The sequence below is a fragment of the Halichoerus grypus genome, chromosome 9 (assembly GCF_964656455.1).
Source record: "Halichoerus grypus chromosome 9, mHalGry1.hap1.1, whole genome shotgun sequence".
Taxonomy (NCBI): Eukaryota; Metazoa; Chordata; class Mammalia; order Carnivora; family Phocidae; genus Halichoerus; species Halichoerus grypus.
Genome location: NC_135720.1, coordinates 121777286 through 121848213, shown reverse-complemented (window position 1 = coordinate 121848213; position 70928 = coordinate 121777286). Strand labels below are relative to the sequence as shown.

The following is a 70928-nucleotide window of genomic DNA, read 5'->3' as shown; positions in this document are numbered from 1 at the left end:
ACAAAACCTCAAAGGAACAACAACCTGTGGCTGGAGCAGACCACTGGACGTCAGAGTCTGTTCACAAGAAGCTTGCCCAGAGTCAGTGTAGCCTTCGGGGATGGTTACATCATCCCCTCGGAAGCAGGACTTGGCAGATCCCTGCTCGGTGCTCCTCCCTTCACGGGGCTCAGCTACTTCCTCCAAATCAGCTTCTCTCTCTCTCTCTCTCTTTGACAGAAGCAATTCCACTTCTAGAAACTCATGCTAAGAAAACGGTGTGAAACTGTGAGTCCTAGGACAAGAGTGATGACATCTGCTTTTTAGCTGATGACTTCCTAACCCCAGCGCGGTGCCTGGCCCGTCGTGAGTGCTCGATGCACAGTTACTGCATGTGTGAAGGAATGGCCGAGGATTTGTGGAGAAAGACATTTCCTGAGACATCACTTGTAATAGTGAAAATATTGGAAGAAAGCTATTAAATAAAATATTGAACATCTATATGATAGAATACTAAGCAGTCATTAAAATTATGTTTTTAGATAAATTCCAGTGGCATAGGAAAATGCTCACAATAGAATTTTAAATAAAAAATCAAGATATAAAATTATATACCAAATACAAAGTAAAAATCCAATGATGTGTGAAGAAACACACACATACACACATACCAGTTACATCAAGGTGTTAGCGGACTTGTTCTGTGTAGTGGTCCGGTTCTGAGCAATTTTAATATTCCAATTCATCCTTTTTGTTATTTTCAGGTTTTTCTACAATATGTATATGTGCACATACTAACAAAAGTTATTTTTTTTTAAAGATTTTATTTATTTATTTGAGACAGAGAGAATGAGAGAGAGAGAGCACATGAGAGGGGAGAGGGTCAGAGGGAGAAGCAGGCTCCTTGCTGAGCAGGGAGCCCAATGCGGGACTCGATCCAGGGACTCCAGGATCATGACCTGAGCTGAAGGCAGTTGCTTAACCAACTGAGCCACCCAGGCGCCCCAAAAGTTATTTTTTTTTAAGATTTTATTTATTTATTTGAGAGAGAGAATGAGATAGAGAGAGAGAGCATGAGAGGCGGGAGGGTCAGAGGGCGAAGCAGGCTCCCCGCTGAGCACGGTGCCCAATGCGGGACTCGATCCCGGGACTCTAGGATCATGACCTGAGCCGAAGGCAGTGGCTTAACCAACTGAGCCACCCAGGCACCCCCAGAAGTTATTTTAAAGAGAGAAAATTCCATAGACAAAGTGAAACATGAAAAAGGATGCCAAAGAAAAATTTTGCAATATAGGTTACTATCGTTCATTTATAAACTCTCACACATATCAAAAAGCAAAAGATGAACAGTCCCACAGAAAAATGCATAAAATATATTGTGGCAGAGATCAGCTTTCCACCAAATTCCACTCTCCACACCGCCCCCCGCGGGCCCCCCCCACCCTCGCAGTCCTGGCTCTGTGTTGGGTTGGTCAGCCCAGCCACACTGTACTTCTCAGCATCCCGAGGAGGTGGGTTTGGTCTTACAGCCAAATTCTCTCCAGCACAGAGTGACATGGAAATGAAGGGCGCCAATTTTATGGCCCCCAAACTCTCCAGGGTAGTTTATACATCAGTAGAATCTCATTTCCAAAACTTAATGTATACTGAGCTATTAACATGAGCTCAGCTCTTTATAGACGTGATGTCATGTGATCTTACCAACAACCCCATGAGGTAGGTTTTAAGAAAAACCTGTTTTTTCCTTCCTATGTAAGGAAAACCCCGGTTCCTCCTACTGTGCCTTTCTGTTCCATGTTTCTCCTGTGTGTTCTCATTACTTTTACATGACGACCACGCTCACACTCACACTCACACCTCTGACCCTTCTGGTCACCAAACGTGTTGGGGGTGTCTTGCCCACACCAAGCCAATTCTCTGTGACACCAGCTGGGTGTCCTACAATTTAATTCCATTATGACACTATCCACTCAGAGACAGTGTCAGATCCCCATAGGTTAAGGGTTCAATCAGTCCTATGGGACTGTCCCCTCACCTTCAGCTGCCAGTCACAAGCCCAGGTAATCACCGATGCTTCTGACCAACCTGTTACAGACTGAGTTTTCATGTCTCCCTCCAACTCAGGATGCCAATAGCAAGCCCAGGCTGTTACCTGGCCATCAGTCAGAGATTCCCATGACCCCCCTCCTTGAGTTTGATTAATTTGCTACAACAGCTCAAAGAACTCAGGGAAACACACTTCCCAGTTTGTTAAACAGTATTTTAAAGGGTACAGATGAACATTCAGATGGAAGCGATGTGTAGGGCCAGGTATGTGGGGCGGGGCAGGCACCCACTCTCCCAGCACGTCTCTGTGTTCCACCTGGAAGCTCTCCAAACCCTGGACTCTTGGATTTCTGTGGAAGTTTCTTTAGGTAGGCATCACTGATCATTAACTCCATTTTTAGCTCCTCTCCCTTCTCAAGACAAAATCCCAAGCTTCCTACCAGGGTTTGGTCTTTGCGGTGACCAGCCCCCATCCAAAAGCCCCCCCAGAGTAGCCTCACTAGAACAAAAGTTGTCCCTAATGCTCTTACCATTGAGGAATATTCAAGGGGTTAGGAGCCTTACGTCAGGGATGGAGTCAAAGAGTAAGTATCAGAATAAGAGATGCTCCTGGTGTTCTTATCACTCAGCAAATGACAAGGGTTTCAAGAGCCTTGCATCAGGAGCTGTGGGCAGAGAGCAGTCGATACGTTCTACTATTTCACACAGGTATTATTATTCTCCCCACTTTAGCGATGAGAAAACTGACGCTACAGCCTCAGTTTTCCCTGTGACATGTGGTATGTGTATCTATAGAAATAACCTGAGAAGTTATCTGCTAAAACATCTTAGTGGTCATTTCTTATTTTCAGATTATAAATACCATATATGTGTGTATATATATATGTATATATACACATATATATATATATGTTTTCTCAACAAACATACTTGTATAATTTTTAAAAGTAAAAACCTCTTATAAATAGCATAATCCATTAGAATTTTATGGATAATAGATTGTACAGCTTAAGACATTAGCCAGACAACATTCAGAAGAGTACAAATTATCCTTCCTTTTTGGGGTACGCACAGACAATTTCCACTACCAAAATTGTAAACCAAATCTGAAAGCTTCAAAAGGAGGTCTGAAGAGCTAATAATTGCTGGGACTTAAAATTCACCATGACCCTCCTGTGAGACCCTCGGATTCATATCATCTGATAATGAGCATGGCATACTGACCTGGGTCTTCCCATTCAAGACAAATATGCCAACATTAACCTGTGATAAACCAGAGGTCAGCACACTTTTTCGATAAAGAGCCAGATAGTAAATATTTTAGGCTCTTTGGGGTCGTACAGTCTGTTATAACTACCTAGCTGGGCATGACTGTCCCCCAATAAAACTCTATTTACAAAAACCATGGGAGCCATGGTTTATTGAACCCTGTTACAAACCCTTGCTACTCAAAGTGTGGTCCCTGGACTGGCAGCATCAGACCATCTGAGAGCATGTCCGAAAATCCCCAGGCACGGGGATTTTTAGAAGTTCCCAGGTGATTCTAATGTGAGATGAGAATTGCAAATCTATAGACATGGTCATTTGAGCATTTCTAATCATGACTCGATAAGAAAGAACACTGCCCATCAGAAAGGTGAATAAAACATTCAGCAACCCTGGCTCAGCTACTGCGAGGGAAATGCTCATTTGTTTCCACCTTGCCAGGGAGCAGGCTTGCACTCCTAACCCTGGGGATGACACCCGTGAGGACCCCTACCCAAAAGGGAAGCTGCCACCTGCTGATTCATGTTATCTCAAACCAGTTTCCATGTGGCCTTCACAGACCCGGTCATGGGGCATAGCGAGTGCTGGGAGCTGGGCACAGCCACACACAGAGTGAGAATCCAGGCGCCACGATGTAGTTGCAGGAAAACATGGAAATACTTAACATGCATCAATCCAGAAAGGATGGATGACTGTGGAAGTCAGGAAGAATCACGTGACCAGAAAACCTAACCGTTAATTTCATCATAGAACATATTTATAAAAAGAACAAACATAAAGATGCTGAAAACCAGATGGAATCCTTTTGAAATTTCCTGGGAGGGCAGGGAGAGGGAAGGCACTGAAGCAATCACATCTGTGGGTGGGGGACCACCAAAGGTGAAGCATCTAATTTACTAGAAAATAGGATGCTAATTGTGCAGGAGGTCCAACTGGAGCTGAGGACCTGCTGCCATGCTACGTGGTAGCAGCATCCAGTCCTGCTCCTGTGGAACCTGAGAATGGATTTCTGGGAGGCTTAGATGGGGCTGGAATCAGGAATCTCTGCTCCTTCCCTCAAACCTTGCACCCTGATCCCCAAAAAGTACCATGCAAGGTGCAAACAGAATGTGTGGGCCACCTCGGTGGGGGGGCGGGCAGGGTTTGCTGAGGGGGCGTGGGATGCGAGGTGACTGGCAGGCACACACCTGTCGTTTTTGGTGGGGCAGCTCTCATTCCTGCCTTCTCGTCCAAAGACCGTCCGAGCCCTCTGTGGGGGCTCCGGCAGCGGCCCAGCCCAGGAGAACACCCCACAGACAGGGTGGCACAGCGGGAAAACCCGGGGCTCGAATCCGGCACCCGTTGGCCTGGTGATGGCACCTCGTTTGAAGACACTCTGATCTCTGAGGTCTTCTCCAGCACAGACATCCCTGCAATCAGATGATTGAGTCCCTACAAAGCTTCCTTGAGCACAAAGTCACATCCACAAACTGGACCCTATTTATTTTGGGGAGTTGACTTCGTTCTCTCACACGTCCACAGACTGAATACTTACAATTTGTGGCTACAGTCCCATTGTTAGCCCAAAGTGAGGGCTATGGGTGTTCTCATCTTGGGAGACTGATCTGACCCACTATTTTCCAAGTCTGAGAAGAGGGTCGCTTGGAGGCTTTGGACAGGAAATCCGTCCCTCCTCTGAAATCAGTTAGCATGGGAAACCTAATATAGAGCAAAAAGGGAGAAAAAAATATACTGTATTTTCCAAGTTGGGACAACTGGCATAAACTGGGGCGGATCTGGACACACCAGAAGTACGGTCACTTCCTGCTGCCACATCACCCTATGTCCTTTGGCAGAATAACAAAATTAAAACATGCCTTTGTTTGGTCAGGACAACATGTGCACAGCACCCCTGAGACCTTCATGATGTGTGCATTTCTCCTACTGGCCACTACACTCTTCTTTCGACACATCTGCTGGGCGATACAAGAGCTACCCCACCTTGCCTCTCGAGACGACACGTTTATAAAGAGTTCACAGCAGTGTCAGCTGCCACCCCCCGGGGGATGAGCCAGCACTTCTGTTCAGCTCAGGAAATGATTTACAACAGAAATCCCCTGGGGTAGGCTTCCTGCTGTGTCTTTGTCCTGAAGAGGTTGTACCCCCGACCCATTTAGATGTGTGAAAATGCCCCTTCTCAGAATTTACAAGGTACAGTGGCCCAGATCACCTCACATTATGAAAAGGGTTGAGAAAATGCCCTCATGGATAACATTTTTTTTTAAAGACTTTATTTATTTGACAGAGAGACATAGCGAGAGAGGGAACACAAGAGGGGGAGTGGGAGAGGGAGAAGCAGGCTCCCTACCAAGCAGGGAGCCCGACTTGGGGCTCAATCCCAGGACCCGGGGATCATGACCTGAGCCGAAGGCAGACGCTTAACAACTGAGCCACCCAGGTGCCCCATGGATGACTTTTTTAAAAAAGATTTATTTATTTATTTGAGAGAGAGAGCAAGCAAGCAAGGGAAAGGGCAGAGGGAGAGAGAGAATCTCAAGCAGACTCCAAGCTGAGCGTGGAGCCCAACGTGGGGCTCCATCCCACAACCCTGAGATCATGACCTGAGCCGAGATCAGGAGTCAGACGCCCAACTGACTGAGCCACCCAGGAGCCCCATGATGACTTTTTACAGACTCTCTGCTTTGCTGTAGGGAGGCTTGCTCAGCTCTCGGGATGACAGGAAATAGGAGACATTTGTGAGCAGGCGAGGAGTGATCAGCATTAAATAGTTGTCTGTACAACGAAACAGCTAGAGAATGCCCAGGTCACATTCCCGCTGTAGGAATGCTTCCTTGAAGAAACGTTTTTAAAACCGGGGAATTAAAGCCGAAGCTGTATTCGTTATTTGCTTTACGACCTTGATCTCAGTGCCAGATCTCACTAAGCCTCAGTTTTCTCTTCTGTCAAGTTAGAATAAAAATAGTACACGCATCTCTTGGAGAGAAAATCAGATAATGTGCGCACAGCTCCGCTTGCACCGTGCACAGCGCGCTGTCAGGGCTTGGTAAGTGCCAGATGTTATTGCTGCATCACTTAATTACTTCCTCTGGAGAAAGGCCCCTAATGCACGTGACCTGCCCCTGCCTCTCTGCTGTCTGTTCTCCAACCGCCCAACCCCTGCCTGCCCAGAGGAGCAAGAATCCGCAGGCATCCTATCCCATGGGCCCCTATGTCTGATCGTGTGGGACTTAGGGCTCTATGTCCCTCCTCAGTTATAGACTGGCCTCCAGCTCCCTGCATCCATACTTCCCCCAAATGTCCTCAGATACCTCAAAATCAACATATGCCAACCTGCAATCACCACTTTCCCTCCCCCAACCTGCTTCTTCTCCCTTTGGTCTCCTTCAGAGAATGGCACCCCTGGCTTCCCATCACCCTGGCAGGACACCAGAATGTCACTCCTCACCCTCCACAGTAGGCACCAGGTCTCCCGGGATCTCACGGTGCAGTCCTCTGCTCTGCTTCTCCCCACAGCCCCTGCTTAGCTGAGGCCCTGGTAGCGAGCCACATGAGGACCCTGCCCGCCCCCCAACTACAGGGCCTTCAAGCCTGCCTGCCGTGCCAGAGTTAGATCGCCAAGCTCGCTCGTGTGGAGTTGAGACTGCGCACACCCTAAACCCAAGCCTACCCCACAACCGTGGCAGGGGGTGAGGCTTCCTTCTACAGATGCAGGCTTTGGAGTCCTGCCTCTGTCCCTGTCCCGCTTCCCCCACCCCTGGCAGGTCTCCCCGTGATTGCCCCCTCAATGGGTCTCTTGCTCATGAATCCTTTTCTCAGGGTCTGTTTCTGGGGCACCCGACCTTTGGCAGCCCCCAGCATTTCTGGTCCAACCTATTTTGGTGGCCTCTTCGTTGCTTTTCCAGCTGCAAACATCTCTCCGCTGCATTATTTTTACCCTCTGTCTGCAATAGTGAAGAACATTTGACAATTCCTCCATTATAAATGAGCCAAGGTTAGGGCGCCTGGGTGGCTCAGTTGGTTAAGCGACTGCCTTCAGCTCAGGTCATGATCCTGGAGTCCCGGGATCGAGTCCCACGTCAGGCTCCCTGCTCAGCAGGGAGTCTGCTTCTCCCTCTGACCCTCCTCCTTCTCATGCTCTCTGTCTCTCATTCTCTCTCTCGCAAATAAATAAAATCTTAAAAAAAAAAAAAAAAGAGCCAAGATTCAAATGTTCTAGAATAATGTGTGCCAAAGTGTTCAGGGGCGAGTTGGCAAAGAGGCTATAGCTTACACTCAATATACCAATAATCACTGGATCTAGATACCCCCACTACTCTTTCGAGTCTCCTATATATTTGTAATTAATAGAATGGGGAGGAGTTCAAAAGTCTCTACCCTAATCATGAAGGAAATGCAGATCAGAACTGAAATGAGGCACCACCTCACACTGGTTAGGATGGCCACAACCCCAAAACCAGGAAACACATGTCGGCGAGGATGTGGGGAAATTGGAACCCTTGTGCTGCTGGTGGGAACGTGAGATGCTGCAGCCACTGGGGGACATGGTTTGATGGTTGCTCAAAAAATTAAGCGTAGAATTATCATCTGATCCAGCACCTCCACTCCTGAGTGTATATCCAAAAGAATGGGGAGCAGGGTCCGGAGCAGACATGTGTACCCGCACGTTCACAGCAGCATCATTCACAAGGCTAAAACATGGCAACGGCCCAGGTGTCCACTGACGGAAGAATGGGAAATGAAATGTGGTCTAGATACCATGGAATATTACTCCGCCTTAAAAAGGAAGGAAAGTCTGACAGAGGCTACAGCACGGATGAGCTTTGAGGACATTACGCTGCATGAAATAAGCCAGTCACAAAACGTTTGACATTGTATGAGTCCGCTTGTCTGCGGTCCCTGGAGTCATCAGATTCATAGAGATAGAAAGTAGAGGGTGGCTGCCAGGGGCTGGGGGCGGGGGACGGGAAGTCCTCATGTACCGGGGTCAGAGTTTCAGTCTGACAGGATGCAAAGCGTTCTGGAGGTGGATATGGTGAGGGCTGCACATGAAATGAATTTATGTAAAGCTACTGAACTGTACACTTAAAAATGGTTAAGATAGTATGGGGTGGGGCCTGGGTGGCTCAGTCGGTTGAGCCACCCTACTCTTGGTTTCAGCTTAGGTCATGATCTCAGGGTCATGAGATCGAGCCCTGAGTCGGGCTCCACGATCAGCAGGAAGTCTGCCTGAGATTCTCTCTCTCCCTCTCCTTCTGCCCCTTCTCCTCCCTCTGCCCTCTTTAAAAAAAAAAAAAAAAGGTTAAGATCGTAAATTTTATGTTATGTATATTTTATCATGATGAAATATTGGAAAACAAAGTCTCTTATATGCTCACAACCCGTTCCTGAGTTGTCTCCAGCCCAAGTCCTCAGCGCCGTTCCCACCCTACCCACTGACCTCACCCCTGAAGTTTATGGATTTCTAAGCCCTTCTGCGAAGTGCCCCTTACTTTTTCCGCTCTGGGAAAATCCAGCTTCCCTGAAACGCTCCGCCTTCCATTTCTCACCTGCTGATCCCACCCACGCTCCAGGGCCTCTTGGGAGGATGTCCTCCAGGAAGCTTCTGCGGCCATCACCCAGCCCTAGGTTCCTGCTGCTCGGAGCTGTGCAGTCTCTTTTCCCACCGCCTGCAGTCCCTTCAGGGTCGGCCACCACCCTGATGAGCATGGCTTCTGCTCAGCACTCAGCGCCTGCTGTGGGAGTGAGGAGTGCCCTGCCCGGGCGGGGGGCAGGAAAGGGCACATTCGTTCATCTCCAATCACTGTGCGGAGCCCCTGGATTCTAATGGAATCCAATTCCATTTCTAATGGAAGTGGGTAGGGAGTAAAGGCAACTGCCTGATGTGCAGTCAGGCCTGAAGTGTCCCACCATGTTCCAGAAGGCCATAGTGATTTTGTTAAAACACTGCAGGGCTTTCAGACTTGTTGATAATCTGCTGGAGGCCATATCCTCCAGAGACCCCTTCTGCACTCTGGCCTCCCTGGTCCCTCCCCCAGCACCCCTAGATCTCCCCATCATCTAATGGGTAACCCCCAGCACAGCAGAGAGCCTCTGGAAACTGTCCTCAAGAAGGGCCCCATCTGATCCTCGGATGCCCATACCTTGCCTGTGATTATATATTTCGTGGTTGAAATTCCATTTGTGTTGATAGCTTCAGGTAAGAATAAACAAAAGAAGAGAATATAAGGACTGCCAGGACACCCACAAGTCCAGAACACGCTGGCCTGAGCCTCTCGAGGCCCCTTCACGGCAATTTGGCCCCGGGTGCTGGCAGATGAGTTTCCGGAGCTCGAGCACGCCACGAGGAGGGTATGACGGCCCTGGCAAGAAGTAAAAGTGGGAGGCAGCCTCCTGGGCACAAAAGTGCTCTTGGCTCTAAGACCACGGGGAATGAATCGCACATGGCTTTGGAAAGATTTCTGCCAAGCGCCCACCTGGGACAGCTCTGACAAGGACCGTCTGGAATCAGTGTTGGGAGGAGCTCCCCAGCCCGGCCAAAGGGCAGACTGCTGTCCTGTCTTGAGCCGACCCTGCGGAGAGTCCACCTAGAACACATGCAGCATTTTTTCAGGTAATATCCAAGTGGAAGTTTTCTTTTTTTTTTTTCCAGCAACCCAGAAATGATGCATACTTAGCATTTTAAGAAGGAGATCATCGTTGTTTACCTTCAAATACAGACACCCTGAGTAACTTCAGGCTGGTTCGGACATGCAGGATTTGAAGCAGAGAACAGTAAAGGTTTCAGGATTAATTAGGACAAGGAATCAGTGCAATTTTTCAGGTGCCGCGATATGGCCTTTCATGCTAATTGCTACACAGCTAAGGGGGTTGGGGGGCTGGGAGCTATTGCTGGTATGAGTGGAATGACAAGTGTGCCCAGTGATCAATGCCACAGCCCACGGGAGGATGCATTCCCAGGTCTTCTATTGCTCATCCAGACCTCAGTTTGCTCAACAGGGCAGGACTGTGGGCGTTCATAGCTGTGGAAAGTCTGAGAGAGAAAGTACCCTTGGATGAATAAGGAATAAGCCACGCACACACACACACACACACACACACACCCTGCCAGACTTTGAGAGGTTCATGCCTTGGTGTCGTATAAAAATAACAAATTAATGTGAAGATGGTTTGAGAAGTAGACATGGATTTCAGCTATGAGTGAGGGAATGAAAGTTGAAATTACTTACTGTAGGCTGAACTGGGTTCCCTTAAACACATACTGCTTTTCTGGGTAAAGAAGGGGCTATATTTTCATCTCGAGCAGGCGGCTTCGGATGAGATGAGCTTACGCTTTGGCAGGCGGACAGTCTATCAGCATTTAGCCGTGCGTGTATCTACACATCCTTGCTGATTTCATCTCATTTTGTTTTCTTAGAAGGAACTTCAAGCTGCTGCATGAAAACGACATGTTAGTGGTGGGAAAGAGCAACAAACCAAAAAAAGCCGTTTTCTCGCCTAGCTTTCAGTAGTGGAGACAGGTCCTATGGGTGTCTGAAAACTGTTTCTTCCTGCTTTGCTGGCAATCGGCGCTATTGATCTATGTATTTGGAGGAGAAAAGCACTGACTTGAAAGGCTCCCTCCTGAATCCTGCTGTTGAATGGAACAGCACATGGCGAGAAGCGGAATGCGGTTGAGAGGAGGGGCCCCGGGCATTCCCTGCCCCTCACACGGGGCACCCCACAGGCCCTCGACCAGAAACTTCACCACCAGCTGCTTCACACTAAGAAGGCAGCATCACATTGAGAAGGAAAGAGCCCCTTGCAAGTACTGCTCCGTGGCCTGGATGCATCTTCCAGGTGGTTTGTATGGACCACACAGAAGGCCCTCTGACAGGGACCCTGGGGGTGGGGGGCGCTGTTTAACACGCAGCTCTGTATTGTCCTTGGTGGTTCTTGGGGACACTTGGGCAACTTTCGATTTTCTCCTTAGAGTTTCTTGGCCATTTCAAAGTCCTGACTACTATCTCCATCCACATTCAAAGGACAATGTGCTTGCCTGGGACACAGAGCTGGCCAGACGGCGGGCCCAAGAGCTCGGGGACACGCTGCTCGAACAGCTAGCCATTCCGCCCAGGTCTGTCACCTCATCTAATGCCCCTCCTGCCCCTGGCCACACATTTCCTCCTGCCATTCCTCTCTCTTCAACAATATTCTAGCTAGTATCTTGAGTTTTGTGGTCCCCTGAGCAAGAAAGTTCTGTGTCTCTAACTCAGCCAAGCCACACATGAGCTTAAAGCTTCTCTCCAGTTCCTTCCTGTGCTCCCCACCTCCTTTAGAGGCCTCATCAGGGTCGGGAGCACAGCTCAAAGCCATGTTATCCATTCCAGGGCCCCCACATCTGGTTAGTGTCAACTTCTGACACCAATCCCTTTTCCATGTTTCCTATCCCGGCCCCTTTCCCAACAGCCCCCTACCAGCTCTCTCTGCCCCCAGCCAGAGACTGTCCCTGACAATGCTGCTTACAAACGACTAAAGAATGTCCGCCAACAATGCCTCCCACATGCTGACCAGGTGTCCACCAGGATAAGTCTACTCCTCACACACATGTGCCTGTGTTTGCACACACATGCATACACCACTCACACCCAGCATACCCCCCCACCCAACACACACATCCAACACATTCACCCAATACACACACACTCAACACGTTCACTCAAAACACACATAACTAACACATTCACACCCAACACGCTCACCTAATACACACACCCTGAACACACATACTCAACCCTCACCCAACACACTTACCCAATGTACCTACATCCAACACCCTCATACTCAAGATACACCCAACACACTCACCTAACACATATACCCTGAACACACATACCCAACACTCACCCAACACACTCACCCCACATCCTACCTAACACACACACTTCTAACACATTCATCCAACATACCTACCCAACACATACATACACCCAACACCCCACCCAACACAAATACACACATGTAACACACACATCTAATACACACACATCCACCATGCACACACCACACATACACACACAAACACACACACTTAAAACCTCCTGTTAGCTCTTCATAATACCCAGAGTGAAATGTCCGGCCTGGCTTGCAAAGCTTCCCACAGTTAACCCCCCTACTTATCTAGCTTTTCTCCCACTGGACCCCTGCTCCAGAGATGACACATTTAGGGACAATTTGGAATAAGCTCATCACTTGCAGTGGAAAAAAATTTTCAATGGAATATTTTGTGGTTGTTTACCTGTTCTGTAGACAACAACAAAAGCTACATACGTATATATACACTTCTGCACATATACACACATGTAGAAATGCGAAATATATAACATGTAATATATATGTGTATATGAAGAAGGAGAAATTGTCCAAATGCTGGTCTCTGTCGTTTTAAGTCATTTTAAGTTTTGGAGTGGAGGCAGTGGTGAGGTTCTGTAGGATTCAGATGCTGATCCACCAGCTCACTGCTGGTGCCCATCACATCTCTTACCACAACTAGCTGTAATCCCACGTTTGCTTATCTGTCCCCAGGTGGATGGGTTTTCCGCAGATGGGGCCGGGGGCGGGGTGAGGGGGGAGGACGCATCTTCTTCATCAGTGTGTTCTCAGTGCCCAGCAGGGCACAAGCCAGTGGGGATCCCCTGCGATCTCTTATAATGAAAGAGGATCTGGAGAGCACTTTCATACTGGGTTGCAGGGAGCATGGCAAGGATGGTGCTCAGTGATGTGGGTGTGAGCCTCCATGAGACTGCATTTGCAAATTTGTTAACTTTAAAAGGTAAGTTTCCAAAATCCTTCAGGCAAAGTGGTTTTTTGGGGATGTAGGGTCTCCTTAAGCCAATCCATCCCACTGTAGACTCTTTGAAGACACTGAGGCAGGGGCAGGTCTAGTGGATATGGCTAGGATCCTATAATGGCAAATCACATCCGAGAAAGACCTACTTGCCCCCAAATATTTTTCCCCTACTAAGCTTGTCATAGTGTCCGATTCATTCCTTCGCTTTGCAACTACGGTTCTCAACCCCCGCTACACATTTGAATCACCTGAGGCACTCAGTCCTGACACTGGAAGCTCCCACCAAAGGTTCTGGTTGATGGTCTGGGGTGGGCGATCAGGATGGAGAACCTCGCTAACGTACTAGGGCCACAGAGCTTTGTTTCTCAGCTCCCGACCAGTGTTATACCGTGTGGGGTTCCTACTGTTGAAGGTGCGAACGGCACCTGCTTCGACTTTCATTTTAAAAATAATTCATGAGGGCCGCCTGGGTGGCTCAGTCGGTTGAGCGACAGGCTCTTGATTTTGGCTCAGGGTCCTGAGATGGAGCCCCACGTTGGGCTCCATGCTGAGCGCAGAGTCTGCTTGAGATTCTCTCTCCCTCTGCTCCTCCACCCTGCTCAGGCTCTCTGTGTCTAAATAAATAAATCAGATCTTTAAAAAAAAATAAAATAATAAATAAAGCAATTATTCAGAGATTTTTCCCTTTCCCACCTAACAACTTGCATTTTTAAGTCTTCGGGGAGTGAGCCCACCTGGTGGAGCATGGAAGCAGTATTCAGATTTTGTCACTCTGTTTGCTGAGGACAGCTAGCCATGCTGGTGCTTGTGACGGCCACCAGATTTTACATTATTCTTCATCTTAGTTTGATATTGTTAAATTCATGCCCATGATGGGCCGTTGGTTAAATAAAGCATTTGAAATACTGACTTTTAAATACAAGTGTATGAAGAAAATAATATTTCATAATCATTATGACATAATCATTCCTTAAATAAGGCTCAAAAATTCTACCAGTCACATTCATTGAATCAAAATTCTTAAAGGACATCAGTCTCTGGTATCTCAAAATCATTGTCCAATAGAGAAAATACAGGAACTATTTTACCCAATTGCTTTTCCATTTATGAAAAAAAAACTTAACAAAAGAAATCCCCTTGAGGCACCTGAGTGGCTCAGTCAGTTAAGCGTCTGCCTTCGGCTCAGGTCATGATCTCAGGGTCCTGGGATCGAGTCCCACATGGGGCTCCCTGCTCAGTGGGGAGTCTCCTTCTCCCTCTGCCTCTCGTGTTCTCTTTCTCTCTCTCAAATAAATAAATAAAAATCTAAAAAAAAAAAAAGAAACATCCTCTCTTTTATCATTTTGAAACAAAATATGAAAATGATTTTAAAAAAAAGTTTATGTTCTACTTTTGATGTCCATAACATGACTAACTTTCAAGCTGCATTTTAATATTTGTTGTTTGCCCAAACCAAATACAATATAACAGGTCATTTTAAAAAATTAAGTCTGTCAGAGTGCCTGGGTGGCTCAGTTGGTTGGGTGTCCAACTCTTGATTTCCGCTCAGGTCATGATTTCAGGGTCGTGAAATGGAGCCCTACATTGGGCTCCGCGCTGAGCGTGGAATCTGCTTGAGATTCTCTCTCTCTTCCCCCTCTGCCCCACCCCCGCTTGTAAAAAAAAAAAAAATTGTCAACAAATTGTGCTTTCTCATATAAAATGAAAGCATATTAAATAGCACAAGCCACTCATTAAGTGAGAAAAATAAAATGCACCTTATAAATTGTGAGCATTACTATTACATTAGAAATACTTTATGACAACCTTTGATATCAGATTGATCTAAAATAAGATAATAAATGAGAATAGCTTTTAGTCAAAGTCATGCAAAAATAATAAAATTAATTTTCTTATTTTTGAAAGAGTTCTTCAGATTATACATTATAAGAAAGAGGTGCAGGGCGCCTGGGTGGCTCAGTCAGTTAACTGTCCTCTCCTGATTTCGGCTCAACTCATGATCTCAGGGTTGTGGGATCGGGCCCCTGAGTCTGGCTCCTGTTTAAGATTCTCTTTCTCCCTCTGCCCCTCCCTCCCCCTCCCCCTCCTCCCCCCCAAAATAAAAAAAAAGAAAAGAAAAAGAAGGGGTTGCATGAGTGAAAAACTTTGGGGAAATGGCATCTTTTCTCCAACTTGATTATTAAAATCATCCTGGAGCTTGTCAAATAAAAAGACTTCTGGTCCCCACCCCCAGACCCACGAATCAACTTTCAAGAGATGCTGGGGCCCCTCTATTTTATACGCACCCCAGATGATTCTGATGATGAGCCTAGTGTAGGAAACACCCATCTTGTCAGAAAGCAGTTTCTCGAGGCAAAAAGAAGCCAGAAAAGCAAAGGCGTCAGCTGGCAGAACACAATTGGCAGAAGGCGTCCAGATCTGCACATGGTCCTGCCCTGGAAGATCTTAGAAAGCTGGAGCGAAGGCAGGAAGACATTGAAGAGATAGATCCAGGATTTGGTGAGGATTAAAGCTGCAGGTTATTGCAAAGCCAGCAGATCCAATTACTTGTCTCAGAACTGTCTCTTACCGTGGGACCTCGGGAAAGTCTCTTGCCTCATGTTCCTCGCCTGGATGATGAAGATTAAAAAAACAAAAACAAAAACAAAAAAAACCAACCTCCTAGGATTGTGGCAAGGGTTAAAAGAAATTATCCAGGCAAGGCATTTGGCCCCAAAGCAGCCCCAACCTAAGTAGAGAAGCCAAAGAGAGGCTGGGGAATGACTTTGAAGAATGATTTTGACTGTCTTTGACCTGTCTCAGCAAAATTATTATTATATTTTTTGAAACTGTAACTTGTCCATTGTCCTATTCTTTTAGGGGTGGACAGTCTATTCATAATCAGTCTGGGACCCCATGCCATTTCATTCAATAGTTGAACGCTGTCTCCAAGCCTCGAAATGATTCTTCAGGGCAATCGAGTTAGAGCATCTTGGTGAAGGAGGTTAAACAATGCTGTGTTTTGAAAGTAGTTTCTGCAAGGTTCTCCCGGTGAAGATGAAGGTTCTGGAAAGGGAGTTTTACAACGCCCACCTCCGCTGAACAAGCAAAGTAGCTAGGCTGGGAGGTGGGGGCTGCGTATGCTGAGATCTTTGATATATTTCTCACCACAAAGCATTCTTTTATTTAACATCTTTCAGAGATGAAAATGTAATTGTTAGCTAGGCTTACAAATTGGCGGTCCTATTCTAAAGCCTGCAGACTAACTCACTGGAAGCATACGGGCTGGTAATGAGATTAGAGACTCAGCTCTCAGATCCCACAGACTAAAATACATATTCAGGAAGCCGGAGATGGGGTCCCGGAGTGGACCAAAAATATGTTATGCAAATACAATGTGTCTGTATTAGTTTGGGAAGTAATGAAAAAATAGAAAGTTATCTTGAGACCTTTCTTTTCCTCAAAGAAAAGCTGTGGCGGGTTCAGAATTGCTCCCTCCCTGCCCCCCCCGACCCCCCCACCAAGAGGAAGTTTCATCTCTGGGCCCTGGCTGGCTCTGCAGAGCATGGATGGGTAGCTCTGGGAAGGCACATGCAGATGAAGCCCCACCTGGCTGCTGACAGGCACAGGACCTGAAGCAGTAAAGTGAAAAACTGAGGGTTGCTGAAAGGGAGGTGGGTGGGGGGATGGGGTAACTGGATGATGGGCATTAAGGAGGGCACATCTTTTACACAACTGAGTGTCATACACAGCTGATGAATCATTGAACACTACATCAGAAACTAGTGATGTACTATATGTTGGCTAATTGAATTTAAATAAAATAAATAAATAAATAAATAATAAAAATCTTTAAAAAAGAAGGTGGCTGTGTAGGTATAGAATATTCTGGAAGGAAGCTCAATTCAAGTGATAATGGTTGCTTAAGGTGGGAGAAATTTGGGGATGGGGAGGGGGGGTCAGGGAAGAGAGAGGGAATTACTTTCCATGTGTTCCCTTTTTCACTGCTTAATTTTCTTACCATTGCATGTATTAACTTTGTTTTACACTTTTTGCATCAACTTTTTAAAAATAATTTTTAGAAAGAATTATTAAAGATGATGAAGGATTATCCTTTGCTTGACAGGAAATCAAGCAAAGGATATCATATGGTTCCTGACAATAAAACCTAGACAGTGTCTGACTTTGGTAGTTCTTAAAAATGATTATTAGTTGAGAGGTGCCTGGGTGGCTCAATTGGTTAAGCAGCTGCCTTTGGCTCGGGTTATGATCTCAGGGTCCTGGGATCGAGCCCCGCCACCAGCGGCAGCCTCCCTCCTCAGCAGGGATTCTGCTTCTTTCTCTCCCTCTGCCCTTCCCTCCCACTGCTTGTGCTCTCTCTCGCTCTCTCTCAAATAAATAAATAAAATCTTTTTTAAAAAAAAGCAGGGTAAAGAATGAAGTGATTATTTTCATCTTTATCCCTTGCAGCTGGGCATGGTTACTCTCGATCCATTGTTAGAATTCATTGTGTGTTCATATCTCTCCCTTCCTTTCAGACACAACGCTCTTAACTGCTACAAATTATTAGCATATTTCATCAAAAATTCTTACAGCAGAAGTATGCCACATGGTGATAATTCTTTTCATCAGAAGAATGAAATGGGAAGTTTGGGACATTGCTATTCATTAAGTTACGTATCCATAGCTTCTCTCGTTGATGAGCTTTTCCCCTACTCCATAGGCTAAGGAAATTCAGGACAAGAAATATGTATGTGAATGTGATAAAGAGAAAATGAGAACATCAGAAACTAGTGATGTACTACATGTTGGCTAATTGAATTTAAATAAATAAATAAATTTATTTATTTATTTATTTATTTAAATAATAAATTTAATTTTATTTATTTAATTTATTATTAAAAATAAATTTTATTTATTTAAATAAAAAATTTAATTTGTCAATTAAATTGACAAATCTAATGTGCTGTTTTAAATTTACTAGAGAGGTCTAACCCAGGGGCCTCCTCTCAAAATGTAAACTCAATCTGTACGTGAGCTCATTACCACAGAGCATGTATACCTTAAAATAAGTGAGAAAATTGGTGCAGAAGTAAACGGTCTGATGGCTGGGGGAATGTAGAAAAAAAAAAATCCCAATACTTATTTTCCAGGTAGCAGTCTATAGAAGGTAGAGAAAGCAGAGCTACCTACCTACTAAATTCAAAATAGCATCCTAAAGAGCTCACATGGATTAGAGTCAGGGAGGAGGCAGGTATTGCTCACGTTATGGCACAGATTTCTTCTTCCTGAAAATTAAACAGTGGTGGAATTAAAAATTGATATATGAACTTATCAGAGGTACCAGATGATCAGCTTCTGGAAAATCAACTTTCTTTTCTCTCAGTCCCCAAGAGCTGGTAATTCATGATCTCTTAGGCTAACAAATGTCAATTGAAAAAGTATAAATGAAAACCCTGACCACCTGGTGACTCCTCAGGCCCAGAGGAATTGTTGATCTTTCATAAAGAAGCAGCCAAAAATACAGAAGAGTTCCACACACACATATTGGTGCTCTTCTCACTTGCTTTTCCACCTGGCAATAAAAAATCTGTGGAATGAAGGAATGAATGAGTGGTAAAAGGATGGGAATGTGGGCCAAGAGGGACTTTCACAGGGAGAGGAGAGGGTTGGGTGAATATATTTTAAGAAATTAAATTGGAAGAGTGAAAGGAGTTTATACATGTAAAAAAAAAAAAAATAAGTGGTTAATTGGGTAAATAGTCATAGGTTTTGAACCTGGATTTATAACCAGCAAACTGAAAAACAAACAAGCAAACAAAAAAACCTCCTCTTAAGATCACCAATAAAGTGAGAGAGACACTTAGAAGTTTCATTTCCTTAGGAAGTGTGCTCCTTCATACCACATCCACATAGAAACTTATTCTTAAGGATTTTCCACCATTTTATTGTTCCACTGAAGAACCCAGGAGACCACCACGTACTGGATCAGGAGGACCCTCCCTCTTTTCCCTCTCTCCTGCTCACTACCCCCACTAAAAGAATTAGGTATTAATCCTTTCTTTGATATAAGGGTTCCGGGAAGTGCCTCCCGTCTCGGAACCAGTTCAGAGGAGAAGTCCAGCTATTAAGGAATAAACCTTGCAGGCAGGAGGTGTTTGAGCTTGCAAGAAGACAGGGCAAGCTTCCTATACAATAGAATATCTAATTTTGGATAGTTTGGAATATGCATAAATATTTTTACCCACCTTATTAAAATGCTTTTAGTTCTATATTTGTATGTAACAGTTAAATGGTGTAAAAAATGGCCTGAATAATACACTTAGTCCTATTTGCCTTCCTGAAGCTTCTCACTGGAACAGGGTATTACCAGATTCAGAGTCATTTTTCCCTGGACAATCACCCTTATACCTCATGAACCGAAATGAACGGCCAGAGCAAGAGGGAAGTGAAATAATTCGGATATGCTCCGCTTCTACCTAATATTCTTAGCTATTAATATCATTCTTTTATTCGTGGTGTTGGAAGCCACTTCAAACACTTTTCGGAATGAAATAGTTATAATAAATAATGGAACAATATGTGTGTGGCTGCATTCAAGGAATAATCACATTGCTTCAATGTGGGACTTAAAATCATTGGAATTAATTTGAAAACACTCTCCTCAACTCCATTTTCCCTCAGTTCGAAAAACACTGACGACATGTCAAAACCCGTTTCCTGGAAGTGACCAAAAGCAGCCAAATTAATCACCAAGAGCTATTACCATTGAATATAAAATTATAGAAAGGCCTCTGAAGATTAGACCGTGCTTACATTTCAGGAGGGTGTGGTTCTGGGTGTGAAATGTGTGGTTAACCTGCAACCCTTGGTTGTTTGCCCCAAGCATGCCCACGCAGCAACCCCCGGGGGCCCAGCTGGTGCACCAGCAAACCAGGAAAACAATCTCGCTTACTATTACGCTGTTATCTGCTGACACTGAACTTGGAGATTTAGGAGTATAATCAGAATCAAAGGAGATGCCAGTCTGCTGAACTTGAAAATAGGTTATTAACAAAAAGCAAAACCTACCAGAGTAGTCTGCAATTGCTTAGCTTCTAAACTACAGCTGTAGCCCAAAATTGGTCTTCAGAGCTAGCCTTGGTTCTTTGGAATGTATGTAATTTGGGGGGCTGGTGGCGGATAGTCCCTCCCGCATATACTTCCCACACATACATGCTCTTCTTGCTTGGAAGTTTAATATAAGTGTTATAACAACTTCACAAAAATTTAAGTAAGGAGGAAGCAAACATTCCAGAAGCTATTCTTAGCTCCTTTTCAATCATTGGCCTGAATTGGAGGTTTTTTTGGAAAGCAGTGCTCTGCCCATCTCTTTAAAAATTTATTTACTTGTTTTTTCAGTCTTATGACTTCTGCTCTGGGCGAACTGAAGCCAGGTCATTTTGAATGTTTGAGTTAAAGAGCCCTTGGGAAAAGAAACTTCCATTATTTTCCTGTCTGGGTAAGTGCCAGAACAATCCATTGTAAAACTAATACAAATGTACTTACTTCTATAAAAGTCAACTCCTTGAACCAAGACACTGGCATGTGCTGTGTTGCTCTGAGCTTTTTTCTGATTTCAGTTCACTGAGCCCTTTATGCCTGGGCAGAATTTAAGCCCCATTGGTGAGGTCTTCACAGTCATGGGATAACGTATAGGAGAAATTTGACAATTAGCTGAAATACCTGGACTGGGCAGACAATTAAGTAATTTGGACTGCTACTTGAAAGTACATATTCTGGCCAGATGGAGAGAAGGAGAGAAGGGTAAAAGCAGAGGCTTTCATCAATATGGCCATACCTGCATTGAACAAATCTGGGCATGAAAAGATGAATATGCACAAAAGCCAAAAGGAAAATCAGCATGTGATTATTTGCTTTTGAAAGGAAGGTCACCTGAGACTCTTTAAAGCTCTCTTGATTTGCAGCAAGATGTCTTCAAACATTATCTTGATGTAAATTTTCCCCCATTTCTTAGACTAATCCTCAAGAAGCTAGAACTGTTGTGTCGCGAAGGCAAAGAGAAATAAACAAGGGTTTCCCACCCCAGAATGATGCTCTTGAGATTCCGAAAGGAAGGCCACAGAGGGGCAGGAAATAAGAGATTATGCCCTGGAAGGGAAGGAGAGGAGGACTCTAAGTCGCCTGGGGTGTATGGCAGGGAACATGGCGGCAGGAGTGCTCTTGGCCACGGGTGGGAAAAAAATTGGGAGTGGAGAGGACCACCTGGCAGGCAGCAACAGGCTACTGCCTGGAAGCCAAGTCACACCTGCAGAGGTGAGTGGCAAGGAGTTGTTCTACCTGTCCTCATCGGGCCAGGACCCTCATGGACCCCTGCAGGCCCACTGCCAATGGACAGAATGCCCATCTCTCCACACATCTGCTGAGCCCCAGAATTGCTTCATATTTCCTCCCTTGAATGGCATGAACCATATAATTCCCCCCAACAGAGAGTGGGTCCTTGTTACTCAGCCATGCTCTGGGGACAAATTCAAGGCCCTGTATGTGGGTGAGGCTGAGTAGAAAAATATCACCCCCATTACAAACGCCTGCTCATTCTAATCAAATTTATGGAAATTGAGTCAATCTAATCTTTTTAGAAGATCTCTTCTTCTTGAGTAGGAGCCCTTGCTCACCTCACCTACATGGCTCATGGCTGATGTGTTAGATTGAAAAGGCACTAAATGGACAAGGTGTTGGGTAGACAGATATGAGCACATATCAAATGGAGTAAACTTGACCCAACTCTTTCCCCATAATTTCCTGAATGAGCCTAAAGTGCCCCAATCTCCTTTTCATTCACTCATAGAAGAAAATGTTTACCCAGTACCAATCTAGAGTCTCTCTGTTATGTCATTCAACTAATGCAGGTGCATTCAGGGCAATGTTTCTACCCTCAGAAGCTTTAATAATTGTACAATCAACATTCACTACAGTGAAATGATCATTAAAGTCCCTTTTAGCTAGCAGGTGAAATGATTCTATTAAAGTCTGTTGAATATCTAACTTGGGGAACTTGGGTATAAAATGCAATATTCTGGACTTAATTTGGGGGGAGGATTCTTGTGTCCTACGGTGATGGTGGTGTAGGACACCCAACAAGCCTGGGTGTCTCGGGACTAAGGAGCCTTGAAATATGGCTGTCCCCACTCTCTTCATCACCTCATGCATAACTGTAAGTTACACACAAGGTGCCGGATTGTTTGTGCTTTTTCCTTGACTTTTAACTCAGCGAATAGGAACTACTCTGGGACTAATTTTAATGTGCTTGATAAAAATCCTTGCCCACTGATGCTTATACACAATCTGAGCCTTAATATCACTTTAAGAATATCAGCAGAAATAAATGGTTTCTCAAGGCAAGAAAACAGGACTTTCCCCTCTCTTCTTGTTAATTTATGACTTACTGATTTGAAATCACATTTAGATTATCCGGGTACTATAAAGGAGTAGAAATGAAAATATATTCTCCCTCTCCGATTTTTTCTTGTGAAAATTTTCAAATATTCAAAAAAGTTGAAAGAATAAAATAGTGTAATAAAGGACTGCAATCCTTTACTTGGATTCAATAATTATTAACATTTTGCTGTATTCACTTCATCTATCCATCCATTTATGTATTTATTGTGGAGCCAACTGAAAGCTAATTTTTAACATTATGTCACATCATTACTAAGGACTATGGCATGCAGAGCCTAAAAACAAGGATATTTTCATTACAAAATACCATTATTACACTTACGAGAATAAACAAAAATTCTGGAATACCATTTAATATCCTGTGCATAGTCTTTTTCCAATGGTCTAACACTTATTCTTTATGCTCATTATAGAGATTTGTTTTGATGTACCAGAGGTGACCTTATCAACACTCAGTTCACGCTGTTGGCAGAAAGCGTGGCTTATGAGACTGTTCTAATACCCAAATTCTCATTTGTGGTAAACATACTCCAAACTCAATTACCTGAAGGCATCTTTTATTTGACAATGAAGTCAGCCTGGTGGGATCACTGATAATCCATGTTGGTTATCTGTCTGTATGTACAGACATTAAGCAATTACTACATGCTGCTTTGAAATTCTCCCAGACCCAAGTCACCACGGCCCCGCCCGAGGGTAGACAACCCCAGGGTCTTGACCGTTCTTTTGTTCACACAGTAAAGCAGCTTCTGGGCTACAGGCAATTTTAGCGGCAGATCCTCCTTGCCCTACAACCATGTAGAGCTGGAATGCTCCGGAGACATCACAGTTATGAGGATTAACCAGATCCAGACAAGAAATCTGTCCTGTTGATTGAGAGCATATCCATGCGCTTTGAAAAAAAAAAAAAGTACCAACTGAGCATCAGATAGTAGGATGGACCTTCTCTCATGTACAAAATGCCCGCACTCTGTCCCTGGCCAGAGTCAGAACCTTAGCCATCCATAGCTCTCACAAGTTTTACCTGCCAGGGAGGGGACAGATCATGTGGTGTGCTCTGAAGAAAAAGAAAACACCAGAAGGGGCTAGTGATGGGCGGAAGCCTCATGGTTTTTTGGTAGGGTGGCCGGGGCGGGCCCCTCGGATAAGGGGGTAGATTTGGGTAGAGACCAGGGAGGGAGGGAGCCCTCGGGGAGGACATGGGCAGCTTCATGCCCAGGCAGCAGTAACTGAAGGACTGCAGTGGTCTGCCTGGCTTATCTGTGGGGGAGCAGACTGAGGGAGGGGGAGAATGGCAGGGGATAAGCTGCAGGGCTGGGGGGTAGGGGTCCGGGGGCATAGGGTGATGCCGCATGTCCTGTAGGGGGCTTGGAGGACAGGCTGCATTTTGGAGTTTAACTCTGAGATTGGAAGCCATTTACAATCCACATTTGGTAACCGAATAAGGTTCTGTGGCCTGTGTATCTGTGTAACAAATCTCCTTTGCTCCTTTTTCTCTTCTACCATATTTTTTTAGGCTTTCAGTTGTAATTCATGCATTTTTTATTGTATATATAATTTGGCAAGTCATCTTAAATCTTTCGTGGACTCAAACAATACATATCTATATCTCTATATTATCTACCTAAACAGTAGAGATTTTAAAATTATATTACCTGTTTGGGGCTAACATTGCTGGTTAATATGAGCAGCGATGTTGGCTCAAAACGGTAAGAACAAAGTTCAGGCACGGAAATGTTATTTCTATTCAGAATACAGAATCCTAGTAGTAACCATGATCCTTTATTTAATCTAGCCCTTCAAAGAGGCCTGACATCTGCCCTAATATAATAGATAGCCCTCGTATAAATATTACGGGCAGTAACTGCATCTCAGGCTACAATGTCCATCCATTAATATTCCCACTTTGATCTTGAAACTTTCCTTATGTTTCCTGTATAGTTTCCACAAACTGGCTTACTAATTCTGCTCAGGGTAGCCTATAGAAAACAGCTTGAGTGGATGTTTCAATGAGCTAATAAATGTGAAAACAGCATTTATCTTCAAACCAGAAAATCATGTTAAATCATCTCATATATTCATGCATTTGTACCGTTGGGTAAAACAGAGCGGGTCGGAGGAAGAGGTACAAATATTTTGCCTGTCCACAGGCTATTTGCTGAATCACCTCACACAGGTTATCATCTAAGAATATTTACTGAATGCCAGTAACTAAAAAGTGTGAACTCCATCAGGCTTTACTAATGGGATTATTTAGTGCTGTGACTAACGCTGATAGCCCCCCCCTTTTTTTTTCAAGATTTTGTTTATTTATTTGAGAGAGAGACAGAGAGAGCAGGAGCCCGGGGCGGGGGTGCAGAGGGAGAAGGAGAGGGACAAGCAGACAAGCAGGCTCCCTGCTGAGCACAGAATCCAACTCAGGACTCAATCCCAGGACCCTGAGATCATGACCTGAGCCAAAAGCAGATGCTTAACCGAAACACTCAGGTGCCCTAAAAGCTGATAGTCTTAAACAGTCTTGGGTTTTCACTGATTTTTCAGAGTGTCCTGCTCAAAAATGGCAACTTTAGGCAAGCACCTTGGCAGTAGCGACGGAAATAAATCTCCGATGGGAGAGGTACCCTCCCTATACCAGAAGGTAAAGAGACATCCTTACCTCCAGAGAGAGGGAATTCAGGGCTGAGAAGACTGTATAAAGAACACTTGTTACGTTTTACTAATTTACTGCCCAGCCCAAATTCTGTTTAGAATGTCTTGCTGATTATGGGGCGCCTGGGTGGCTCAGTCAGTTAAGCATCTGACTTCAGTTCAGGTCATGATCCCGGGGTCCTGGGATTGAGCTCGGGTTTTGTGTTCGGCAGGGAGTCTGCTTCTCCCTCTCCCTCTGCCCCTCCCCCCCACTCGTGAGCACTCTCTCTCTCTCCCTCTCTCAAATAAATAAATCTTAAAAAAAAAAAATTCTTACTAATTAAAGCTCCCAAAGTTAAGTTTTCTTTGTCTTGTCAATTCCTCACAGATTTATTGTCTCTTTGTTTAAAAACAGAATTTTATTATTGGGCCTCCATGCACATTTAATAAAACGTCGGGGGTTTTTCTTCTGCTAATTTGCTCATGTAATTTTAATTCTTAGTCCAGCTGGAAGACCTCAAAAGAGAGAGGGAGAATTTTTTCCTTCACCACTATACTAATAAGATTAAGATCCCTTGGGGGTAACAAGGGTGAGAGGGACTATATGGATAAAAAGACAGATTCAGAGAGATTTGAGGCCTGAGCAAGCCTCCCAGTACTCATCTGCAGTCTGACCTTCCTTCGTAGTCAGGAAACGGATACACTAGGAGCACAGCTAGCTGAGTGTCTGCAGTGACAAAGGAGAGGTGACCACGTACACAGTACAAGAAAGAATCTGCTTAGATGAACTTCAACTTTTAAATGACCTTCAATTTACTGAAGTTATGCCTGATTGCTGCATGAAATCTGGAAAACATAAAAGTGCACACAAGAAAATAAAATCCCATTCCTGAGAGATTGTCATCATGAACAATTTGGTCTGTCCCTTTTTAAAATGGTTCGATGCCCGGGGTTTGATGATACATGATGACACTTCCCAAATGTCTAATTGTCAGAAATCAAGGGATGGCATTTTGGTGGGAAGAACGGTGTTGGCTCTCTGGCTCGTTCAGTCATTCCACAGGTATTGAGTGAGCATTCCTCAGGTGCCAGGCCCTGTGCTGGGCGTTGGGTACGCAAATATGAACGAGACAGTTATACTTCGTCCCTGTCCCCAGGGAGATTACATTCTCTCCAGGAAAACATGACTAACATTTAGTTACGATTAGGAATCAAGGCAGGCATTATGAAATGGTACAACGGTGTCTCCTGACATTTCCTAGACTCACTTTGTCTGGTTTATGCTAGAATTAGGCTTGCTACCCGGAGGGGCCTGCGGACGGTGAACACTGGCGTCTCCTGGGCAGTTGTCAGAGATGCAGACTCTCAGGCCCATCCAGACCTAATGAATCAAGATCTCTTTCTCAACAAGCTCCCCGGGGATTCATAGGCACATTAGGGTTTGAGAAGCACTGGTTGAAAGGGTGAGTGGGAATCAGCAGGCCAAGGCAGGTGGTGGAGGGCATGGGGAAGTCCTGTCGGGCCCGTGAGTGGGCGCTGGGTAGAGGCGCCTGGCACTTGGAGATGGTGAAGGCAGGCCAATGCGGATGGACCAAGGCCAGACAGAGGCTGGTGGGATGAGCAAGGGAGACCCTCAGTTTGGGGCTAGCTATGGGTTGGCACCACTTTAGATCCTCTTGGAGCCTTCAGTTTCCTCATCGGCCAAGGGACCCTTATCCTCCCCACCCCCTGTCGCTGGGGGCTGTTGGGAGGATCAGATCAGTTAATGTACTGCAAATGTTCAGAGCTGTAGGCCCTCCCACTGCTCTTCTTTTGAAGAAAAACAGAGAAGAGCTATGGTCTGCAGGATGCTCCCCGAATTTCCTTACCGTGTCTGGAACTGGGGAGGTGAAACTGAAAAGTAAATCCTGGTGCTGATGTGAACAGTTTATCAAAGGCATCCCAAGCAGCAGTGACGAAAAAAGACTCTTTAGCTGTGATTTTGCATACTGGTGGATGTCGAGTGTTAGGAGGGGGGGTTAGACATGGTGGAACCTGTGGGGTTAGGGCTGCCCTGGGGCCAGGACTGCCTCCCCCACCCCCATCTCACTTTCTGGCGTGAGCCCCCAGCTTCCTATGGTGTTGTTGGATGCAGAAGGAGTGTGACACAGAGGGCCACCCAGAGAAGTGGCTACCAACCTCTGCACAGTTTTTCTGTTAATGGTGAGGTCTAGAAAGGATAGAACTTAAAACAAAGCAAAACAAAACAACAACAACAACAAGCCAAAACAAAGCAAATGCAGAAGAGAAACAGAGAGGTACCTGGGTGACTCAGTCGGTTAAGCGTCTGCCTTCGGCTCAGGTCATGATCCCAAGGTTCCGGGATTGAGTCCGGAGTCCGGCTCCCTACTCAGCTGGGAGGAGCTTCTCCCTCTCCTTCTGCCCCTCCCCCCTGCTTGTGTGCACGCTCTCTCTCTCTCTCTCTCTCAAATATATAAAATCTTAAGAAAAAAAAAAGAGAAACAGAGAAACAAACATCACTTCAAAAGTAAAGGCCTTGAATTTTATTGACTCTTATTAATCGGATGGACGTATCGGGTTTCCCAGGCTCTCACCTACACCACGGCTCTCCCTCTCTTGTACCTGTGTAACTCTGCACCAGGCTGGGAAGATGCGCAGGTGAACCCAAGAGCTCCTCTTTGTTTTCCGTTTCACATTCTATCACGTCAGCACAGGCCCTGAGCGGGCTACTCAGCTTCATTTACAGCCTGAAACCGCTCCTCCTCCTCTGTGTCTGGTCCTCACATTTATAACCCACAGGCCCGCAAAGGCGTCCACGACACACTTTCTGCCATCTACCACGTTATTTGTTCTTGTGGCAGACATGGGCTTTTCAAAGTTCTTGTTTACAATTCCTAATTCACAGAAAGGAAAGTCCAGGACAAGAAAGTTCAAGTGAGCAGTTTGAGATTCAACAGCTGGAGTCCGTCAGGGGCTGGGCAGGACCAGGAGTCAGAAGTTTTGGTACTTGTTTCCGAGATTTTTTTCATCATCATCATTAGATAATATTTAAGTAACAGAGAAATACTAAGAAGGAAATCTCGGGGCGCCTGGGTGGCTCAGTCGGTTAAGCATCTACGTTTGGCTCAGGTCATGATCTCAGGGTCCTGGCATCGAGTCCTGGGTTGGGCTCCCTGCTCAGTGGGGAATCTGCTTCCCCCTCTCCCTTTGCCCACCCCCCCACCTCGCTCGTGCTCTCTCTCACTCTCAAATAAATAAATAAATAAAATCTTTTTTTTTTTTTTAAAGAAGGAAATTTTATTAACGATTATTCCCACCACCCAGAAGTGAGCACTCGGGAGCACTCTGGCTATGGACTTCCAGCCTCCCACAGCACCCATGTCCTTTTTAAAAATTACACAGTTTGCACATTCATGTAATTCAGAAATGTATATAAGAACATTATAGATAAATGTTCTTGACACCCTCGCATCTGGACTCATTCATCACCCCAAAGGTTACCTTTATGAATTTGGCAGGTATATTTACAAATTTAGTACTGTTTTGTTATATATATATCTTTATTCCTATGCTATACCCATCAGTCATCTTGTTTCTGAGATCTATCCATACTTTTATAACTGATCCATTTTTCACAGCTATATAGTATTCTGTTGTGTTACTAATTTATTCACCCCACTTTTGATGAACATTGAAGTTCTTTCCAATGTCTTACTGTGACAAACACTACAATGATGAGTGTCTTGGTACCTTTCTGTCGGTGCTTATGTGGAAATGCTTCTCTAGGATTGAATCCTAGCAGTTGTTGGGTGACAGGTCATTCACATTTTCAATTTTAACAACCACTGCTAAACTGCTTTCCAAAGAGCCTGCTCCAACTGATGCACCCAAAAATCTGTCCATAATCCTGCAAAAATTCTTGTTGTTGTCAGACTTGCCCAAGTATAATTTTCAAAAGTTAAATGTGACTGTCAAATGTTTCTACAAATATGGCATGAACATGTGTCAGAAATTTTATTCCCCTCATTAATTAATGTGAAAATTTGTAAGATGACAAAGCTGACTCAACGACCATTTGGAGAAAAAGGTTTATATCATCCTTAAAATATATTAAAATAAGATTGCTAGACTAGATATAAAAATGGTTAATGTCCTACAGGGCAATAAATGATAAACTGTGAAGTTATCTCTGGGGCAAAAATTATTTGCATCTCCATCAAGCACAAATCTACACGTTAATATATAACCCTACAGAGTCTTACCCTTTCATTAATAGTAAATAGCAACATCAAACAACGGTACATTCTCCTAGAAAATTAAGTAATCCTTGGGCTTTAAAATAATGCCCGGTAACTTTGAAAGGACATACATTGAGAGGCGGTGAACATCCTCTTGGCCTTCTTTTCAGATTTAGGATAATTTTTCCTAATAGATTTTTAGAAATCTGTATCAATGCAATGGATGAAAAATAGTTCATTGTGTTTTAACCTGAATTTCTGTAATTATTCGTGGCTTTGGGGCAGTTGTTATTTCTACTTGGGCAACTGGTTTTCTCTCCTTCTGGGTCTCTTCAAACAAACACCACTGATAGGAAAATACTTTCTTCTCTTTGGTGACCAGGAATGCCTGGCACAGACTGAGGGGCAGTTTCACAAAGTTAGGTCTCCTTGGCAATGGGGGACCCCAGACCTGATTGTTCCTAGGAAAGATGTTACAGAATGTGTAAAAGCACCTTAATTCTGGCCTTTAAAGTCCTAGCGATGGCTGTTGAGCCCAGTGGCCCGGAGAGCTAAAGGATGTGTGTCCTGGGAGGGTGGCTGCGAGGGAGGCCTCAATGGGGCTTTGTTGAGGAAGGTGGAACGCAGCCCTGCGTGGCTCCTTGAGCCTCTGCCCTCAGGCCCCTCAGTACACAGGGCAGACTCCCACGGTCAGCCTATCAGTCGCACCACACTTACTGACTGCCACCACGTTGGGGGCAGGGCATGCCAAATTGCCGAAAAGTCCTTCTTCTCCCAGTTTACACAGCAAACGGGGACCAAAACCAGCACAGGGAGATAAAGATAAACCTAGATGGTGAACGGTGAAGATAGAATACCTCAAGTCGCTGGAGCAGTCTGAATAAAACCTGGTGGCGGTGATGGGAAGCGGAGGGAGGGGGAATGGGGGGAGGTGGGAAGGGGGACATATCTCAGGCTGGATTGAGTCAAGTGACCAGCAACCTGCCCTCAACCTCTAACGTTTCTGTGCCCTAGGTGGGCTCTCTGTGCTTTCTAGAACTCTGCAAGGCGCTGAAGGGGGCCTAGCCCTGGCTCTCCCACCCCTGCCTAGGGCGATGTGAGGTCACAGGAGACACTTCTGAAACTTCCAATTCTTAAATTATCGCTTGAAATTATCTTCCAATTAGGAACAGCCTAAAAAATAGGCTGTGAATCACGGCTGCTATAAATCCCAGTTTCCAAGGTGGGCAGTTTCCCCAGTTCGACTTCCGAAATCCCAGACTCACAAAGGGCCCCAGCTCACTCCGGGGGGGCTCTTTCCCAGGAGACTCCTTTCCCACCAAGGTTTGTCCCACTTCCTGGCAGGGGGAGGAGGAGGGGAAGCCCCTCTCCTGTTGGAGGGCCACCGCTTGTTCGGCTGGCCAAGTCCTAATGGACGCCCGTTCCCTGTCTGTGTGTCCCGCCGCGTCCCGGTCTGTCTGCAGCGGGTGTCCGGGCTGTGTGTGGCACGACTGGAATGCGCGGGGGGGGACGCGGGGCGGGGAGTGGACACCGGGCGGAGAGGGGACGCTGAGCGCGGGGCGAACGCGGGGCGAGCGGACCTCGGTGCCCAGCCCATGCCCCCGGCCCAAGCCGGGGTGGGTGGGCGACGGTGCAGAGACTAGGGCGAGAGCAACTGTCCCGACGCCCGGCGCGTCTGGACCCCGCCGCACCGCAGCCTCCCTCGCGCTCCGCCCAGCCCCGGTCCCCGGCCCCGACCCCCGTGCAGTTTCCTTCGCTGTCGCCGGCGGGGCAGGGCGCGCAGCCCCCAGGCCGAGGGTTGCGGAGGAGCGAGAAACGGAAGAGAAGAAAGTCTGCCCCGAGAACGCCGGGAGCGCAGGCCCGCCCCCCCCTCCCTTCCCAGCTCCTCGTCCAGTCACGGGCCGGCGGCTCTGGGGCCGGGAGGGGAAGGAAGCGGCGGGGGCGGTCTGGGTCCGGGCGGGGGGCGCGGAGGCGGGGCGCGCGGAGGCGGGGCCCGGCGCTCGGGTTTCGGGCCGGCTCCCGGCGGCCGGGGGTGCCGGCGGCCCCAGCAGCGCGGGCTTCGCGTGGGCGGCGCGGGGCGCGGCGGGCCAGGCCACCCCCTCCGCTCGCAGCCCGCGGCGCGTCCGCTCACCCGGAGGAGGGAGGAAGGCGGCGGCGGTGGCGGCCTCGACGTCGACGACCGCGCCGCCCGCGATGGGAAGTGCCTTATAAAGACGCAGCTCGGCCCGGCCCGACCGACTTGTCGCCGCGCTTCCCCGCGAGTGCGCGCGGAGGCCGGGGGCGGACCCCGGACAGACCCGGGTCACGACGGACTCCGGTCCTTGACAGCCGCCAGACGGACCCCGGCTCCGGACAGACCTCGGACGGACCGCGGCTCCCGGCGGACTCCGGCCGGATTCCGGCCCCGGGCAGACCGCAGGCAGACCCCGGCCGGGGCCCGGCTCCCGGCTCCCGACAGACCTCGGACGGACCCTGACCCCGGAGAGACCCCGGTCCCGGGCAGACCGCAGGCACACGGCGGCGGCCCGATCCCGGCCCCGGAGACGTCGGACGCACCCCGGCCCGGGACAGATCCCGGCCCGATCCCGGTTCCCGGCAGACCTCAGGCAGACCCCCGGCCCGGCGAGCGGGCCGGAGAGCGGGCGGGGGCCGAAGGCGCCCCCGGAGGCGGGGGCATGCGCGGCCCGCGGCATGGCCTCGGCGGTGTTTGAGGGCACCTCGCTTGTGAACATGTTCGTGCGTGGCTGCTGGGTGAACGGCATCCGCAGGCTCATCGTCAGCCGGCGCGGCGACGAGGAGGAGTTCTTCGAGATCCGCACCGAGTGGTCGGACCGCAGCGTGCTCTACCTGCACCGCAGCTTCGCGGACCTCGGCCGCCTGTGGCAGCGCCTCCGCGACGCCTTCCCCGAGGACCGGCCGGAGCTAGCGCGCGTGCCGCTGCGGCAAGGTTCGGGGGCCGCGGGCACCGGGGGGGGGGGGAGAGGACGGGGGGGCGCCTCGGATGGAGTCTTACGGGGAGATGTGGTTGCGAGGTCGTTTTACAGTGCAATGCAGGCTGGAGGGGCAGTTACTGAAGCCGAGATTGCGGCTTTCCCCTCCGTCCCTGGCACGAGACGGGGGACGCTTAAATCTGCGCCCCCAAATGAAGGGCGCCCAGGGCGGCAGTGGTCGGAGGACGAGGAGCCAGCTCTTGGAGCCCTGAGGCCCTCCAGGCGGAGATGGGCAAGACGGGCGCCCCGACTGTCCCCAAGGACGAGTCACTGACCAGTACAGCGACCAGTGTCGGGGTGACCCCCAGGTCTCTCAACCCAGCCCCTGCTCCGGAGTGGCGGCCTCCCTCCCTCCTCACCCTCGGGAGGGCCGGCTGTGACCCCTGCCCCGCCCCGAAAGCGACAGGAGAGGGCTGGTGAAATGTTTGGGAAGAGTTAACAACAGTGTCCGATTGGGGTCGCGTCTTGTCTGGCAGCCTCCCCCCTCGGAGTGCTCCGCTGGAAGGGGCTGCGCCTGTGGTCTCCCGCGACAGAGGAGCCCGAGTCCGAGGTGCCACGCAGCCTTCTGTCACTCGTCCGGAGGGGCCTCCCTGCTGCCGACGGCAGGGGACAGAGCCCAGGTCCCCACCCCTGGGGTGGGACTGCACTGGGGTTTGATGAACTGCGGCCCGTCTCCTCCCTGGCCCTGTGACTGCGCAGGCTCATGGGGACTCGAGTTCTCAAAGAACTGCTGTGGCTTCCCATTTCCTACTCCAGGCTGACGCCCATCCCACCGGCTGCTCTTTGGAGGCCGGGAGGAGAGGCGGCTGGAAGAGGGAAGGAAGCGCGTGAGAGAGGCTGAAGTTGAGCCCAGAAGGGGGAGGGGCGGGAGAAGGCTGGGGGAGAAGGGGCCCGGGAAGTATGTAGGGCTCTGAGCAGTCCTTCCCCCCGCCACTCGCTGTGACCACCTGCAGCTCGGAAAAAATGGTCACACTTCACCTAGAGGCCTTCCTTTCCACAGTCTTCTAAACAGACCTGGTGGCACCTTTGGGGGGCATCTGCTGAAGTCCAGGGTGGTGCAAACAAGTCTCCTTAGCTGCTGGTCTGCCTGAGGTCTGAAGATAACCTCTACTTCCTCCTGCTGATCCTCCGCCCCAGTGTGTGAATTATATGGATAATTAGCTCAGTTCTCATGACACATCCTCTGGCAGACACATCATTTGGAAAGGCTCCCAAAGCCAGCGAGTTTGAAGGCCCTGAGTGAGATGGCCTGCCTTTCACGCTTCTTGTTGCTCCCCAGATTCTCACATTTATTGCCATTCCAGAGATAGTTGAGTGTCATTTCAAGCATGGCAGCAGTTTTCCTTGGCTTTGCTATTTGGGTGTGTATGTTGTAGTTTTTAAACAAATGAATGCCCAAATCAGGAAAGCTTGCATGAAGGAACAATGGTTAATTCAGTGACTTACATCGTTTCTGGAACAAGGCTGGCCATTAACAAATTAGAGCCCCTGAGGGCTGGCCGAGGCATGTGCCCTTCCCTGTCCTTGCCAGGTCTCACTCCGGTCAGGTGCCACAGCTCAGCTGGGACCCCAGGCGGGCAGTTGGGCTGGAATTGGGCTCCTCCCCTGTAACAGAGTAATAGTCCTACTTTTTTTTTTTCTTTTTGGTGAGGATTAAAATGCATAGTAGAGTGTCTCGTAATAGTAAGTAAGCCCTCCATCCATACTAGTTGTTACTGTTAGCCTCAGCATCAGCGGCTCCAGGCAAGGGCTGTAGCCATTGGGGAAGCTCTGGGATCTGGTAGTGAAATAGACTTGCCTGGAGCAGAAGGGTGGTGAGTGTGAGACGCCCGACCTGCCTTGCACACACCCTGGCTCCGACCCGCCTGTGCTCATGGCTCATGCTAGTTGTGCTGGCTCAGTTCTGGGTTCCTGAAGTGTAGTCACAGAGAGTGTCTCTGAAGAGAGAGTGAAGACAGGTTTAGGAAGAGAGGGATTAGCAGGGAGAAAAGAAGATTCGGAGGGACAGGAGAGCTGCTCAAGTATCTGAAGGAGGGAGAAACTAGTTCTGGGTGTTAGCCGTGCTGCTGGTGGAGAGGGGGGGTGGGGAGGTGCTGAGGATGAGGACCAGTGATTGGGTGGAAAGGGCTTTATACTGGAACTGTTGGCCCCCTTTGCCTGGGCTGGAGTCCTGTTCAGCGGAGACCTCTGTGAGGGCTGGGCCAGCACCCCCTGGAGGGGAGGAGATGGGGGACGTGGGGCCAGAGGAAGGGATGACCTTAATTCTTTGTCCCGGTCCTTGATTCTCTGCATGGAGGCAAGCTGGTGCTGCCCCAGGGCACCCCTTGAGTTTTGTTGTGGAATCCCAGGGGAAGCCCTTTTACTTTCTTAGATTCTTTTAAGTCCAGGGAAATTGTTCACTGAATCAAATACATAATAGTAACGTAAGAGAAGATTCTACCTGACTTCCATGCGGATTTATTATCTGAATAAAAAGATTGTCTGGATATACAAACTGTAAATACAAAAGGCAAGCGGATGCATGTGTTGTATGGGAAATGTCAGGTTTCCTCAGTGTAATTCCCCATCAGATTCCCTCGCTTGAAATTTATTGAAATCCTCCTGGGCTGGGTTAGATTTGTGCCCTCTACTTTTATTAACAAGCTTTGTGAGCAGGTCTGGGTTTCGGAGCTCGTGCTGCAACAAGCTGGTAGCTCTTATAAATGTCTGACTGAACACCCTCACGGGGCATGAAAGCCTGAGCCCCCACTGGCATTTTTGGGGTTTTTTTAAAATTTAATTTAATTTTATTATATTATGTTAATCACCAGACATTACATCATTAGTTTTTGATGCAGTGTTCCACGCTTCCTTGTTTGCATATAACACCCAGTGCTCCATGCAGAACGTGCCCTCCTTAATGCCCATCACCAGGCTAACCTGTCCCCCCACCCCCTCCTCTCTAGAACCCTCAGTTTGTTTCTTGGAGCCCATAGTCTCTCATGGTTCATCTCCCCCTCCGATTTTAAAGGGTTGCTGAGCCCTTTTTCTTAGTCCCTCAAGTCTTGCAGTGGGGGAGGGTGTTTATGTGGAGAGAATGTGCTTTTCTTTCCCTTTGGCACACACACTGTGGTGTTAGGCTCGGGGACCGTCCATGGCCTTGAATGTTTCACAGTGACGCACGTCTAAAGGTGCTTCGGGCCCTGCACGAGTGGGGGGACCTCGCTCACTCACTTACCTTCCTGGCCTTCTCTTGGGCAAGGCTGACCTCAGGACTCGCCTGCTTCTGTCCTCCTCCATCCTTTTCTCTTAGAGTCCTGGCTTCCCACCTCACCCTCTTCTTCCTCTGGATCTGAGGTACTCACCCATCCTTTCTGGTGCCCCAACCCAAAGAGATGGAGATAGCTGCTTCCTGTGGATATTATCTCTGAGTGACCAAGGGGTTCCTTTTGGTTTTTCTACACCCTACACCAGTGGGGCTGAGTCTTGAACCAGAATTCCCTCCGCATAATACTTACGTGGTCTGGGTTTCCTGACCGTGGTCAGGGTCTCCTGCCTGTTCCGTCTCTTACATCTGAGAAGGTTTACACATTAAAACATAAACATGCAGACTCTCTGACTGACTGTTTGGGGCTCTTTGACTATTTTGATTTTTTTTTTTTTTTAATAGCACCAATTTCAGGCCTTGTGAAGTCTGAGCCATCCTGGTCACCACTCCAGCAAGAGATCCTATTTCCCAAGTAGTCAGGTGATCTTTGACTCTTGATTACTGTGAAATCCAACATTTTGGTTTCATATTCATTCTTGCAGTGAGTATCTGCTGGGTGCTTGCTATGTACCAGGCATCGTTCTAGGTGGTGGAGACACGGCAGTGATCAAAAGAGACCCCCCAAAAATTCCTGCCCTCGTGATTCTCATATTGTGGTTGGGAGAAATCCAAACATAAACAAAGATAAATAAATCATATGTTAGATAGTGATAAACATTCAGAAGGAAAAAAGGAAGCAAGGAAAGGGGCTATGACTTCTAGGGGGAGGAGTTAACTTTCAGATGAGGTTCTCCAGAAAGTCTCAAAGGAAGTGACCTTTGAGTCCAGACCTGAAGGAAGGAAGGGAACAAGCCACTTTGTCAATACCTAGGGAAGCAAGCATTCTAGGCAGCACAAGAGCAAGAGCAAAGGCCCTGAGGCCAGCATAGGACTGGTGGCTTCCAGGAGGGAGGAGGGGGAGGCCATCATGGCTGGAGCGGGGAGAAGGATGTGGAGAGTAGGTGATCAGGGAGGAGGGAGTGGGCAGATCTGAGCTGCTGTGCTGAGAAAGACTGGAGGGGGACGCGGCGGAGGCAGTGAGATGGGGGACAGGTGCAGCAGAGCAGGTGCGAGAAGTGGTCAAACACTGATGTGTCTGACAGGGAGAGGCAGGAGATTTCCTGAGGGACCCGATGTGGGAGTAAAGGAGGGTCAGGGCCTGCTACAGCTTTCAGCCTGAGAAGTGGAACTTGCCGTTCACTGGGAGGGGTGGAGGAGCCTGCAGGAGGGCTGGTGGAGGGCCCCAGCTTGAATGTGGTATTTTAGCATTTTCTCCAAGTAAGGTCGGGTCATTGAGGGCCTGGGTGTGGTGCTAGCGTCCAGGTCCATGTTCACCTTTATCACCAAGGACATTAATCTACCTGCATACACGTAAATGGTGTGGTCTTAGATTTGAGATTCTGAGGACCGGAGTTAAGGCATCCAGGAGAGAACCAGAAAGGGCTGGATGCAGATTTGCTTGCCCAGCTCCCACAGCCCAGACCATGCTCCCAGGCCCTGAGCCTGCCCACTTATTCTCACATGGACTGCAGGGGAGAAGCTCTGTTCCTGCCTGCTGGGTGTGGCTCTACCCTTTGCCTCCGACACTGCTCCCCATCCCCCAGCCCCTGCATTGCTTCACTTTAGGGCATCCTGCCCCTTCGGACAGGGGTAGCTTTCACTTCCCACGGGGATTTGGGGATTTCTGATTCACAGATGTATTTTTGAAGCTCTTCTAGATCCGTGGTGCGTGCGCTTTTCCCAGGCCCCGGGGGCAGCATGCCGTCCCAGTCCAACAACCCCCTGTCCGCCCCCACTTAGCCTGCTCTCCTCTCTCTGCCTTCTGTTTTATCTTGCTTCCCCAATGTGCACCGGGCTTTGTTGCCATTTCCTTTCCTGGTGCTCCGGGGCCCTCTCCTTTTTCTGCAAGTGGCCACAAGGCTGAATTGGTTCTTGGTCCTGTGATCTCATCCCATCAGATCTCGGACTGTGCCGGGGGACCCCAGGTGACCCGACCTCACCTCTCAGCTAGAGAAGGAGCCAGCCAGAAACTGACACAGGTGGTTAGGTGGCTTGCTTCTAGGTCACGGTTACTTTCCACCAAATTCCGGGGGAGAAACTTGGCCTGCTTCTCGAGCCTCCTGGTGGCCTCCTGGCTGCCCTCGGGCTGGCCTGCAGGGACACGGGTCCCCTTCCCTTCTAAAACAAGTCTGGGCCTCATGTGTCTCTGCTGTTTCTACAAACACTTTTCCAAAAGGCGAAGGATGTTCCTGTGTGGTGAAGAGTCAAGGAGAGGGTAGATCTGAATGCCAGTGGAAGGTGACAGCACCTCGCAAGTGAAATAATGGGGATTTGATCAGTTTGCCACTTCTCAGCGAAGCTCAGCATGGAGTGCGGTGGGATTCGGGACAGGGAGGACAGGCTGGTAGTGAGTATGAGCCCCACATGCATTTGCCCCGTGTGGCCTCACGGTAGACTCCGCTGCCCTGGGCCCCCTCGTGCCGTCCTGGGGAGGGAGTGCGGAAATAGTAAACTGAGGAGCGCGTCTGGACCGGTGGTTGGTGTTGCTGGTCCCCTGAAGTCCCTTTTTATTGGTATTTGTGTTCACTTTTACTTTCTTGGGTGACACTAGGTATCCACTGGACACTTTTGGTTGTCATCACTACAAAATAGTCCCCATGTCCTGGAACAGGCTGAGAAGCTCCCAGGATGACCTGATCTGCATCCTCTCCTTGAGGGGCGGGGGTGGGGGGGCGACGCAGGGCCGAGGGGCTGTACACCATTCTCTGCTGGCCGGACTGTGGCCTCTCTTCAGTGATAACAGCACAGACCCACGTGCTGGATGATGCGATTCTCCGGACAGACACCTCCAGGCTGCCCTCCTCACCCGCCCCCCCAAATCGAGTCATGACCGTGAACGGAGCCACCTAGCTCTGTGGCTAATTTATACTGGCAAGCTTTCGTATTTGTTGTAAGAACAAAACATCTTAATCACGCTTTGCCGATACGTAACTTAGAATCAGCAGGAAAAATCTGATGAGCAGTAATTGGACAGAGGGTAGAGAGGGAGGAGGGAAGGAATAACATGTGATTAAAACTTTTACATAGAGTATCTTAATCCCAGCAGAAGCCCATCCTGCTTCCTGCGGGAGAAAATCCTCCAGGCCCTGCAAGACTGGGGACTCACCTGGGGACACCGGGGCCAGGTGGGAGGGGTCAGGGTCGTAGTGGCTCCCCTGGGGATATCTCACGGTCCCCGTGTGGGAGGCTCAGGCTGAGTGTGGAAGGCTCTGGAAGCACACAGAGGCCTGCTCTGTCCTCTGCTACTGTGCAGTGACTTCAGGCCGTCGCTTAGCTCCCCAAGTCCCGGGTGCCTGATTGATGAAATCGCATGATGATATCCCAGCAGGGCTGCTGGAGGGCCCAAGCGCTGACAGCCACAGAACCGGGCTGGACACCTGAGACCTGAGAGCTGCGGGCTTTGGACTCAGCACGGGTCCCTAGAGCTTCTGCGCTTTGCTCTCGGACACACAGCATCCTCACCGAGAGTCGTCCAGATGGGCGAGTGTGGGTCTAGCGCCCCACCTGCTGCTCCTGACCGCATCCTCTCCCCGGGGAACCCCCCCACCCCATCCTCGGGTCCCTAGGAGGCAGGAATGGTGACAGCCCCTGCCCAGGTTAAAAGAGGGAGCCCACAAAGGGGGCCACTACCGTTACATACCTCAGTGGGACCCCTGCGGACGAGGCCTGTGGCTTTGCCGATCCAGAAACTAGAATTTGGTGCTTGGCAGGGGTCAGGTTTGGGGACTGTGCTCCAGGGGGCAATTTCACAAGGCAGAGATTACTGTGGAAGCTTAGGGTGACTATATATATATTACTCGAAGAAATACAACTGCCATGTGGGTAGAGTTCCTGTGAGCAGAGCCTACATGGGAAGCCAAGACGCCCCAGTGCCCACTGTGGGTAAACCCCTTAATGTAGTTTGTCAGGCCTCCTTAGGGCCTCCACACTTCCTGACCCCACTCCCTGCTCCTCTCCTCCCTCCCTGGGCCCCTGTATCTGCTCACCCTTCAGACCTCTGACCCTGGCGAGGGTGGTCCCCCTGCTGTGAGTCTTCCTGGCCCCCCAGGTGACACCCTGCTCTTTGTGGTCAGTGTTTGCCCTGGCTAGCAGGAAAGCTCTTGGGGAGCCCGGGGTCCATCTGTCTTTCCAGCCCCGTCCCCCCCGCCACGCGATAGGGTGCCCGGCACCGAGTGGGAGCCACTGGGTAGTTTAGGATGAGTGGGTGAATGCGTGCTTCCTGTTTTGCAAGCCTAGCAGGCGATGGTGTGCCCTAAATACCTTTGATGTTCCAGGACAGACTAGCTGCGGGAGTGGCTTCTAAATGCATTAAGTGGGAAGTTCAGTAAGGGAATTGTGCTTTTATTGGGAGAGGATAATGAAGAGGCGCAGGAAAGGAGGGAGTGGGGAAGGGCAGTATGTTGGAGTCTGGCACTCTTTCTCTCCTGCTGATTAAAGAACACATCATTCAAGGGGGCACCTCCTAGGTGCAGGAAGAAGCAGAGAAAGGAGGATCTTCTCCTCTGAGCCCCTTCTTGGATCCTCTGGGAAGTGCTGTTTCTTCTCTGCCTCTTCTATGTCTTCCTGCTCTTTTCTCTGCCCTGCTTTTCATTCTCGGAAAGATGCAGAGGAGAAATTAATACCCAGCAGCTCCCACCTGTTACAGCTGGGCGTGAGCATAGCCAAAGTGGGCAACCTAATGCAGGGAGGGTAGGAGGGTGAGCCTCGCCGGGAGCGAGGGGGAACGGGCTTTCTGTCCTTCCAGAAATGCTACGTGACACCCCACACATGGAACGGGGAGACCTGCCTAGAGTAGAGGAACCACGGGCTCCCTGGGAGTTAGGACTCCCACTGGGACACTTAAGTGTGCACTGAAGAACCAGCTCCCTTATGCTCTCAAGAACATCATTTCTTACTTTCCACTTCTTGAATGTCGGCTACCTATTTAGAAAACAGTACTTAGGAAATCAGCATTGATAATTTCCCTAGAAGATTTAAAATATTTCTAAAATTCTTATTACGGGCCACCTTTAAAGAATACCTATTTCTTATGCATGCAAGATGACCCTGCATTCCTCGCCTCACTGGAGCCATCTGCCTTGCTGTACGGTGTGCTGATGGACACATTTATTAAATGGAGAAGGAAATCTTTAAACCTAATTTATTATTTGACTCAATTTGAAAGTTCGCTTTACAGAAAATTTCCCTAGGGCACTATTGTGTGAGTCTCCTCTAAGAGATGTGTTCTTGGGGGTAATGGGCACTTCTTAATGTGCTTTGAAAAGGACATTCTTCCGTACCAATTGATCCAAGAGGCACCTTGTCTTTATTTCAGGAATGATGGCAGAAGGCACTCAGGTTAGATTCCGACCTCCAGAGTCCAGCCGTGGAGGAAGCCTGGCACAGTTACCAGAGGTGTTCATCCCAAAGCCTCCACTTACTGAAAATGTGGGACTTTGGACCCAGGGTTTCTGAGGTTAGGAAACTGGTTTATTTAAGTTTGTTCTCACTGATAAGTCTTTGTGCTGACTCCAGCATGTTCAGTTTCGGTTCCAAGAATAAGTCAGGTGTTTGTGTTTGCATAAAGAAGGTAATCCTGGGGGCACCTGGGTGGCTCAGTAAGTTAAGCATCTGCCTTCAGCTCAGGTCATGATCCCAGGGTCCTGGGATTGAGCCCCATGTCTGGCTCCCTGCTCAGCAGGGAGTCTGCTTCTCCCTCTCCTTCTGCCGCTCCCCCTGCTTGAGCTCCCTCTCTCTGTCAAATAAATAAATAATCTTTAAAAAGAAAATAAAAAAGCTAATTCTGAAAATGACAGAATCACATTTTAGTTTCTCAATTTTCAATGCTAAAGTAGTTTAGAAAGAAAGGGCGGGCACCCTGGCTGCTCTAGGCTGATTTTTGGCCCCCAAATATATTTAAATCAGCACACCGTAATTGGTATGTAATCATGTGTTATCTGTCTTTCGGATTCAAATCTTTACTTGTTTGAGGCTAATCTGGTTAAAATTTCCACATCACAAACTGGGTAGAGTGAAATTTTACAAATGGAGGTTATATTAGTGATTATGCTTTATCAGAAATTAGAAAAATTTCCAGGGGCTGTGAAGTCTTCTGAGTCTACGTCTACGCTAAACCCAGTTGGTTCCACAGAGTGCTAGCACTCCCTGCTGGCTACTTCTGGAATGACAGTCTCATAACCAATAGATGCGCTAGTTTTTCTGTTCAACTGTGCAGCATCACAACCATTTGCCAGCCTACAGTTTTTGTTATTACCATCACAGATAGGAAAACGGAGTCAGACAAGATCCCCACACAATTCTCATTCCATCCGCAATATTTGGAACATAAAAGCCAAAAGTATTTATTGTATTTAAGCCTATTTTTGAAAATAAGTTTTAAAAGTATTATTTACTGTAAACAGTTCCTATTTGGAGAAGCTTTACCAGCCATTAAAAACCAAAGCTGTTGGGTCACAAAGGAAAAAGACAGCAGGTAGGGTAGAAGGAAACCCCAGTACGTATAATCTGTTTGGGGTAGCAGTCCTTCGTGAGCTCGGTTCTTGCCACCTGCCCCTGAAAAGTAATACAATGTCCCACATGCATGTTCTGTTCGCAACTTCACCTTTCAGCGCTGTCACGTTTTGAGAATTTATAATCATTTCGGGTCTTGCCGTAGGTGTCTAAATTTTCCACCCATTATGAAACCGAGAAGTCTGAAGGAAGGAACCCCTGTGCATATGAAATTTTAAAATGAAGATTTAGTTCATATTTGCACTGTGGCCATTGTGGGTTTGTCTTTCTTAAAAATATTTTCCTAACACATGTAAGGTAGCCATCTTTTGATGGGAGGCACTTTTAAAACCATTGAGAAGGGTGATGTCCGGGGCCCCAGAGTGAAGGGAAAGGCTAGGCTGCGGGGAGCCACTTGGAGGGTAGTGATTCTTTCATGCCCGTGTGTGGGGTGTTGGGGGGCTAGCTGCGCTCTGAGCTCTGGTTGGTGGTGGGCTGAGGTATCTGTTGCTGTTAGGCGGGTTTCACAGCGTTCAGCTGGATCCATCATTTCCTGAATCCCTCTGCCTTTGATTAGCTGAGGCCCCTGCTGGGGAAGAGGCCAGTGCTGGTTGTCGCCCGGTGGATGCCTTTCCTTAGAGAAAGGAGGACAGCATCGTAAGGAAGCTGATCCACATTGTCAGCTTGATTGTCACCCGGGAAGCCAGGATGGAGAAGCAAATGATAAAGTATGACCCAGCTAAAAAGCAGTCACCTGTCATTTCTGTTCTTTCAGTGAGGGATTCCGGCATCTTCCTTTGCCTGGTTAAATTTCCAGAGCCTCCTTTTGTTTGGGGGCATGTTTACATTTCCAAGGAGTACCATCTGGCTGGCGTTCAGGAACATAAAGACAGGCCAAAGGAAGCGGTATGGTTCTGCACACTTCCACAAATAAAATCAAGCCGGCATGGCTGATGACTGACACACGATGCCACTTGGCTGTCAGGCCTGTGACCTCGAGCTTGTTGGCAGCAGGTTCTGGTGGGAGGCTGGCTGAGCATGGTGCTGAGAAGCACGAGTTAGGGTTACTGTCCTACGGGGCAAGGTGGAGCACACCCGCGGAAATCACTAATGTTCGACTTCTGTGCCCTCTTCTGCAACTTTAATCAATCAACAAACAGCCAGTAAACATCGAAACCCCTGCATGAGTCAGGCCCTGTGCTGGCTGCCAATAACAGTGAGAGGAACAGAGGCACCTGCTCCCCTCAGGTTTGCACACGGTGGGCTTGGGGAGACCCGCGGGCCCAGGAGCAGTCACAATGCTGAGCAGTGAATACTGCAGAGGTCAGGAAAGTTCTCTGGGAGACCAGAGGCAGCTCGAGTTCCCTCTTCGAATGTGCGGAAGGCTTCACAGAACAGATGGCATGCGCCCAGCCCTTAAGGGATGGGTGCGATGCTCCCACCTGTGAGCCTGGAGGGGTGGGGAGGGCAGGGGGTTGTGTTTGGGTACTGCGGACCTTTGAGGTTGGCAGAAGGGTATGGGGAGTCTCAGGGCACAGAGCTGGTTATAAGGTGGGCTGGGGTCGATCAGGGAGGGTACTTCTAGCCTTTTTATACTTCGTTCTGGAAAATAGAATATCCTACCAGGAAGATAGGGCTGCCAGATAAAATACAGAACACCAAGTTAAGTTTGCATTTCAGATAAACGGTGAATAATTTGGGGCGCCTGGGTGGCTCAGTTGGTTAAGCAACTGCCTTCGGCTCAGGTCATGATCCTGGAGTCCCGAGATCGAGTCCCGCATCGGGCTCCCTGCTCGGCGGGGGGTCTGCTTCTCCCTCTGACCCTCTTCCCTCTTGTGCTCTCTGTCTCTCATTCTCTCTCTCAAATAAATAAATAAAATATTAAAAAAAAAAAACAGTGAATAATTTTTTAATAGAAGTCTATCCGTACTATTGCATTATTCACTGCTTATCTGATATTCATATTTAACTTGGTGTCCTGTTTTATTTGCTAAATCAAGCCATCCTAAAAAAAAAAAAAGATCAATATAGAGCAGAATGTATTTATCTGACTCTATATATTGAGGTTATAAACCCAACTGTGGGCTGAACATTAGTTAAATCAAAGATGTATCCAAAAATATGTCACTAAGGCAAAAATGCAAGAATTATAAATCTACTAGCTTAAGATTGTTCAATTATGATTTATATCCTATAAAATGGGTATACATATGCTGCATGCATTGATCATCTAAGAGGCTAATCTTCCTCCAGATGTACCTACAGAATATAAAAGTACAACCACCGTGTCATCAACTTGATTCATTTAAAACTTGTATTCTAGAGGTAATGAAAGTTGAACTTGAATAATAGTTTTGTTCGTCCTAGAATAAAGAAGCGTTCGGTGGGGACGATTTATTTAATTGTCCTCTCTTTAAAAACAATTTTCCAGAGGGTTTTGCATTGGGCATCTTTCCTGTGTAGACTCCCTTGTAGCAAGCAGAAGATGAAAGCATTTTTGTGCAAAGCATGCACGCACGCGTGTGTGTGTGTGTGTGTGTGTGTGTGTGTGTGTGTGTATTTCCAAGCAAGGAATTCAGGGCCTGGGGAAGAAGCATCCTGAGCATCTGGCACTCTTTCCTTTCTTTTCTCTGCTCTCCAGAATGTGCAGGGGGGTGTGGTGGGGCCTGGTAACCCAAGGAAGAGGGGAGAAGGTAGAGAAGGCCCGGTCCCTTTCTCCGGTGACTGCTGGGGTGTGTGCCTGGGCCATGTGGACAGAGGCCCCAGGTTGCTCAGCAGGTGAGCCACGGCCCAGCCAGCCGCCTTGGGCTCCTGCCCCCTGACCAGCTGCTGGCTGGCCACCTGGCCCGCGGACAGGCCCAGACAAGCCCCTCTGACACCCGAGGCGGTCTGTGCTTTTAGGAAGTTGGGAGACCATTCCTGGCCTTGGCCGGGACTCAGGCTGCTTGAAGGATCCCCCCGCGACAACGCGGGCGTTCAGACGTGTCCTCGCCCTGTGTTTGGGGCTGCCCCTGGTTCCAGGGACTGTGTTCAATCATGTAGTTTAGGAAATTAACTCGATGACTTCTGTAGGCTCAGTCGATGAATTGCCTAAAAACCAAGCCTTTCTCCTGCAAAACCAAACCAAGCCAGAACTGAGAACCTTAGACTCAGCAACTGATCATAGTTCTGGGATGACCCCAGCGCCTGGTTTGGTCGTGGCTCGTGGGGATCGTCATGCTGGGTGGCATGAAGTATGGACAAGAGGCCAGTGTCCTGGGGAATGTCATTCCCGCATCCCTAGGACGCTGATGTGTAGAAACCGAAACGAGGAGACCCGGGTTCTTTCCTGCTCACGGGAGACGGAAGCACACCCAGGGCTCCAGGCCACCAGCTGTCGTAGTTTGCAAACAAAAGTCTCTCCTTCCCAACAGCCACTCGGGCCCCTGTTATGTGTAACGAGGGTAGATGTTCAGATTCCTGAAATACTGTGAGTCATACCCACTTTGGTTCTTTTTCTGGGTGAAGATCTGACTTTCCCCCTTCCAAACCCAAGCATTTAAATGACTCGTCTAAAAATGGGCTCCATTTACATATGCTCTGTGGTGAGGTGAGCTGAGGCTAGCTGAGCAAGCCCTTCCACCGTGTGGGTGTGGGCCACCTCCCCAGCTTGTCCAGGCTGTTCACGGGGCTGGCCCAGACTGTCCCATTCAGAGGGGACTTTGATCCCTGGCTTATACCTGCCTTCCCCACTCATTCCACTGTCCCCAGCCTGCCAGACTTCTCCTTTTGTGTGTGGGGGGGCATCATCCACCCTAGCACACATGTAAATCATTCACTGGGTCACTGAAACTTAAAATGAGGTTGAGAGGGGCGCCTGGGTGGCTCAGTCGATAAGCGTCTGCCTTCGGCTCAAGTCATGATCCCAGGGTCCTGGGATCGAGCCCCGCATCGGGCTCTCTGCTCAGCGGGAAGTCTGCTTCTCCCTCTCCCACTCCCCCTGCTTGTGTTCCCTCTCTCGCTGTGTCTCTCTCTGTCACATAAATAAATAAAATCTTTAAAAAATAAAAAAAAATTAAAAAAAATGAGGTTGAGAGCAGGGCTTTCAGAGTAGGGCTGAATAAATACTCCCAGACATCTTAGGTGGAGGGGGAACACTGGGCCGTGGCCTCCTTGTCATGGGGATATCTGTTGTTCTATATTTAGTTTAGGAGCACATTTCCTGGTCTGGGTTTTGTTTTTGTTTTTGTTTTTTTGACTTTAGGCTTTCTGTCTCAATTCTAGGACTGGTGGCCATAAAGGATGCCCACGATATAGAGACCAGGCTTAATGAGGTGGAGAAGTTGCTAAAGACCATCATAAGCATGCCGTGCAAAGTAAGTACGATCTGCTCAGGGCTAGGGGTGGGAGCTCGGAACACATCCTGCCAGCTTCCAGATAACCAATGCACTTGCTCACTTACTTGCTTGCTCCCTCCCTGGACGTATCAGGCCACGGGGAGGGGCAGATACAACCAGGGGAAAGGAAGACTTTTGTGGGCTCTTTCAGCTCCATTGTTTTCTCCTTGGTAAGAAGTGGAAGTAAGGGGCCAAGGAGGTGCTGAGTAGGAAGAGACATGGTCCATTCACTGCCATGGTCTTTGCTTTCTTGCCTCCGCTTTGAAAGCCCACCGGTCTTGCAGAGGGTGTTTTGGAAGAGGGTGTATGGGAGCCAAGGAGAGTGTTAGCATCCACATTGGCAGATGGCCTTTAAATGAAGTTGGCAAGCTTTGTGTGGAGTGGTGGTTAAGACCCTGGGTGGACTTGGGGCCCACTTCACTCCCGTGGGGTCCATTTCCTCCTCTGCAAATGGGGAAAGTCAGTACACTCATAGTTTATCAAATGGTGAAGGGACAAGTGTGCAAAACCCTGGCATATACCAAGGGCTCAGAAAATCTCACCATTGCTTCCATTCACCCCATCCTGTCTGTCCCTGGGGCCTTGCATCTTTGCCACGTGGCAACATTAGTAAGTGAAACGTGGGCCATGACTGCAGCCTCATCAGTGTGGCCCCCCTGAGCCACACTGTCCTGCCGAGTATCTGAACAGTGCAGGGGCGTTCGCCTCACACGAGGTCACCTCCAGGGAGGATTCAAGTTTAGTCATTAACGCACTTATTCTCAGTATTCCAGGTCAGAAGTTGTGCTCACCTTCTTTGAAAGATCTCCTTTGGATCAGGTGTTAAAAAATGACAACGTACATAAAATTCAACCCAGCTTTCAGAGTCCGGTGAAAATATCAGGTAAGAGCTACAGGGAAGGCGTGGGGAGGCCAGGTCCTGCCGTGGATGGCCGTGGTTTTCCGGAAGCCCTCCCAGTTCACTGGGCACACCTTCTACCCTTGGGATCCAGAAAGAGGATCCAAAAGAATGATAAGAGTGGGTGGAGGCTGTTACCTGATTTTCATGAAACAGTGTTTTCCGCCCACCGACCTACAGTTTACACTTCTCCAATATCCAAAGGGAGTAACTCGGTATATCAATTGGAACTTTCTTAAGAAACAGTGTCATGATGAACACATTAATGAGGCATTGGGAAGTGAACGACTGCAATCAGGAGTCTAGCCTGCTGAAATAAGATCGTTCACATAATGTGGCAGTGAATTTGGTTTTAGGGCACCCAGGACAGAAAGGGGAGCACACAGTTTAGATGTCAATAGCGTTGACACCCGACCACGCCTTCGAGCACCAAAGAGGCGAATGTCAGCAGCAGTAAGAGCGAATGTCAGCTGAGAGGAGCTGCCGGCCGGCTCACCTATGGGGTGAATGGAAGGGGGGGGTGCGGAATGCTGGGACTTCTCCCTGTTTGGTAGCTTTCTGGATCTGGGTTGCACGTGTTGTTAGAGCACTAGACTTTTATTTTTGCATTACTGTTTTGGTGAAGGCTACTGTGCATTTGTGGGGAAGAGAGCTCCATCCCAGAGTCTTAGACACGGGGCTCCCCCAGGCAATGGACAGTCAGCTTGGTTGGGCCAAAGAGGTGGCATGTGAGTGGGGTCATGCAGGAGTGTGGCTGGTGGAAAGGGAGGAAAGGCAGCTGTAAGAGGAGATAGAGCTTGGCGCAAGGGGAGATCCTGCAGAAGATATTGATCTGAAGGAAGGAGAGGAAGAGGGATTCTGCGTCCAGCATTCTGTTTCCAAATCGAGGAGGGAGGAGAGCAGAAGGAGCAACGCAGGAGGAAGACCCCAGAAGTTGATGAAGAACAGTCAGGAGATGAGAGTGCATCTGAGCCCAGAGCTGTCTCCCAAGAAGGCATTGGGGGTTCACAGTGATGGGGAGACAGAGGACAAATTGGGATGGTGGTGGCGGATGTCTTCGGTAGAAAAGTGTCCTTACTGAGCTGTGTGCCACAGCAGGGATGAGATTCCTAATTGTGTGTGGGGGATGGGTGGAGAGGGTGGGCAAGTTCGGGGACCTGAATGGAAATTGCATTAGGACATGGCTGTGTGTGTGCAGGATGGCTGGCAGGCCTAGGTTTGTTGGGATCTGCTACTTTTGATGTCTATCCAGCATAGCTTCCTGTGTGTTCTTAGGAAGAAGAGCAGGGGTGTTTGGGCATCCCTCCTTAACTGGCACCTAGTATCCAGAACCTTCTTCATAGGAGAAATGGCAGTCATTTATCCTGCTTGGGTGTCTATGGACCCCAGTCTTAAAGGGCACAGCGAGGGTTCTGGGACACCAATTGTCACTCCTGGTGGGTTTTATGTGCTGTCACCTAGAGCCTGGGCAAGTCTCTCTTCTTTTGTCTCGAGCAGAAGAGTCCCAGCACTGTGTCTCCGTTTTGCTTTCTTTCTTTCTGTTTTGAGCCAATAGGAGAGCAAAGAGCACCAGAACTCTTTCAGGGCCAGGAGCTGGACACTTGCTTCCTGTTGACCCCGAAGGCCCCAAGCACGAGAGGGACAGACTCGGGCTGCGTGGAGTTGCTTCTCATTAATTCCTGGAGGCCAGCAACCTGGGAACACTCCCAGCCCTCTGTCTGCTGTCCTATTTTTACCTGTGACAGAGATAAACGCATGACCCACGTTTATCCTAAAGGGCTGAAAATAATGAGGTGAAATTTAACAGGGATAATTGTAGTCTCCCATGTGAGGCTTTACCCCCATTCTCTGGGTCTTTTTGTGAGGACTGAGGACAGGTTTTAGCTTGCAGGGACACTGCTGTGGGGGGGGGGGGGTAACTGCAGTGATTGGCTCAGTACAGACCACTTTCAAACAACCAGAGCTCCAACCAAAAATGGAGTCTGGAAATATCTATTCCAAGTCTGTTTCGGAAAGCCTCATGCCTCCCTGCAAAGGCCAGGGGGCCTGTCAGAGGCATCCCTCGCAGGGTTGGCAGGCTGGGAGAAGCCTCTCCCACCCTTCCAGAGCTAAGATTCTGTCTCCTGGGGCCTTCATCCTGTTCATCTGCTCCGATCGATTGGGCACCAAGTCTGGGGCTTCTCCCGTGGAAGCGTCCCAACCTCCCCATCTCTGCTCCAGGACTAGCCAGCCCTCAGTCTGTCTGAGCAAGTGTTTCTCACCGTAAATTAGTGTGTAGATATGCAGACGATAACCGGGTGTCCCCCCGGGATGTGAGATATACTTTCGTTATTCCCTGAGTGAGAAAAGAAATATATTAAGACAATGAACTACGGTAAATTCAAAAATACTTTTCAATGACACCTTTATTTACAGTAGCACTAACATCCCTTTGAAGAACTAGTCTACACATGGGCGAGCCGTGTTCTTCAGTCTTGTTCTCCTATGTGGGTGTTTGTGGCTTCGGGGCCCCCCAGGCTCGAAGCTTCAGGCTCTGGGCAGCATGACCACACCTGGGAATATCCACAGGTCTCTCTCTCTCTCTCTCTCTCTCTCTCTCTCTCTCTTTCTCTCTCTCCCAGCCTCCCCTGCCCCAGGACAGACCCTGAATACTGAGGTCGGTCATCCTGGAACTCTGACTTCCTGGGCTCGTTCATTTTCTCAAAACCTTACACTTACGATGAAGGCCAAGTGCCTAGTCCTTCCAGCATGCCGGAGTCTGGCTCACTCTAGCTTTTTGGTGCTGTCACCATAGAACCCTTTGGTCCAGACCCTCAGCCTCCCCTCGGTGGGGCTTTGCTCTGCTGTGGGCTCCCATCTTCCCTCTGTTCGCACAAACCCCACCCATCCATCCTGTCCTGCTAAATTCCACTCATTCCTGACTGCCTCTGCCCTGCGGCTCACCCCACCCTTCCTCCTCCTTTCCTCTCCGATTTCTTAATGCCTTGTATACTGTTGATGTGGCACGTAGGGAGGTGGCACCATGGGGGACAGGCGCTGACCTAGGCTGTCTGGGGCTTTTCTTTACAGCCAGGCGTGCACAGAGGCTCAAGCACACAGCCGTGGAGATGGCTTAGGGGCCGGGGCTCCGCTAGATGGCGCCAGGCGCTAGCCATGTCCCGGGCCGCAGCAGGGCAGTGGGAGACACGGTGGCCTCCTCGGGGATGCTTTGGGCCAGTACAGCTTTAAACAGTCTTCCTCCCACGTGAATCTAAATGTTTTTGGAATCAGAAAAGCTTAAATAGAGTTTTCTACATGGTGGTTGTGTCTGTGCTTAAAAGGAAGCATAAACCCCACCCGTGATCTGGCTACTTGGACTAATCTCCATAAGCCGCAAAAATCTAATTATTCAGGTTTGGGGGGCGGGGGCCTGGAAATGAATTCTAATTTTGTATTTCATTAACCAAGCATCTGTACAATCTCAACCTTAATTTTCGCCGTACAAGGTTAGTCCAGTTTGCCAGTTAATAAAAAGACGGTGCTTTGGGTTTTGTTTGATTGCTGGACTCCACTGAAAATATAATGGGAGAGAGGATTTGGATGGAGAGAAGCTACACCGTGAATGCTTTCAGGACTGAGCTAATGTCCGCAGAAAAAGAAGAACATAGGAATTACCGAACTGGAGGAATGATGGCCTATGGGGCAGATGAGAACATGGCTACAGCCAAAAAAATAAGACAAATCATCACCGGGTACACACCACAGTCATACTGTTGACCCTTGAACAGTGCAGGGGTTAAGGGCTCTGACCCCCTGCACAGTTGAAAATCCATGTATAACTTTGACACCCCCAAAACTGTTGACGTCAAGCCTTACTGATAACATTATCAGTTGATTAACATATACTTTGCATGTTATATGTATTAAATATTCTTACACAAGTAAGCTAGAGAAAAGAAAATGTTATTAAGAAAACCTAAGGAAGAGAAAATACATTTATAGTACTGTACTGTATTTTTCCAACAAAATAAAACAAACCACATGTTAAGTGGACCCATGCATTTCAAACCTGTGTTGTTCAAGGTCAACGGTAATTGTTGCAAGAAATATCCATTGGTGGATGCTAAGATGAGTGGGAAAAATTTGAGGAGAAACAGAATTTGCACAGTCTCAATGCATCTCCCCCAAGATATTTATTCACTGCAAAGAAAGAGTGAACCTGGCAGAAACTTCTTATGCAAGTGATCCTGATGGACAGCCCAGGAACAAGGCCTGTTGCCATCACACCCCCTGACAGGATGCAGGGAGGGGAGGCGGGGTCACTCTGCAGGATTCCTGCCTGGAAAGCTCCACATCAGTCAGAGCATGAAAGCATCAGACAAACTGAGGGACCATCGATAAAATAACTCACCAGCCCCTCCCGAAGTGTTACTTTCATGGGAGATGAGGAGAGACGGAGGTAATGTGAGAGGTTGCACAAAACTAGGACACAGCAACACAAGGATCCCCAACAGAGGATCCTGGGCTGGGTCTGGAACAGAAGAAAGGGACATTGGTGGAAAAGCCGGGGACACTCCAGTAAGGGAGGTGTCTAGTTAAGTCCAGCTTTGATCATTGCACCATAGTTACGCGAAATGTTAACATCAGGAGAAGCTGGTGAAGGATACATGAGAACTCTATACTGTTTTTGTAACTTTTCTGTAACTTAAAATTAGCTCAAAATAGAAAATTAAGAAATGGCAAAGCAGAACTCTTCATGTGAAAAAAATACGAATGCAGAAAAGTCGCTTGAAAGTGAACTGTTTCATGGAATCAGTCACGTATGGGATTAAAGTAATTACACTGGCCAGTGCTTTTTGCTATTGGGACTAAGCCGACTTCTAAGATGTTCACATTTTATGCATGTTTGGAGATGGGCTTCAGATGTGAGCACTGTTCTGTAATCATAACACTTTCTTTGGTTCTGTTTATTTGCATGACACAACAGATATGAAGACATTAGCAGTAATGATAGTCACCACTACCACTTACCCAGGCCCCCACATTTATTAGATTCTTTATAAACATCGTCTCATTTCTTCTACACCTGTGCTTTAAGGATGGGTACCAGTATGCCCATTTTACAGATGAAGAAAGTGAGCAGGCAGTGACCTGCTCCCCAGGCATGAGTAGCAGAACTGGAGTTTACAGCTTGCTTTGCAAACCATTAAACCACATGACTGTGTACAGAGGTTTCTTTGCAGGGGGAGTTAAGGAGTGATTTGTTACAAATCTGTTTTGTGGGGGCTGGTAAGGACTTCATTTCTTTAGAGCTCCAAATTTCACATTTAAGAAAGATTAGGAAGTTCGAAAGTTCCTCTGCAAGGTCACTCTTCGTCACAGTCAGAAATGTTTTGTTGCACTGACATGTTTTGTTGCTTTCACTTTAGGATTTCCCCCTCTAAACTCCCTTAGCAGAAGGGTGGCAGAAAGGGCTGGGGGCTGTCAGCTGGCTGAGGTTGGATGTGCTTCTGAGACAGACACATTTGAGTCAGAGTTAGTGAAAAGCAATAAAGAAAGTGGATCTGTGCTGGGTACATTTTGATTTGAGAGGCGAGGGAATCTTAATCTTTCTTGTTACAATGTAGTCCTCTTCAGAGTCTCACTCAGACTTGGGTAAACATCTTCTGGCAGGTAGAAATGTCGATCCCGGAGGTTCCAAGCACTAACTTTTCACAGGATCTTGGTGCTCCTTCTCATGACTTCAGGCTCTCCATGCTTGTCCTTGCACAGGGAGGGCATGTGGGCTTCAACCCAGAGGGGCGGGGTGGGCAGGGAACGGCAGGGAAGGGCAATGTGCTGATGTCACGCAGAGTGTGACTAAGGGGGCTGGTGTTTCAAAAGACCAAAGAACCATGAGCTGTCACTTCTGCAGAAAGTCAAGGGGAGATGGTAGCAATTACTTGGCAAATCTGATTGATGAAGTGTCGTTTTATTCCTGTGGGGCTGAGGAGGAAATCTTCTCTTTTTCTTTGTTCGTTTTTGTGTTGTTTCCCTAATTCTCTTCGCATGGAGAGAAATTCAAAGAACTGAGAACCAGGTATCTGGAAAGATTAAAAAGAAATAGGAAGTTACAGTTATACTTATGAGAAAAGCAAATCCATGCATGGGAATAAAAAAAATTCTAAATTATGATGAGATGTAAGAAAGAAAATAAAAGAAAACAATCCCCCAAACGACTGTGGCAGATGCCCAGGGAGACCGCGGACAGTGAGGAATGTTTTTGTTACCTGTGCTGGGCCAGTAGGAGAGGAAAGCTATTTCGAGCTGTGTGTTTCTGTGTGTGAGGCTCTGAATGGGAAGATGATAAACCTTTGGATTTGAGAATGCCCCAGAAATTCAGTCGATTTTAAGCATGTTTTTTTCAGATGAGGTAAGGAGAGGACCTGAGTTGAGGACAGACAAGAGCCGTGAACTTGGCGCTTAGCTGACTAAGAGCTGAGGTTAGGGGCTCAGGCAGCCTCCCAGAGGGCTGGAGAACTCCAACACCAAGGAGAACTGGCAGTGGCCACCAGATCAGTTCTTGGAGCGTATGTAATCTACAGAAGTGACAGAAACACATTCCCCGGGGAAATGTAAATAAAAGCTACACCAGATATGAGAAGTCAGTCAAGCCACATTGACTCTTTATACTTAAATGGACCAGATGGCTTGATGGAACCCGGTAGTTCCTGGGAGTTTAGAGTTGAAGGGATCCTTGGAGATCATCCAGTACTATTCTGAAATTCTCCAGCTGTGGATACTGAGTCCCAAGACCCTGGAGCTCATGGCTGGGCTGAGCTTCGGTGTCCAGGCGCCCAGCCTGGGCTGTGTCAGCTGATGCACATCTAGGCATGCCTGTCCTCTCCTCTCCCAGTGCTGGGTAAGCACCAGGCCTCCACCCTCGGAGGCTCACCCCATAAGGCCATCGTAGACTACTTTGTTGGCCTTTTTAAATTACCAAAATTTGTGTGTAGAGGTAAAAAAAATCAATTTGTGTAGAGAACTAATATAAAGGAAAAAAATGAAGTTGCCCATTTGGTTTAAAATGCATACTGATCTCAGCTGACCCTCACAGCGACCCAGGGCAGTAGACAGCGTCATCCCCATCTCAGGCACAGGGAAGATGGGGTACCTGTGCAAAGCCTCATGGCGGTGTGATGGACCCAGACCCAAACCCAGATGGATAGAAGTGAGCTCAGTACTCTCTCTACCCCAGCTGTAAACCAATGGGGAAGGCTTTTGGGGAGGGTGCTGGTACAATTCAGAGCATCTTTCTGGAAGGAGGGATGTGCCCCTTGGCTTGCACAGGGTCCTCAGGTGTGGTTTCTGTGGAAGTTGGCATCGGCTCCTGTCTGTGTGGCAGAGTTCCAGGATGGGTCTCTGGGGTGTAGAGCATTCTCTTGGAGTGTGGGGGAGAATTTGGGGCAGTAGATGGAGAGGAAAGTAGGGAGATTGATATAAGCCCAAAACTTCAAAATCTGGCCCCTCCTGCATATTTATTTCATTGCTTTCATTTTTCAGAAATCATGAGATCCAATGGATTTTGCTTAGCAAATACGGAAACCATCGTTATTGACCACAGTATACCAAACGGAAAAGACCAACACCTGGGTGTGGATCCGACAGAGCATTTGTAAGTAGACTGATTTGAATATAGTTTTATAGAAGGGATCCCTGAACCGTCAGCTGGTGCCAGAGGCTGGGGTTCACGGCCCATAGAGGAAGCAGATGTGGCCAGAGACGTTGAGCCATCCTACCTGTATTTGGATACTTATTTAAAGTGTTTGCCTTTTCTAGAGGCAGTGAGAGCTTGTTTCATAAACCTTGTGGGGACAAAGTTCCTTTGACCAAGGTGCTGGCTGTGAGGGGGCATCGAGGGCCAGCCTTCAGGGTCCGGTCTGTGCTGGGCCCTGAGGAGGTATGGTGGCCATAAGCCTCCTCGCCCCAAGGGCCTGGTCTCCTGGGATGGGGAGACGTGTCACCTGTATGGTGTCACATCACAGGTCTGGAGGTTCTCCGGACTCTGAGGTGACCTCTCTAGGGCTCATGGGCTGGAGCCTAGCCCTGCTGGGCCGCTGAGGGGAGGGAGGATGTGTCTGATGAGTGAAGATGGGACAGCCAAAGACACCACCGCCTTCCGTGTCCCTCCTCTAATAGCAGAACTTTTAAGCATGGTAAGTGGTAAGTGCTCTAGGAAAGCCCGACACCTGGGGTCCCCTCGAGGCACAGCCTCCTTCATCCCTGGTGCATTTCTGGGTCATGTCCTTGGGACTTACTGGGAGGCAGCTTGAGGGGACATCTCAACTTGGCTTCTGTTGACTGTCAAGGTCAACCCTACGGCTCCCCCTGGTTATGTGAGCTTCAGGCAGTCATTTCACCTCTCCTGGCTTCTCTTCTCTTCAGAGTGGGGCCCCTGAGGCCCTCCCAGGGTCACTGTCAAGGTCTCAGATGGTAAATGGGAGCCCCCCTGGCCCAGGAGTCCTCACAGGCAGTGCTGGGTGCTCAGAGTCTCCCTGTGGGCCCGTGAGCAGTGTGCTCCGGGATCCAGGGGCCTTGGAGTCCCACATCCTACCCCACCCACTGAGCTGCAAATAAACACGCACTAGGACAGACTCCTGTGCGGAGACACACCCAGGCCCAGGATGTCCCTGAGCTCCTGCAGGCGGCTGGAGCCACCTCCGCTGGACCCTTGCTCTTTGATCAAGCACAGTGGGAGCCCCGACAGGCCCATGGAACCGGCCCTGGCCAGCACCTCCCACTTTCTCAGTTTCTCAGATGTCTCTTGGGTGGATGGCACAAGGATCCCTCACCATGGAGATGTCATGAAATGCTTGTGTAAGAGGACATGCTGGTGAAGCTGCCGGGGGTGGCCCTTCTCTGAAAGGCCCTTGTCCCTTTGCATGCCTTGCTGTGACACCACATGACATCCTACCCACGGTGTGTGTCTATAGATAGCTCAATCGTTCACGAGCCGGGGGTCCTCCATGACAGCACAGGGCTGGCACCGAGGGGCTATGAGATTGCTATGTATTAAGTGTGTGACCAGAAGGAGAGGTCCTTTAGCTTCATGGGAGGAGCTTCTGGTGAGGGGTTGTCTTGGTGGACGAGGGACAGACGGAGACCCTCCCTCATCACCAGCTCTGGCTCCACAGTATCCCCCGGGGGGGGCTTTTCTGTCGTTAGGAGGCCTCAGAGGCCTTCCTGCACCTGGCCAGATTTGACAAGTAAGTTGAACTGTGAGAAGCACACGGAGAGGAAGCAAGGGTAGTAACGTGACCCCTCGGGTTGGCACGGGCAGGGATGACACACCCTTAACATGGGGCCCCCTGGCTCCAGGACGCCTGGCTGGCAGGAAACCGAGCAAGAAAAGCCTCTGTGATCCCAGAAAGGCTTAACAAAGAAACGGCGGCTTCTGAACGGCTCAGGGGAGCGTTGAGAGGGAATTCCTGACGCGGGCTTGCCAGGGTTTTCTCTGGGTGGCTGACGTAGGGCAGCGCGGCTGAGCTGATGGTCGACCACTGGCTGTCTCTCGGGAGCAGTCTGTTTTAACACTCCACGGGGCTGTCAGGCAGGTGATGGGGGTTGACGATGGGGACGGGAGGTCACAGAGAGATGACATTTGAGACACAAGGCTTTGCCTCCCTGCCGCAGCCGTCCTCGGTGGTACCTGAGGGTGACCGTTTGGCCCCAACACTGTGAACTCAGCGCTGTCAAGCCTGCCATTAGGACCTGTGTCGTGCATCCAAGCAGGCGGTGTCCACGTTTCTGGGGCAGGGAGGTCCCAGAACCCAGGCGCAGACCCCACTGCACTAGGAGCGGGGTGTGAGTCAGTGGGCCTGCAGGGGCCTCTGCCTGGTGATGATCCTGGTTGGCTGGCGTGGTTGCCGGGCTCCCAGGAAACCCACCCAGGGCTGAGGCGAGTCCCCAACTCTGTCCTCACAGGTTCGGAGCAGAGCTATTTGCCAGGCCTGCTGAGGGCCACTGGGGACTGACGAGGCCACTGGACTCGGCCTGGTGACTCACTTTCCCCAGTGTTCCAGCTTCCCCTCCCTCCCTGGGTTCTCAGGGTCATCTGATCTGAGGGCAGGAGGTGGAGGAAGGGTAGGAAACTGGGCAGGCCTGCATCTTGGCCCTGTCCCTCCCCTTTGTCTACGTCTAAGAGTCCTCTTTTAATTCTTTCCAATGCTGGTTTCCGGGAAGGGACCACGTCCTGGAATAAAGTCGGAGAGGTGGTCTTACCTCCGTGAGACCTGCTGCCTGGAAGGCTGCGCACACTTGTGTCGGTGCGCAGCTGGATCTCTTCCTTGGCAGCCTCGGCTACCAGGGCCGGCAAGTGTGGGGGGGAGGAGGCGGCCCTGCCCCTGCCCCTGCGGCCGATGAGGGGAGGCCCCGCGCATCCCCCCACACACCCTTCACTGTGGAGATAGAGGACAACCTGCCTCCTCGGCCTTTTCGAGCTGATTTCAAACCTCCTCCTCGTTTAACTTCCAGCTTAGACTGAGAGGAAGTGAGCCCCATGGTCAGAATCAGTGGGACACTGCAAGGGGCGCTCTGCGTGGGGGGGCTGGGCCTTTTCTTTGCCCCCCTTGCGGCTCCCGTCTCAGTTATGTGCTTCCTGGTCACACCCAACCCTTCCAGGTAGAGTGGAGCTCCTCCAACTAACTGTCCTAGCTAGTGAGGCCCTCAAGTGCCAGGAATCAGTGCAGGGACACACAGTGTGCTGTGGGCTCCACGGGCCCCCTCCTCCAGGGAGAGCCCCGGAGAGCAGCGAACGAGCCTCTGCCCGCCTCCACCCTGCCCCCGCTTTGTGGGGACTGATCCTTAGTTGAGGAAAATGGAGAAAGCACAAGCAGCATCTCTTGTCCCTTCCTGGGGAGAATGTCCTTCAGGCACTTGTTTCTCCGTTTTAAAAATCTGGAGCCTTGTTTTCTAGCTTAGGAGGCCATGTCTGGGTTAGACGGGGGAGTGGAAATGGTTTCAATTCGTGGGGGAATCCCTATCAGGAAGGCATTAGTCGCCTTATGTTTGGAGCACTTCCTGCCTGCCCTCCCCCGTGGAAGCCCCCACATTGAATATACCACCCCCTCTAGAAGGAACCCTCCCTCCACGACTTCCCCCAGCCCCCCACCCAGATCCTCTCTGGATGGCTGCTCTAGGTCCCAAAGTCACCGGCTCACATGTCCCCCGGATGTGGTTGGGTTGTGAGCTTGTGACCACCGTGGCTTTTCCCACTCATCTGTGCTGTTGTCTGTGGGGGCCCCACACGGGGTGGGCTCCGGTCCCCATGGACTGGCTCCCTGCCTTGCTTCCTGCCATGTCCCCAGAGCTCGACACAGAGTGATCCCTGGACAGAGAAAAAGAATCGCTCTGTGAACGAGTGAATGAATGAATGCCTCAATAAATGTTGGTTCCCGAATAGGGATAGCAGTGTCTAAGGCAGTAACAACCAGAGCTGTCACGCTCTTTAGAGAAGGGTCCATTTTGCCTCATTGATTTGTAACCATGCTTCTTCCCACTCTTCCTAAACCTGCATTGAGAAGGCCGTGCCCGTTGGTCCGATGAGCCCGTGCCTCATGAGGAGCCTTGTGGAAAGCCCTTCCATAGTGTTTGGCACTGACCCCTAAGCGCCCTCTTGCCAATGACCTTCTGCCCTTTCTTTCTCCACTTCAGTGGGCCTGGTGGGGGGCGGTGGTCAGTGAGCCAACCTCAGCCTCACCTCTGAACTTCCCTTTTCAGGTTTGAGAATGGCGGTGAATTTACCTCAGAGCTGGAGGATGGTGATGACCCAGCAGCTTATGTCACCAACCTATCCTATTACCACCTGGTCCCCTTCGAGACGGACATTTTGGACTGAGTCTCTGGTGGGCCCCCACCTTCCCCGGGCCCTTGACTGCTGGTTCTGCCCCGGCTGCAGGGGCCCCCCTGCTGCCCCAGGCCTGGGTCAGGGGGTATCTCCTCAGTGACAGTGCCCAGGAGGCCCGGGTGTCCTGCCCCTGGAGCAGCGGGGCTTTCCCCTGGTGCAGGGGCCCCCCACGGCCGCCCGGCCACCCCTAGCTCCCCACCATTCCCTCACACGACAAGCGCGCACAACATGGCCTGGGAGGTGGTGAGGAGTTGCCTCGGTCTGGACGACACGGGCAGGGAATGTGAGGTAATCCAGGATTTCCCTGGGAACCCGGATGTGTGGCTTTCATTTCTCTTTTTCATCTTCTCTCCAGAAGCTGTGGGTCTGGTGTCAGCCAAAGGGGCTCTTTACAGAAGTTTCCTTGTGGACGGCGAGGGTTGGCTACAGAGACAGGGCAAATCATTGCCGATCAGGTGCCCGTGAGCGGGGACTGAGCAGTACTGATTCTCCTCCAGAGAAAAGAGTTCCTGCCTGGCCTGCCAGCATCTCTAAAGCCCTTCAGTGGGGTAGCCATGCTGTAACCACCCCGGGCTGTGGGAAGTTCACCTCTCCTGCTGTTTACCAAGCTCTCAGTGACGTCATTGCCATATGCACCTGCGGCGGGTGGGGGGGCAGGGAGACCAGCAGGAAAGCACTGGCCAAGTCCCCCTTTGCCCCTTGGTGGGGGGGGGTGGGCAGGCAGGTCTGGGTTCTGTGTGCTTATCTCCTCATGGGGTCTACTAACGACCAACATTTGCTAATGTAAATAATAGTAAATTATTGAGAATCCTAATTCTTTTACACAGTCTGTTTTTTAATCTATTTTAATTAAATAAAGTGTATTACTCTACTCCTGGATTTAGGATGTTTGGTGTCTAAAGGTATGGCTCCTTTTTATTCCCCGCCGCCTCAGGGCTGGCCCCAAGCACTCTGGTCTCATTGTTACTTAGGAAATGTGTTCTCTTCTCACCCTAGGGAATAATCTGTCCAAACTGAAAAGTGAACAAACAGCTTATGTTTTTTGATTTTTGTTTTTCTGACTTAGGGTTGTCCCCCTTCTCCATGTTCCTCTTGGCAGCCCCAGGAACCCTCCTCTGACCCGACTGCCTAGCATATGGCATTTCCATGGGATCTGCCTTTCCCTTCTGCCTTCCGGTTATGCTCCGTTGAACGCATCCTGCTTTCAAACAGGCTATTGGCTGGCTGATGGGGATGGCCAGTTGCCTTTCTTCTCTTGTGGAGTAAATTCAGTTCTTTACAAGGATAGGGCTGCTTGCTTAGCAGTTAAGATTAGAATCAATCACCGCGTTTAGTTAATCACCATCTATGTTTCAGTTGGTGATCCTCAGGATCCCTGTTCCCCAGAGGTGCTTCTCCCACGCTACCCAGCAGCTGGCCGAGCTCCTCTGCTTACTTGGACCGCATTTCCCCATCGGGGCCCAAGGTTGGCTCCACAAGCCTCTTCACTGGTTCCAGTCAGTGCACCATGAGCTTCCTCGACTGGGGGGGCGGTCAGGTGTTTAGATATTTGTTCTTCCATGAAGCACATCAAAGCATTCTCTGGCTTCCTTTTTTTTTTTTTTTCCTGGAAAAACACAGGTAGGCTCATTCTTCTCATTCTAACATTTGAAAGAATCCAAAGTACAGGTAAATATTTCTTTAAGTGCAGTGGTCATTGGTCGCTGGCACTCAGAGTCCCTGTGGGAAGGCAGTGTGGAGTGGTGGGGACTGGAGCCAACACAGGGCTCGTGCACTGTGTAAAGGAACAGTCAGCACCGCTCTGTTTAGCGGACTGTTCCAGCTGGGAGTGTGGGCCCAAGGTGGCCAGTCCTCCCAGGTTTTCAATAGGAGCTGGAAATCTGACTTTTTATGTGAAATATCCCAATTTTGAAGTGTTACAAAAAAAAACACCAGGGACAAGAAGCTTTTCCAAGTAAAAGAATGAGGAAGTTTCACCTTCTAAACCGTCAGTTCAGAGAATCAATACCAGACGAGTTCAAGTTCACGTAGGAAGTTTGCACTCTTGCCCACACATTTCTCCAGAGACTGCTTTAGAACAACCTGCCTCTCTTCTTCCTCTGTGATGTGTCCCTCGTGCTGCCCTGGGAACCAGGAGGCCCTTAGCAGCGGTGGCCTGGACACTCCCCTTTGTTACTGAATCATGTCAGAAAGCTCACTAGATAGGCCCCTGCATAGGGGTTTGCAGTTAAAACAATTTTTTGGCAAATCAAATGAAAGTCACCTACATTTCCTATTTGAAAGGAACCTTCAGCAAATGCTATTTATAGGCAGGGGGATCATCTGCTCTTTGTGTTGTAAATAGATGCTGTCTTTCACGGATGAGGTTTGCTTGAAGTGAAGATGCACAATGAGGACACGATCTAGGTCTGCCCTCTGATGAGCCTGCAGAATTGACATGCTGGGCGGTCCGCGTCCTTGCTGTGGGACAGCAGACGGGCACAAGCTACCTGGTAATTGAGCAGACTGGGGGCTCATTAATAAGCACACAGTTCTCACAGATAGAACATTCATTAATAGAAATATATGCAGGGTGCTGGCAGCCAAACTGCCCTGAGCAATGTGTCCTAACCTTAGCCACTTTCTCCTCCCGGGGATCGAATGCATTCTTGGTCTTCATTTAAGAGGGCATTCTGTCAAATTACAAGCATTTTTATTGCAGGTGAAATTTCTGACCCACGTCGGGGATGCTAAAGTACTTCCTGCAGACGAGTTTCCTACTCCAGGTGCATACTGCTTTCAAATATAGATTTTATGATTATATGGGCATGGCAAGGCCAACAGATCAGATGACAGCCATTGAAAAGATAGTTTGGTACTCAGACCCCAAGAGGAGGGAGACACAACACCAGCAGGGCCACATGGGGAAACACCAGGGCTGATCAAGAGGCAGAGAAGGTGGCGGTGGGGGGGGGGGGGGGGATGCTGTGGGCAAGAGCCTTTATTGTGATTTCTACAGAGAGGAACAGGCAAGGCAGGGTAAGCAGGTTTTGGATTAGCCAGGTTGAATAAATTCAGTGGGCTCTGGGGCACAGGGCTGCCCCTACGTGTCTGATACCTGTCTTAGGGGTGATTAGGGCAGGTGGACAATGGCCCAGAGTATGAGAGCCCATAAAGGAGATGGTGGGTTGTGGGCTCTGCACTGGTTGGTTTGCATTTAAAGGTGGGCTCAAAGGCAAGTTGTTCACTATTTCTAGGAATTGGCTAATCCTGGGAGGTGCAGTCCCTCCAACATGAGCAAGGCCCCAAGATGTCTAAGCATCAAATACAGAAACTAGAAGATGTAGTTATTATACAAATTAATCCCTATGAGTCCTTGGTCTACAAAGGGATCTGATTTTATCCCCTGCTGAGGACACAGAGGAAACTAAAAATGTGACATAACTTTATGCCTCATGCAAAAATCTTCCAACAGGTACAAGGCTCCACATAGATATAGATGTTGCTTTTTCTTAATTTGAATGGGTGACATATCCCTGTGGTGCAGAACTCAAAATGATTTAAAGGATTTTGGACAGAAAGTATTGTTCCTATTCCTGTCCCCATCCTATCCTCCCTAACACTGATTGGTTTCTAGCACAGACTTGTAATATTTCTTTATGAAAATACCAAATAAATATGAATATACATATTTTTTTAGAAGTCTGTATAACTTAGCATTCACAGTCATCAACAATGTGTCTTGAAGCACTTCAGAACTCGGTGGTCTGCTCAAATGTGATAAGTTTTACTTCTAATCAGAGTCTGAATGACTAAAGGACTTGGCAGGTATGCAGTGTATCATATCTTAGACACGCTTAACTTTATTAGATTGCTGGGCAAAGTGTTAGAATTTCTATTATTTGTTCCTGTCTGTTTTGGGGCTGGGGTGAAGATAGGGGTGGTAGGAGTTGGCAGAGGGTTGTGAATTTGCCATAAACTAAGGGCTGCTCTTGGTCTTAAGATAGTAAATCCTGAGAGCAAATTTTTCTTCTGTGGCATATTCACATTAAACAATCTTGAGACAGATGTCTAAACACCAAAATGCCTGGCCACTTATTTATTTACAATAGAAACAACTGATCCAGAAATCAGAATCCTAAGAAGTTATGGCTGGCCAGCGTATTCACTCCTGGCAAGTGGGAAAAGTAGAATAATGATCTAAAGCTTGTTCATGAATATGGAAATTAGAAGAGAGGAGATTAATTAGATTAAATACTACTGGAAATATCATTGGTACCAAGGCTTTAGAATTTTGACACCACACAAAGTCAACAGATTAAGTTTTTAAAAGTGACTGTTCTGTGTTTTTTCTCATTTCTCTGTGGACAAGTGAAAATTTGTCATGGACAAGCTATGAGATTATTGGAAACCCCAGCGTTGAATGAAGAGACAATAGAGATGAACTCACCAATGGAAAAACCAAGCAGTAACATCCCCAAAGTCAGGATGGCCTTGCCTATAGGCAGATGTGACTCAAATATTCAGATGAGGGTTATGGGAGGGCAGACCCTCTTCTTGGTCCTGCAGCATCCTTGCTCAGTAGGGAAACTTCTCCAGGAAGAGTTTGTTGGTGGGAGGATGGGGCACATAAGGTTTCATCCTTTATGTTCTTTTGGATAAAACAATTATGGCTCCCTACTGAACCAAACACTCAGAGTTGGTTGGGTTGGTCAAAATTTCTCCACCGGATGGTGACTGGTGGGCACTGAACAAATTTACTTCTGCAGTAATTCAGACAGGTCTTACAGTCAAGTCTTGGGATCCATTCTTCTAAGGAGAATTTGCATATCTTAGTTCTAATCAATTGTTAATTTTTTAGTATAACTCACAATGGCAACCTTTTATTATTATTATTTGACTTTAGTTTTGGGGCAAGTATTGTTTGCACATGGTACAAAATTCAATATAATACAAAGTGGTGCTCCTTGAAAAACAAGTTCCTGCTCATTCTTATGCCCTAGCTACCCTAGGGACAAACATTATAACCAGTTTCTTGGGTCCACTCCAGAAGTATATATGAATGTGTATATTTTTTTAATGTATGCACCTGGCTTTCTCACTTAATAATTTAGTTTGGAGATTCTTAGAGTTACCTCATTCTTTTTACCTATGTGCATTTATTTAGCTAAGCAACATTTTCCTTTTTCTTTTATTTCCCCATAATACTTTCTCTGTTTCTGTTTCTTTTTTAATTTTGTAAATATGTAAACCATCCACATATTTCAAAATATTATCAGTCCATTCATCCACTCACTATTTGTTCAGAAAATACTTATCGAGTGCCCACTGGGTACCACTGTTCTAGATTCTAGGGAAATAGCAGTGAACAATGAAGTTTATTTCTAGTGAAGGGGGCTGGCAATAGACAAAATAAGTGAATTATATAGCATGTGAGATGGTAAACTGGAGGACTTGGAGAAAAAGCAGGGATGAAGAACTTGAGGCTGGTTGAGGGTGGTCAGGCAGGTGCACCTGCAAAGGTGAAATCTGAACAAAGATGAGGGAGCAAACCATACGGACATCTTGGGGGAGATATGAGGACCCGGTAGGCCATTGTTAGGTATTGGCTTTCTTGTGAGATGGAACCCTGGGGGAGTTTGAATGGAGGAGTAATAGTATATGACATAGATAAGGGTCATTCTGGCTGTTGGGTGGAGAATAGACCTGAGGGGCCAGAGTAGAAGTGGGAAGACTAGTTAAGAGGTGTTGCAGTCATCCAGCAAGAGACGATGGTAGACCATGGTGGTAACATTGGAAATAGGAAGCAGTGGTTGAGTTGGCCATTGGGTATGAGAGGAAAGGACTCAAGGGTGACTGCAAGATTTTGAGCCCAAACAACCGGATCATTTGGTTTCCCTCAACTGAAATGCCAAAGGTAGAGCAGGTTTTGGAAAGGAAGAGCAGGAAATGATTTGGATATTTTAAATCTGGGATGACTAATACTTGGGTTTGAAGTTCAGGAAAGAGAGCAGATCTGAGGGTGGAGATTTGGGAATTACCAAAATAAAGGACAAACTATTTAAAGCCATGGGAGTGGATTTGATCACCACACGAGTGGGAGTAGACAGAAAAGAGTCTCGAAGATTGTGCCCTGAGAGCTAGAGAAAAGACAACAAACCAGCAAAGGAGAATGAGAAGGGCCAGTGAGGTAAGAGAGAAACCAAGAGTACATGGAGTCCTGGAAGCTAAGCAGAGACAGTATTTCAGGAACAGAAAAGGATCAAGTATTTTCAATGTTCCTGATAATGAAGTACGGTGAAGATGGAGAAAAGAACATTGGATTTTAGCATAGTGGAAGTCACTGCTGACCTTGACAAGCACAGTTTTGGTAGAATAATGAGAGCAAAAACCTGAATGGAATAAAAAGATATACAGTAAAATTGTTGCTTCCCGTCTCCCCCATATGCCATTTCTCCCAACTCCCCTCCCCCAGCCAGATAACTGGTTTCATTGTTCCTTATCTGTAGATCAGGAGTGTTTATACTGGTCTAAACTTTTATACTGATCTATACTTTTATATTTTATATGAATATAAGCATACATGTGTATATATATATTTTGTTTTCCTATTCTCCACTTTTTTACACAAAAGGTAGCATACTATGCATACTTCTCTACATCATGCTTTTTTTTAACCTAACAACCTACACTCAGCATCTTTTTCTATCCATTCTGAAGAACTTCCTCATCCTTGGCTGGCATCTGTACGACATTTCATTGTGGGAGTGCTCTAACCAGTCTTCTGTAGACAGACAGGTGCATTGTTTCCGATCTTCTTCGGTTATTACAAACAATATTGCAGAGAATAACCTTTTTACAGTACACATGTAGGTAGGTCTATAGAGCAATTCCTCCACAGCGGTCAGACATCTGTGTTATAGGGTACACCAATTTATAATTTGGTAGACATTGTCAAATTGTCTTCCACAGGAGCCAGACCACTTTGTACACCCACCAACAATGCATGTGAATATATAGCTGGGTCTCTATGAATGGAAAATGAGATTGCTTCAAATATTTTGCCATTGCAACAGAAGAGGCAAAGGTATACCTGAACATATAAAATTTCTCATGAATAAGAATGTATTTGTAGAATAATGCCTCATTGACTATAGAAGTATTTTTAGACATGAGAGATATGTAGGAGTTTTTGGTTTCTTTTGTTTTTAAATGAAGGAAATTTGCCTTTGTATCACTCAGCTTTTGCTGCATAACACAAGCTCCAAACTCAGTGACTGAACAGCTATTTATTTAGCTCCCAGTCCTGTGGGTCAGCAACGTGTCCTGGGATTCACTAGGGAGTTCTGCTGGTTGGGACCTGGCTGATCTTGGCTGGGCTCTCTGCAGAGAGCTGGTATAGGAGAGCTTGTGTGGTGGCTCATCATCCCTACTCCACGTGCTCCCTACTCCACGTGCTCTCTCCTCCTCCACCTGGCCAGACTAGGCTTTTTCACATGGGAACTCAGCATCCCAGGGACAAAAAGAGGGTAAACCCAACGTGCAAGTGCTTTTCAAGTCTGTTCCCATCGCATTCGTTACTGTCCACTGGCTTGAGCCCAGAGTAAGTTAGGAAGATGCGACCAACGACATGGGTACAGGGAGGTTTGAACAAGTTGGAGCCAGTACTGCAATGAATCCATGACATCCCTTAAAGGCCTAATCTTAATTCTCTAAGTATTTGGGGTCACTCTAGTCCCTGTTACTGATCAAGCCAGGCAGACACATGAGTTATGTTCTCCAAGTCCTTGATTGGGTCTGAAGCACAGTTTCAGGTCTAGAATATGAGCTTTTTCCCTCTGAAGTTTATTTCTTCTGAAGAGAGAGAGAGTTAGTGGGAGTGGGACCCAGGGGCAAGACTACTACCCAATGTGGGATGCACCTCATTTTTGTGGTTTTGAACATACATTTTTATTTTCTGAACACTTTGTTTTTCTTCACTCAAAAGGAGCTTGATGACCAGGTATCCATCTGGCATCCCATGCAACCCAGCAGGAAAGGTTTGACTTTTGCTGATTTTAGCTGGTAATGTGTTTAAATGGAAACATGCAACATCCAAACTAGGGCTCTCAGAAAGGCACTGGAATGGTTGGATGATTGGGTTAAAAGTTCCCCAGTGACTTGAAATTTTGACTCATTGAGAATAGTCTGATTGACCCTTATTCTCCACCCAATTTATTTATTTATTTTTTTCATTTCATGTGTGGTGTTGACTTAAGTCAGCCCAGGAACCTCCTTGCTTTGGAGAGAGAAGTCTGCAATAAAATCCATGAACTTAGTCCTCTGAGAATTTAGGCAGACAGCTGACAATGACTTCCCAGCCCCTGAGGCATGAGGGTTGATGAGACATGACTGTTGTCACCCACATCCAGGCCTGGGAAACCACAGGAGGCCCTTGACAGGGAGCAGGAAGAGGAGAAAGAAAAATAACACTTGTTGAGCATCTACTATGTCCCAGGCACTGTCCACTGCACTGAGTGTCCATAAATGTGTAAGATGCTCAGTCTTGAGTAGACAGCAGCTAGCCTGTGAAAACACAGAACAAAGCATGGTATGAAGGAGAAAAAGGTAAAGGAGGAGACAAATAAGAAGGAAAAGAAGGACAAGGAAGAAAAAATAATTCCAGTAAAGCAAGGATAGTGAGAAAGTGTGGACAGCCCAACTCCCTGGTAGGGCATTTAAAGGTTCTCCTTCACCATTGTAGACAGCGCCCCCTGACTCCTTCAGCCTCTGATTAGCCTCAAGACTGCAGTCACCTCACAGAACAGTCTGAGCTTTCAATCTGCCTCGATTGTGGGGTCGGATACACAGCGTCCACACCAGATGTGGTCTTTATCCTTGAGTCTGGTCTGCACTCCAAGCTGGGGTTTGCAGGTTAGTGTCAGAGGTCCAGTAACTCCTTTCTTTAGAACTAGAGTCCGCTGGTCTGTGATTGGCATGCACACAAGAGCTGAGGACCTTGAAAGTCTCAGGAACTCCTTCAGGGCCCCTTGGATCTGATTAAATGAGACCAGAGGCCCAGTGTGTCTTGCTCACCTCATCACACTGGCCCTAGAAAGAGGCCTCGCATGCAGGAAGCTGCTAAACGGTGGTGTGTCAAGAGAGCATGTCATCGTGGCCTGAACAGGTTAATACTTTCTCCCCAAACACCCACAGACAGCTGCCCTGGGGAATATTTATTCTCTCTGGGAATCTGGCTCAACTTGATCTTCAGTAGTCCGGGTGGGGTCAGGGCATGGGGGCATGGTTTGTACCTGCCACTTTCCAGAAAGAATTTCTCCTCTCATTCACCAGAAAAAAACGTAGGAAAAAAGAATGAGGAAGTGCAAATCATACATTCTCTGTGTCTGGCTAATCTGCTATAGGAAAATAGCTGTGACTGGTACCCGAGGACGACGAAGGCCCTGGGTACACTCTCCTGGGGCTGTAGGGGATGGGTTCTTTGGCTGCTTGGATCTCTAGAAGCAACATGGAAGTTTGGATTCAGAAGATCCCAACTCATCCAGCAGGTAGCAGCTGGATACTCAGAGCCTCCCCGCCAGCATCTGGGTTGTGATCTGGGTGCCCTAGCCCCTGCCACATCTGCTCATCAGGAAGGCTGGACTTTAGTCTGGGCTTGCTGAAGCATCCAGCAAGGGCCTTTCCTGAATCCAGCTTGTTCTGTGTGGAGCCCTGACAGCCTGCCTGTCTCCTGCCAGGCACCCCACTCTCACAGTTCTCGATGCTGCTCATGGCCCTCTCCATCCCCATGGCCCACAGCATACCCCCTGTCATCCACCAACAGCAAAATATCGCCTCACCACGAGTGGGGCTTCTGATTTCCAGTAGATTTATTGCTTCATATGTTTTGTTTAAAGCCTGCCTCGGCCCCAGCCCCCAAACACACAGCCTAGAACCCACATAATCCATCCTGTGTTGCTGGCTCTGTCATAGTGAGGTAAAAACAAATTTTGGTGATGAATTGAATAGAGCGTTCCTAAGAAGTTCTATTTTCCCAAATCTTTTTTGTTTAAAGATTTATTTATTTTTTGAGGGAGAGAGAGAGAGCGAGCACAAGCAGGAGGGGCAGAGGGACAGGGAGAGAGAATCCCAAGCAGACTGCCCGCTGAGTGCAGAGCCTGATGCAGGGCTCCATTCCAGGACCCTGAGATCACAACCCGTGCTGAAACCAAGAGTTTGATGCCCAACCGACTGTGCCACCCAGACACCCCTCAAATCTTTTCTAAAAAGCGAAGAGGCTTGATTAGATTTCACCATTTATTATCTTTTTGAAAATCAATTTTGAAAATTGACACCGAGCAGAGCCAAGATTATGTTGGTCTCAGTGGGTTTGGAGGGACCTGATGTTGGGGGCAGGTACCACCCTTTCTTCCTGCAGCCTGGCTTTTTCCCTTCTCATACATGAAGTTGCCAAACCTGCTCTGTAAAGCATAATTTCTTACTTTCCCTATCCTGATTATCCTAACTAGAATAGGTTCCAGCACTAGTCTCTTGTAACCATCATCATGGTTCATAATTGTTACACTTTAACAGGGAAGTAGTTACTGTTATAATTCTTCTATTATAGTTATGTATTAATGATAAGGGTCAAAGCTGCTGTGGTAGCTTACAAATCCAGCAGTAGAGCATCATAGTTGTGGTACAATCTTTGGAGCCGGATAGACCTGATCTAAATCTCGCTACACCACGGAACAGCCACAAATTCAGCCAGTCACATGACCTCTCTGAGTCTGAATTTACTCACCTGGAAACCCAGACAATGAGAACTCCTTCACAGATTTGTTATGAGGACTGAATGAAATAAGGAACGTGAAACTCTTAGTAATGTCTAGAAAATAGTATGTGGGCAATAGATGATAGATTCTGCTCTAGGCATCTGTTTGGAAGCAATTTATTTTTTACTTTTTTTAAACATTTCTTTAAGATTTATTTATTTGAGAGAGAGAGAGAGCAGGGGGTGGGGCAGAGGGAGAGGAAGAGAGAAAATCCCAAGCAGACTCGCTGCTGAGCACAGAGCCCAACACAGGGCTCGATCCCAGGACCCTGAGATCATGACCTGAGCCGAAATCTAGAGTTGGATACTGAACCAACTGAGCCACCCAGGGACCCCTATTTTGGAAACAATTTATATGGGAATTCAGCCTAAACAACTTATATTTGTTTCCTTAAAGATGAAGCACGCTGTTCATATTAATATAGACAAATTTCTATTTCTATGTGAGTACAATAAAGGTTAAGTGACTTGCAGTTTGCACATCTACAGCTGTTTCAGAGGGAAGCTGAGAAAAGGGGGACAAGGGCCTATGGGCTTTTGAGGTGCCAACAAATCCTGCCCTCCCATGGGCATCCTCATGCTCTCTGCTGGTGACCATGAGCTGGACAGATCATCGAGCTGACTCAGTGGGCATTTCTGATGTTTTCACGGATGATTAAGATGAAAACACTCTGCATGCATCTGAGGAATATGCTCAAGGAACAAGACAGAGAAAAACAGGGTGAAGACAAAGGGTGAAGGACCCTGTTTTGC

General features: G+C 48.2%; 1 protein-coding gene and 1 long non-coding RNA gene across 5 annotated transcripts; one reads left to right on the top strand and one right to left on the bottom strand.

Annotated features, from left to right (window-relative positions):
- Nucleotides 1–23095: 23095 nt before the first annotated feature.
- Nucleotides 23096–28371, bottom strand: LOC118528856 (uncharacterized). Its single transcript, XR_004913828.2, has 4 exons — nucleotides 27806–28371; nucleotides 27485–27663; nucleotides 25859–26029; nucleotides 23096–23447 (listed from the first exon to the last, which is right to left on the bottom strand). It is a non-coding gene; the product is annotated as an uncharacterized LOC118528856 (long non-coding RNA).
- Nucleotides 28372–31429: 3058 nt separating this feature from the next.
- PXDC1 (PX domain containing 1) lies at nucleotides 31430–60254 on the top strand. Of its 4 annotated transcripts, none has more exons than XM_036081484.2 (6): nucleotides 31432–32368; nucleotides 46510–46601; nucleotides 47388–47505; nucleotides 55042–55153; nucleotides 59257–59381; nucleotides 59742–60254. In XM_036081484.2, exons 1-5 carry the CDS (start codon nucleotides 32113–32115, stop codon nucleotides 59372–59374), a joined length of 696 nt encoding a protein of 231 aa, XP_035937377.1. In that variant the 5' UTR covers nucleotides 31432–32112; the 3' UTR covers nucleotides 59375–59381; nucleotides 59742–60254. The 4 variants fall into 4 exon arrangements, with proteins under 4 accessions (XP_077911765.1, XP_035937377.1, XP_035937376.1 ...); XM_036081483.2 differs by having other exon boundaries at nucleotides 59739–60254; XM_078055639.1 differs by lacking the exon at nucleotides 59257–59381 and having other exon boundaries at nucleotides 31430–32368; nucleotides 59739–60254.
- Nucleotides 60255–70928: the final 10674 nt, after the last annotated feature.

What these genes read in the sequence shown, in the direction of transcription:
- PXDC1 (XM_078055639.1), top strand. Translation starts at nt 32,113, where the DNA reads ATGGCCTCGGCGGTGTTTGAGGGCACCTCGCTTGTGAACATGTTCGTG. An exon ending in TCATAAGCATGCCGTGCAAA is followed by an intron (nt 46,602 to 47,387) that starts GTAAGTACGATC and finishes ACTTATTCTCAG; the next exon opens with TATTCCAGGTCAGAAGTTGT. An exon ending in GAGTCCGGTGAAAATATCAG is followed by an intron (nt 47,506 to 55,041) that starts GTAAGAGCTACA and finishes TTCATTTTTCAG; the next exon opens with AAATCATGAGATCCAATGGA.